Below are 68,548 nucleotides of genomic sequence, written 5' to 3'. Positions count from 1 at the left end.
GCAGCCTATTTTGGTGGTCCACAATATTGTCCGTACCAACCAGGTGCAGTCAGTGGAGTACCTGTACCCGGCCGAAGACTACAACGCTATATCCCGAGTGCCCACACAGAAGGATCTTCAGTGACTAAGGAACCATCTCCAGGGCAGGTTCAGTGGAATGACAGGGCTCCTGAACCTGAGCCAGAACAACCACTACCTTCCCTGTCATCACTGGACATTGTTAAAAAACAAGGACACCTGGGGCATGCAGGCATCCTGGCTGGCTGGCACAGTGCATCAACCCCAACTGGCACACCATGAAGAGAGGGAGGTTGACAGACAGCAGTTATGGAGCAGTGATTAGGGCCAAGTTCATTACTCCATCTCTGCTAAAAAGGGTCCTCAGATCACAGTCGTTGGATGGGGGTGTTGTCTGTAAAGTGGGGAACATATAATGAAGACGAGGGCATCAAGGCATTCAAAACAGCTACATTGATGGATGTGCTGGAGTCAGGGCTTTGGGTCACAGCATCTGGGATCCTGGGTGCCTCACCGGATGGTCTGGTGGGCACCATAGCAGTGGTGGAGGTCAAGTGTCCCTATGGTGCAAGGGAACTTATTTTTTAAAATGTATTATTTAACCTTAATTTAACTAGGCAAGTCAGTTAAAGAACACATTCTCATTTACAGTGACGGCCTACCTTACCATTGATGAGGCAGTCAAGTTGAAGAATTTCTATATCAAGGAGGTAGGGTCTTATCGTCTCCGGGAAGACCATCCCCACTGGCACCAGGTCCAAAGTCAGCTCCACATTACTGGAAGGAACACCTGCTTCTTCGTTTTGTGGACCACCAAAGCCTCCATTGCCATTCAGAGTGACGACCTGACAGACTCATATTGCACCTCCTGTTAGTACCTGTTTTCAGGGAAGTGTCCAAAAATATTTCACATAGTTCACACACAAGACTCTCAGAATACGATATATTACATACTCGTTTTGCTCAAAGCAGCCAACTAAAGTAATGTAGTTAACTTTACCATGGTCACAGTTGGATTTTATATCTGTAATGTAAAATGATTTCTTACCCCCTGTGCCTTACTTATTGAAGGCCCCAGTCAACCCTACTTGTACCTGACATTGTTGACAAAGAAGTGAACAATTTATAAAGGTCATACACAAACAATAGGCTCCTAGAATAGGTTATATTACATTCACGTTTTGGTGAAATCAGCCAACTGAAATCAGCCAACTACTGAAGTAGTTAACGTAATTTTGGTAGGATGTGTTTATAGACCTCCTAGCTCTAAGGTGTCCTATATGGATGACTTATGCACTGGGTTTGACCAGGCCACAGATAGTAACAGAGAAGGATTTATCTTGGGTGATTTTAATATAAATGGAAAGGATCATAATAATTAGAATATAACTAAATTGATGAGAACTGTGGTTTGCAACAAATGGTTAATGACACTACCAGATCATCAACTAAGTTGGCTCATCATTCAGATACATGCATTGATCTGATCTTCTGCAATATACCATTGCAATGCTTAAAAGCCAGATCAATGCTAGTGGGCTGGACAGACCATAATATTGTGACCATAACCATGAACACCATGGTTCCAAATAAACCCCCAAGGATTGTGGTCAAGAGACATTTTAAAACATTTAATCATGAGCTATTTCAAAATGATTTGGCTGCTGTACCCTGGGCGCTGATTTATCTAGAGGATGATTTAAATCACGCTACATAACGTTTTATTGATTTGCTCACTGAGGTAATGGACCATCATGCACCAGTAAGAAAGAGTACAGTTGGGGTTCGTCAATCTCTATGGATTGATGATGAACTGGGTGAGGCATTTTCTCAAAGAAATATGGCAAAAGTCTTAGCAGCCAAATCTGAACTAAAAATTGATGAATTGTAAGAAAAAAAAAGTTATTTTACAACAATGCTTTTAATGATTGTATGGGAGAATCAAAATAAATCAGCCAAGACCTCAGAAAAAAATTGTAGACCGCCATAAGTCTGATTCATCCTTAAAAGCAATTTCCAAATGCCTGAAGGTACCACGTTCATATGTACAAACAATAGTACGCAAGTATAAACACTGTGGGACCACGCAGCCATCATACCACTCAGGAAGGAGATGCGTTCTGTCTCCTAGAGATGAATGTACTTTGGTGTGAAAAGTGCAAATCAATCCCAGAACAACAGCAAAGGACCTTGTAAAGATGCTGGATGAAACAGGTACAAAAGTATCTATATCCACAGTAAAACAAGTCCTATATCGGCATGAGCTGAAAGGCCGCTCAGCAAGGAAGAAGCCACTGTTCCAAAACTGCCATAAAAAAAAGCCAGACTGCGGTTTGCAACTGCACATGGGGACGAAGATGATACTTTTTGGAGAATTGTTCTCTGGTCTGGTGAAACAAAAATATAATTGGTTGGCCATAATATCCATTGTTATGTTTGGAGGAAAAAGGGGGATGCTTGCAAGTAGAAGAACACCATTCCAACCATGAAGCACGGAGGTAGCAGCATTATGTTGTGAGGGTGCTTTGCTGCAGGAGGGACTGGTGCACTTCACAAAATAGATGGCATCACGAGGAATTAAAATTATGTGGATATATTGAAGCAACATCTCAAGATGTCAGTCAGGAAGTTAAAGCTTGGTCGCAATTGGGTCTTCCAAATGGACAATAACCCCAAGCATACTTACAAAGTTGTGGCAAAATGGCTTAAGGACAAGGTATTGGAGTGGTCACCACAAAGCTCTGACCTCAATCCCATAGAAAATGTGTGGGCAGAACTGAAAAGGCGTGTGTGAGCAAGGAGGTCATTAAACCTGACTCAGTTACACCAGCTCTGTCAGGAGGAATGGGCCAAAATTCACCCAACTTATTGTGGGAAGGTTGTGGAAGGCTACCCGAAACATCTGACCCAAGTTCAACTATTTAAAGGCAATGCTACCAAATACTAATTGAGTGTATGTAAACTTCTGACCCGCTGGGAATGTGATGAAAGAAATAAAAGCTCAAATAAATAATTCTCTCTACTATTATTCTGACATTTTGTAATTTGAATTTGGTGCGCTCCAATTTCTCCGGATGTTGTCGAAAAGTGTCCCGCTAGCAGTACACGATCCCTAAGAGTGGTGATCCTAACTGACCTAAGACTGGGAATTGTTACTAGGATTAAATGTCAGGAATTGTGAATAACTGAGTGTAAATGTATTTGGCAAAAGTGTATGTAAACTTCCGACTTCAACTGTATATACTGTACTGGTACCCCCTTTATATAGCCTCACTATTGTTATTTTACTGCTGCTCTTTAATTATGTTACTTTTTTTCTTACTTTTTAAAGGTATTTTTCTTAAAACTGCATTGTTGGTTAAGGGCTTGTATGTAAGTAAGCGTTTCACAGTAACGTCTACACATGTTGTATTCGGTGATTTGATTTGACAACCACATATCACAGGTATAGTAAGTACATGTTTCCTCAATAAAGTAGTTATCAGTTAAGTCAGAGCCAGAAAGGGGGAAAAGTGTTTATTATTGTATTCTTATTATTTTGTTTGGGGGGGTTGAGATAGCCAACACTCCACTCAGCAAACTGGATGTAGTCTATCACAGTGCCATCCGTTTTATCACCAAAGCCCCATATAACACCCACCACTGCGACCTGTATGCTCTCGTTGGCTGGCCCTCACTACATACACGTCCCCAAACCCACTGGCTCCAGGTCATCTATAAGTCTTTGCTAGGTAAAGCTCCACCTTAACTCAGCTCACTGGTCACCATAGCAACACCCACCCATAGCACGCGCTCCAGCAGGTATATTTCACTGGTCATCCCCAAAGCCAACAGCCCCTTCGGCCGCCTTTCTTCCAGTTCTTTGCTGCCAATGATTGGAACGAACGGCAAAAATCACTGAATCTGGAGTCTTATATCTCCCTCTCTAACTTTAAGCATCAGCTGTCAGAGCAGTTTACCGATCACTGTACCTGTACACAGCCAATCTGTAAATAGCACATCCAACTACCTCATCCCCATATTGTTATTTATCTTTTTGCTCTTTTGCACCCCAGTATCTCTACTTGCACATTATCATCTGCAAATCTATCACTCCAGTATTAATGCTAAATTGTAATTAGCTTTTGCCTCTATGGCCTATTTATTGCCTACCTCCTTACTCTTCTACATTTGCACACACTGTACATAGATTTTTCTATTTTTCATTTATTTTGTGTTATTGAATGTACTTTTGTTAATGTGTAACTCTGTGTTGTTGTTTTTGTCGCACTGCTTTGCTTTATCTTTGCCAGGTCGCAGTTGTAAATGAGAACTTGTTCTCAACTGGACTACCTGGTTAAATAAAGGTGAAATAAAAAAAAGGTAAGGAGGGGGATTATTTAAGATTCTCTTTGAAGATGTAGGGTTTCAGATGCTTTTGGAAGATGTGCAGCGACTCTTCTGTCCTAGCTTCAGGGGGAAGCTGGTTCTATCATTGGGGTACTGTGGTAGAATTATATACATGATTTGATAACAAAAGAGAAAAGGTACAATTATGGGTTCATTCCTGTTCTGGTAAAATGCATTTTCTATTGTATAGGGCAGGAAGCAGTTAAAGGCCATAGGGGACACTAAAAATGCAGACACATAGACGCTTAGGCTAGCTGGACATACAAAGGTCAGAGGTTGTATAAGGAGGGGGTCAGCCAAAGGACCAACTGATGGATTACAGACATCAATCACAGGGCAGCTAGGCACCCTAAAGCTAAGAGAGATAAAAGACACACATGCAGAGGGACACAGAGTTAATTACAGAGCCAAAGCATAGGGTTGTAAAATAAGAGGAATGTATAGTATTTTTAGTATAGCTGGACACGCTAGAAACTGAGGAGACACAGTCTACTGATCCTAGATATTACACAAACAAAATAATGTATTTAGCTAAGTGCAGGAACAGGAAGGGTCTTGTAATCTGGCCGAAAGCAGATGTGGGCGTTACTGGGCTGAACAAGCAGGACGCAAAGATTGGAATGTAAGGGTATTTGCATTGGGGGATGAACTGATAATGTATGCAAGGAGATAAAAAGGAGAGCGAGAGCTCTGGAGGGTGTGAGTCCTGCGGGGCTCTCCGGCTTCTGATACGGGGGTGTATTAAAAGTCTATCATTGAATTCAAGAAGTTATTGGTCGTGTCATGTTTGAATCTATTGGCCACTACAGTACCAGGCCAGAGAAGAGCTTGTACTGGCCGGAGCGGGAGCTGCCTTCCCATAGGGGTGAGATGGCCAAGAGACCAAAGTGGCTTAAAGGAGTGCTCGAGTTGGGGTGTAGGGTTTGATCATATCCTGAAGGTAGGGAGCGGCAGTTCCTCTTGCTGGCAAGCACCATGGTATTGTAGTGGATGCGAGCTTCAACTGGAAGCCAGTGGAGTGTGCGGAGGAGCGGGGTGGCATGGGAGAACTTGGGAAGGTTGAAAACCAGGCGAGCTGCAGCCTTCTGGATAAGTTGCAGGGGTTTGTTAGAACAAGCAGGGAGCCCAGCCAACAGCGAGTTGCATTATCCGAGACGGGAGATGACAAGTGCCTGGATTAGGACCTGCGCCACTTCCTGTGTGAGGTAGGGTCGTACACAACGTATGTTGTAGAGCATGAACCTGCAGAGAACAACAGGGTATTGTCCAAGGTAATGCCAAGGTTCTTTGCACTCTGGGAGGGCGACACTGTGGAGTTGTCAACCACGATGTACAGGTCTTTGAGCAGGTAGACCTTTCCCGGGATGAACAGCGGCCTCGTCTTGTCGAGGTTGAGCTTGGGGGCGACATCCAAGCTGAGATATTTGCCATGCACGCAGAGATGTGTGTCGCCACCTGTGTGTCTGAAGGTGGGAAGGCGAAAAGTAGTTGAGTGTCATCTGCATAGCGATGATAAGAGAGACCATGTGAGGATATGATAGAGCCAGTGAGGTGGTGCATAGAGAGAAGAGGAGAGGGCCTAGAATGACTCCCTGGGGGACACCAATAGTGAGAGTATGTGGTGCAGACACAGGTCCTCTACACGTCACCTGGTAGGAGCGGCCTGAGTGTGTACAGAGCCTGTGACGCCCAGCCCTGAGAGGGTGGAGAGGAGGGTATGATGGTTCACGGTGTCGAAGGCAGCAGATAGATCTAGGAGGATGAGAACAGAGGAGAGAGAGTCATCTTTGGCAATGCAGAGAGTCTCCGTGACACAGAGAAGAGAAGTCTTGGTTGAGTGACCCACCAGCCTGTCTGGTTAGAGACAAGAAGATTGTTCTGAGAGAGATAACAAGAGAGTTGATCCGAGACAGCTCTCTCTCTCTCCCGCACCTGCTGTCTCGACCTCTTAATGATTGGCTATGAAAAGCCAACTGACATTTATTCCTGAGGTGCTGACCATTTATACCCACTGTGATTAGTCTTTGACCCTGCTGGTCATCTATGAACGCTTGAACGATATCTTGAAGACCGATATGGCCTTAATGCCCATGTACTTTTATAATCTCCACCAGGCACAGCCAGAAGAGGACTGGTCAACCCTTAGAGCCTGGTTCCTCTCTAGGTTTCTTCCTAGGTTCCCTCCGCCTTTCTAGGGAGTTTTTGTAGAAGAGTGGAGGCTGTTACAGCAGCAAAGGGGGGACCAACTACATATTCATGCCCATGATGTTGGAATGAGATGTTCGACGAGCAGGTGTCCAAATACTTTTGGTTATGTAGTATACCTTGGTGAGTGTCAGACCAAAGGAGAAGGACGGGTTATCCTAGGGGAAATACACAACCTCAGTTTTTGTGTTGACAAAAAGGTGTTTTTTTAGATGATCTCCAGGAGGGAGAAATAAACAGAAATCCCACGTGCTCAGTCACTCACTGACTCACTCACCCACTCACTCAGTCACTCACTCAATAATACAACTGATGCATTCACATTTTCCATAGGGTTGTGCTCTACTACTACTACCTCATCACCAAGTAACAACTATTCAATGGTTCCCTACTTGTATTGATGGCCTCTTCGTGATTTCAATGCCTTTTTTAAGCTCTCTTGTCAGTATACCCAGGGGTGAAAGTAATGCATGCTGGTGTCCTCTGCATCAGAGGCTACCTGTATGCAGGGCTGGAATTTGGTGCTGAGTGTTAATGTGGCCTTAAGGTCCAGGCCCCTAATGCCTCAGAGACTAACTGTAACATGGACTGCGAGGGGGACCAGAGCATCATCTGTAGAGGACCCGATTGGCTCTCCATCGTCTTCTTAGAACCAGCTCCGGACACTGTTGGACACAGTGAATTGTTTATTTTTTCTGCGCATATTGTTGATAATGTTAATCCACTAGTTAACCCATTCTCTCTCTACACAGACGAATAGAGACATTTTTATAGTGGGCTTCAAGAAGCCAGTGAACGTAACAGAGGCTGTTGACATCCTGAATTTGGGGATTTCTGCACTGATCACGTCAGGAAACCTCTATCTTCATTCTATTTTAAATGGAAAATGAATTCAGTTAACGGAAAACCTCCTCAAAGTGTCTTCATTATCGACATCAAATCTTGTCACTCAGTTGAACCTGAAGTTTGTATCCTCCCCTAGGAGTTGTCTCTGGCTGTTCTTGGGGGTCAGTGGTGCCTTTGTGGTTACCCTACATTCCTGTTCCCCTGCATGAGCAGGAGGAGGAAGAGATGTGTCTGCAGAGTTGCCCTGGAGAAGAGCTGGAGCACTGTGGCACTCAGGGCTACTTCATGGTGTAAGACTCGAATCAAGGGTGAGCATTCCAGTAGGGTCGTACAAAATATATATATATATATATTATACGCAACATCAGTTCCAAGCTGTCATTTTCACTTTGTACAACATCACGCCATTATTATACAAGCTTGCTTGCTGAGTGGTGGTGAGTGACTTGTGATTTTTATTTGGGGACTTTCGTTTCCCCCCAAAAGCCCCCACGCACTGCATCATTGGTGGGAACAGGGTACTGACTTCCTCTTAGTTATTTGTTTTGTTGTTCTGCAGATGCCCCATGTTTCAATATGTAGTTAGGTCATCATCTCTGTGCTGATTTCTACTTCTGCTTTACACTGGTCGAATATTACACTTTAGCTAATCTCGCAATCCAGGACCAAAGCTTGTCTGTTACTGTTCAAGCAGCTGCTGCATGGACAGGTGTTTCCTGCTCCGTCGGTCAAAAATGGCATTAGCCAGCTTCCCAGGGACAGGAAACACCTAGGCACATCACCTGATAGAATTGGCCACAGGATTCTACACTGGCAGCTACTACTTTGATGGTCCCCTCTACGGCAAAAGTAAAAACCCAACGAGCAGTTGAGTCAATGGTGGACTGTCCATTTTGTGACTAACTTTAAGTTGTAAAATACAGAAAGGTCCCTTTTAACATGTTTCAAATGAGAGAGAGAGATTATTGTGGCAATGGCAGAACTATCTGCATAAAGACCCATGAGTGGCAGGGAGGCGATTCATGCCTTGACTCCAGCGTTCTAATGATCCGCAACCCCTACAAAGCCCTGATGCTTGAGTTCTATCGCAGGTATGGAGGCCATGTTGGATTTAACCCCCTCGCTTTGTGGAGAGGAAAAGGTGAAAAGGATGCCTAGGATAAATCTATTTGAACGTTATTAACCTCAACCGTTTCCTACGAATCATGACATTATTTTCAGTCATTGCACAACCCCAGTTCTTGAACTATGACGTGGTGTAGCACACAGTTGCTTAATTGTGGAATGGTTCTTTCTTTTGTTACCCAAAGATACTGAACATAACTATAAACGCAACATGCAACAATTTCAATGATTTTACTGAGTTACAGTTCATATAAGGAAATCAGTCAATTGAAATAAATAAATGAGGCCCTCCATAATCTATTGATTTCACATGACTGGGTAGGGGCACAGCCAAGGGTGGGCCTGGAAGGGCATAGATACACCCACTGGAGAGCCAGGCCCAGCCATTCAGAATGAGTTTTTCCCCACAAAAGGGCTTTATTAAAGACAGAAATACTCCTCAGTTTCATCAGCTGGCCAAGTGGCTGGTCTCAGACGATCCCACAGGTGAAGAAGCCGGATGTGGAGGTCCTAGGCTGGTGTGGTTACACGTGGTCTGCGGTTTTGAGGCCGGTTGGACATACTGGAAAAATTCTCTAAAACAATGTTGGAGGCAGCTTATGGTAGAGAAATTAACATGACATTTTCTGGCAACAGCTCTGGTGGACATTCCTGTAGTCAGCATGTCAATTGCACGCTCCCTCTAAATGTAAGGAATCTGTGGCATGGTGTTATGTGACAAAACAAAACATTTTAAAGTGTCATTTTATTATCCCCAGCACAAGGTGTACCTGTGTAATGATCATACTGTATAATCAGCTTCTTGATATGCCACACCATTCAGGTGGATGGATTATTTTAGCAAAGGAGAAATGCTTACTAACATGGTTGTAAACAAATTTGTGCACAACATTTGAGAGAAATAATCTTTTCGTGCTTATGGAACATTTCTGGGATCTTTTATTTCAGCTCATGAAACATGGGTCCAACACTTTACATGTTGCGTTTATATTTCTTGTTCAGTAGATACTTTAAGAAAACATAAGAGTCCATAACTTTAACAACTAATTGTATAGAACTAGTGTAACAGATTTTAATCAGACACGCCTTTTAATATCCATTGAAACTCATATTTACACAGTAACACTTTGAATTAATACATTACAAATCAAATAACATCTATAGAAGCAGTGCAAAAAAGGTACCATCGTTACAAACAACCTCAATAAAATGACACAATCTTAAACCTCAGACGTGTGTGAAAGCTTTGCTCTCAAAAGACCCAGACTTTGAGAGGTTACGTCCACCTGTACGCCCATCTTCTGCCATTGCATTTTCTATCTTCCACAGAACAGACCTCTTTAGGGTTTGCCGAAAGTCATGACCCATTAACACATACAGTATGGGGTTAAGGAAACTGTTTGCTGCAGCCATTGTGCTGCCCACCTTCAGCCAAGTGTAGAGCATCTCAAGGCTGTGATTCCCCAAGTTCAACTCCAACAGGACAAAAGTGTAATAGGGCACCCAGCAAACGAAGAAGGACACAATGAGGACAGTCATTACCTTGACAGGTTTAGTGGATTTCATGGGGCGACTCCTGAGCTGCACAAAGATAACTGAGTAGCAGAAGACTATAATCAAAAGAGGAATCACAAAGCCACAGACAAATCGACTCAGAGCCACTGCCTTGTGCCCAGACTGATAATCAGTATAGCACAGTGTATCAGCCCCGTGTGTTTTGGTCTGGCGGTAGACCAGTGAGGGTACAGTCAGGGCAGCAGAGAGGGCCCACACGAGGACGACCACTCCGGATGCTCTGGGTATGGTCCGGTTGTTCTGAGCCCAGACAGGAAAAGTGATTGACACACAGCGGTCAACACTGATCAGAACCAGCAGGAAGACGCTGCTGAACATGTTGAGGAACATAGCGGAGGAGGTCAGCTTACACATGACCAGCCCAAAGGGCCAGTGTGAGGTGACCATGTATACAATGTTAAAGGGCAGACAGACACAGAACAGAAAGTCTGAGATGGCCAGACTGAGGTACCAAGTGGTGTTGACCGATGTTCTCATCTTGAAGCCAGAGATCCAAATTACTATAGCATTTCCACTGAGACCCAGTAGTGATATAAGGATATTGATTACAGTTTCCACTGAAAAGGACCTGGGATGGTTGAAAGTCACTGAGCCACTCACAGAGGTGTTTTCATATGTTTCATTGAAGGCAGTATAATCTTCTCCATATTCTGTATAGTCAAAATCCTCCATGTTACTGGAAGACTTTTCTAGTCAAAGACTCCTAAAACGTCCTGTTGATATACGCACAAATGATCAGCCAACACATTGAAAGCATACAATTACAGCTAGTCATGTGCTCAAATAACTTCTCATTATGTGCCTTTCGTCAGACTTCAGAACTGAGCACTATGACATAAAAAGGTGTAAAGTAAAAGACTCACCTTGTGTCAGTGTGAAATGACAACAGCTATTACAGCCTACTGAGAGTGTTCTCTGAGTTTAAATACCCCTGTGGCTGGAGCAATGGCTCACTTCTTCTTTCATTTGAAGTCAAAACAACATAACGGAATGAGGAACCTAGATGGGTTCTGAGTTTGAAGTTCCACATCACACCAGAGTATGTGAGCAGAGCGAGGAGCAGAGCGTGCCCAATTTGACTGGAGCGTGGATCGAGATTCCCAAAGGCTGGAGCGTCGGCCTGCTCCCCAGCTCCAATTTCGCTTCAGTAGCGTTCCAAGTAGCAATCACTTCACGAGCTCAGGGCATGCCCGCCTCAGCACGCGTTTGTAGTAATCTTGTGTTCAGCTATACAGTCGTGGCCAAAAGTTTTGAGAATGACACAAATATTCATTTTCAAAAAGTCTGCTGCCTCAGTTTGTATGATGGCAATTTGCATATACTCCAGAATGTTATGAAGAGTGATCAGATGAATTGCAATTAATTGCAAAGTCCCTCTTTGCCATGCAAATGTACTGAATCCCCCCAAAAACATTTCCACTGCATTTCAGCCCTGCCACAAAAGGACCAGCTGACATCATGTCAGGGATTCTCTCATTAACACAGGTGTGTGCTGATGAGGACAAGGCTGGAGATCACTCTGTCATGCTGATTCAGTTCGAATAACAGACTGGAAGCTTCAAAAGGAGGGTGGTGCTTGGAATCATTGTTCTTTCTCTGTCAACCATGGTTACCTGCAAGTAAACACGTGCCGTCATCATTGCTTTGCACAAAAAGGGCTTCACAGGCAAGGATATTGCTGCCAGTAAGATTGCACCTAAATCAACCATTTATTGGATCATCAAGAACTTCAAGGACAGCGGTTCAATTGTTGTGAAGAAGGCTTCAGGGCGCCCAAGAAAGTCCAGCAAGCGCCAGGACTGTCTCCTAAAGTTGATTCAGCTGCGGGATCGGGGCACCACCAGTACAGAGCTTGCTCAGGAATGGCAGCAGGCAGGTGTGAGTGCATCTGCATACACAGTGAGGTGAAGACTTTTGGAGGATGGCCTGGTGTCAAAGAAGGGCAGCAAAGAAGCCACTTCTCTCAAGGAAAAAAATTAGGGACAGACTGATATTCTGCAAAAGGTACAGGGATTGGAATGCTGAGGACTGGGGTAAAGTCATGTTCTCTGATGAATCCCCTTTCCGATTGTTTGGGGCATCCGGAAAAAAGCTTGTCCGGAGAAGACAAGGTGAGCGCTACCATCAGTCCTTTGTCATGCCAACAGTAAGGCATCCTGAGACCATTCATGCGTGGGGTTGCTTCTCAACCAAGGGAATGGGCTCACTCACAATTTTGCCTAAGAACACAGCCATAAATAAAGAATGGTACCAACACATCCTCCGAGAGCAACTTCTCCCAACCATCCAGGAACAGCTTGGTGACAAACAATGCCTTTTCCAGCCATTGGGCAAAAGTCATAACTAAGTGGCTCGGGGAACAAAACATTGATATTTTGGGTCCATGGCCAGGAAACTCCCCAGACCTTAATCCCATTGAGAACTTGTGGTCAATCCTCAAAAGGCGGGTGGACAAACAAAAACCCACAAATTCTGACAAACTCCAAGTATTGATTATGCAAGAATGGGCTGCCATCAGTGTGTGGCCCAGAAGTTAATTGACAGCATGCCAGGGCGGATTGCAGAGGTCTTGAAAAAGAAGGGTCAACACTGCAAATATTGACTCTTTACATCAACTTCATTTAATTGTCAATAAAATCATTTGACACTTATGAAATGCTTGTAACTATACTTCAGTATTCCATAGTAACATCTGACAAAAATATTTAAAGACACTGAAGCAGCAAACTTTGTGAAAATTAATATTTGTGTCATTCTCAAAACTTTTGACCACGACTGTAGCCCCTTGCGTTAACTACTGTCATGATGTTCGCAAAATATTTTAATAAAGAAGTTGATAAAACTCACAGGTGTTAAGTCAAGGTGACTTACAATGATGAGGACCAAGCGCAAAAGAGGGAGTTGCGGCAACTAAACAATCATTGTGGAATCTGAAAAGACACTTATCCCAAAAGCATGATGATGTACTTACTAGGTGCTTAAATAAAGGAATGAGGTGGGTAGATAACTAAGTATGTCATTGTAGCTGGATTTTCAACCACTCAACTCAGCCCACGTGCTCTGCATCACAAACTTGGCTTGTTCAGCACCACGGAGAGCACTATTTCTATCACTCTATTTTCAGACAGCTGGGGAGCTATAGTTAAAAGTTGACCAATATCGCCTTCTTGTGTTAAATTTAGGAAATTAAATAAATCTGAACGTTTGGTTTGATTTTTTTTTATTTAAATTGCTGAGAGGAAAGGTCAACCGATACCTCTCTTCAAAACGACCATGCACACTCTTGTTACGTAAGTGTGAAAATACATATTCCTTACATACAAATCAAATGTTATTTGTCATGTGCTCCGAATACAACAGGTGTAGACCTTACTGTGAAATGCTTACTTACGAGCCCTTTTAACTAAAAATGCAGAGTTTTAAAAAAATAAGTAAGAAAAATGTGCTAAATATATACAAGGGTTACCGGTACCGGGTCAATGTGCAGGGGTACAGGGTAATCGAGGTAATTGAGTTAATATGTACATAACAAGTCAAAAGTTTGGACACACCTACTCATTCCAGGGTTTTTCTTTATTTTACTATTTTCTACACTGTTGAATAATAGTGAAGACAAACCATGAAATAACACAAATAGAGTCATGTAGTAACCAAAAACGTGTTAAACAAATCTAAATAAATTGTATATTTGAGATTCTTCAAAGTAGACACCTTGCTGACATATTTGCACACTCTTGGCATTCTCTCAACCAGCTTAATGAGGTAATCACCTGGAATGCTTTTCAATTAACAGGTGTGGCTTTTTAAAAGTACATTTGTGGAATTTCTTTCCTTCTTAATGCGTTTGAGGCAATCAGTTGTGTTGTGAAAATGTAGGGGTGGTATACCAAAAAGATAGCTCTATTTGGCAAAAGATCAAGTCCATATTATAGCAAGAACAGCTCAAATAAGCAAAGAGAAATGACAGTCCATCATTACTTTACGACATGAAGGTCAGTCAATCTTGCAAAAAGTGCAGTCGCAAAAACCATCAATGATCAGCTCATTTGTCTTGCTCACGTTGAGGGAGAGGTTGTTTTCCTGGCACAACACTGCCAAGTCTCTGACTTCCTCCCTTTATGCTCTCCTCGTCTTTTGTGATCAGGCCTACCACCGTTGTGTTGTTGGCAAACTTAATGATGGTGTTGGAGTCGTGCGTGGCCACACAGTCGTGGGTGAACAGGGAGTACAGGAGGAGACTAAGCACGCACCCCAGAGGGACCCCCGTGTTGAGGGTCAATGTGGCTGATGTGTTGTTGCCTTCCCTCACCAACTGGAGGCGGCCCATCAGGAATTCTAGGATCCAGTTGCAGAGGGAGGTGTTCAGTCCCAGGGTTCTTAGCTTAGTGATGAGCTTGGAGGGCACTATGGTGTATTCAATTAACAGCATTCTCAAGTAGGTGTTCCTTTTGCCCATTTGGGAAAAGGGCAGTGTGGAATGCAATAAAGATTGCATCGCCAGTGGATCTGTTGGGGCAGTATGTGAATTGGAGTGGGTCCAGTGTTTCTGAGATGATGGTGTTGACGTGAGCTATGACCAACCTTTCAAAGCATTTCATGGCTACAGATGTGAGTTCTACAGGTGGTAGGCATTTAGGCAGCTTACCTTGGCGTTCTTGGGCACAGGGACTATGGTGGTCTGCTTGAAACATATAGGTATTACAGACTGGGCCAGGGAGAGGTTGAAAATGTCAGTTGAAGACATTTGCCAGCTGGTCAGCTCATGCTCTGAGTAAGCGTCCTGGCTTCCTTGGACCACTTCCGTATTGAGCACGTCACTGGTACTTCCTTTTAGAGTTTTTGCTTGTAATCAGGAATCAGGAGGATTTAGTTATGGTCGGATTTGCCAAATGGAGGGCGAGCTTTGTATGCGTCTCTGTGTGTGGAGTAAAGGTGATCTAGAGTTTTTTTCCTCTAGTTGCACGTGACAAAAATGTGGTTAAAACGGATTTCAATTTTCTTGCATTAAAGTTCCCGGCAATTATGAGCGTTGCCTTTGGATGAGCATTTTCTTGTTTGCTTATGACCTTATATACAGCTTGTTGAGCCCGGCCTTAGTGCTAGCATCGGTTTGTGGTGGTATATAGACAGCTACGAAGAATATAGATGAAAACTCTCTCGGTAAATAGTGTGGTCTACAGCTCATCATGAGGTACTCTTAACTCAGGAGAGCAAAACCTTTGAGACTTCCTTACTATTAGAGATCGGGCACCAGCTGTTGTTAATACAGAGACAAAGACCCCTGCCCCACCTCCCCGATTTTACCGGAGGCTGTTGTTCTGTATTGCCGATTCACAGAAAACACAGCCAACTGTTTATTATCCATGTCCTTATTCAGCCACAACTCGTGAAAAATAGGAAATTAAAGTTGTTAATGTCCCGTTGATAGGATAGTCTCGAACGAAGCTCCTCCGATTATCGATTCCTAGATGCAGTCTCACCAGGTATCCGTCTCGCCGACCACTGTAGCGGCTAATTTAGTTAGGCCTCTATGTGTAACATTTTAACATAGCTTCTGCCACAGTCACTCCATGGTCAGTCACTCCATTGGAGCCACTCCTCTGGTACTGGTCCACCATTGCCAGGAATGTAATACACACCTGGGTGATGCCACAGCTGCTGAAAAGCACACGAAAAGCCATCACCTCTTAGCAGTGGTTCGGAGCATTCTTCCTTTGCTGCCTCTGGACACAGCATGCAGTCATTGGTGTAATACTTCCAAGCTGATTTAACAACAATATAGCTATCAAGCCAAAAGATAAACTTTTCATCACGATCTTACAACTGAGAGTCAAGACCACATGATAGTGATCAAACCCTAGAGCATTCAAAACTCCAAAAAATAACATTTAAAAATGCAACAAAAAACACTTAGAAATAAAATACAAATATATTACAATGATAACAGATTATATTTTCACCTGTTCAGTAAGGTAAGGTGGTAGCTGTGTTCTGAGCTTTTGAGTGATCCCCAGGACTCACATACTGTAGCTCAGAGAGCAGCTGGCCGGTGAATTGGGGACCACGGTTGGACACAAGAAATCGGGGGACCCCCAACTAGATAAAGATCTCCTTTTTCAGGATCTTGGTGATATGGTATGTTTTGCTGTCCCCCAGAGGGAACATATCAAACCACTTGATGCTATAACCAGCAGGTATACATTTCTGTTCTTCTTACTGGGTGGAAACGGGTCCATCGGCTCCAAGTGTGTTTCCTGGTTTGTTGTTGTCTGCTTTATACTGTTGGCAGATGGTGCAGGACTTTATGTGCTCCCATACTTCTTTACGGATACTGGGAAACCAGGCAACTTCTAAAACATGTAGTAAGGTATTCAGTTTTCCTAGAGGACCCCCCTAGAAGGTTGTCATGAAAGTAGTGTAGGAAACTGGAGATTAGTGCCTGGGAACAACCAACAGGTACTTTTCCCCATCATCCTTCAAGGGAACTCTACAATAGAGGGTGCCTCGCTGGTCTTTAAACCTGATGTGTTCTGATCTGCTGTCAACATTGGTGTTATTTTGAGCTGTTGTCAAGGAAGATGTCAAGGAAGTGAGTTTGTGTTTATACAGGACCTCCCGCCCCCACCTACCATTAACCAATCATGTCAATGCGGAGCTTACAGAGCCCCCCGCTTTGCTACAAAATTTGGGAGGCACACGGCGATGCAGTATGGAGCTCAATATGGCCTCTGCATACCTACGGAGGCTCCACTATTGCATCACACCCTCCATACGGAGCCTCCGACCACATTTTTGGATCAAGCATAAATTGGCGTTTAGGATCCATTGAGTCAGGCGAGATGTAGTTGAGCACCTAGGAGAGGGCAGAGTGGTCTGTATACACTTCAAACTTTACTCCTTTAAGGTAGTGCCTCAGAAGTATATTAGTTACATTCCAATCTGCGGCAATCACCTTCTCTCCTTTTGGTGTCTGGGTTAAGATTGGGGTCTGTGTTAAGATGGCCCTCAGCCCCACTTCACTTGTTGAAAGGGTAAGGAGAGGGTCGGCTGAACCAACACAACTGGGTCTCGAAAGGCACCCTTCAGAGTATCCACACTGGCCTGTCTTTGCTCTGTCCACTTCCATTCTACGCCATTCAGCTGGTTTAAAGGTGCTTCCAGGTCAGCAAAGAGTGGGATAAACTTGGGATACCAGCCAGCTAACACCAAAAACCTCCGGAGAGACTTTGTCTTTGGGGGTTGGATACTCTTTCATTGCCTGTGTCTTGTCTTGGTCGATCTCAATGCCTTTCCCTGACACTGCTGTGATGTGGTGAGGTTGGACCCAGGTGCAGAGAAGAGACCAGACGAGGAATCAGTGGTTAAGGATAAACATAAATACTTGACTGATAAACAGTAGCCGCAGGATCACAGTACACTGGAAATAACAACAAACACTAAGTCTCAAACTCACTCAGGAAACAATCTTCGCACTCTGATCCAGGTAAGGCGACATCGTCGAATGAACGCCTCGGCTGATGGCACCCCAGCTTCGGCCTCTTGTTCAGGAAACAAGGGGGTGCAAACCCGAACTGACACTCGAACGGCGACACAGTGGACGAGTTCGGCAGTGTGTTATGAGCATTTATTCCTCCCAGGCGAGGAACTTGCTCCAGTTGCTGGGCTGAGTGGAGATGAAACAGCAGAGGAGCTTCTCCAGCTCCTGGTTGGCCCGCTCAGTTTTCCCATTAAACTGTGGGTGGAACCCAGAGGAGAGACTCACAATACCCCAACAGGGAGCAGAAGGCCTTCCAATAGCGTGTGATGAACTGGGGCCCACGATCTGAGACAATGTCATGGGGAAGTCTGTGTAGTCAAAAGACATGGGTAATCATTAGATCAGCGGTCTCCTTCGCTGAGGTCAACTTGGGTAAGGTGATGAAATGGACTGCCTTGGAGAACCGATCTACGACCACCAGGATAGTGGTAAGCCCTTGGGATGGAGGTAACCCTGTGATAAAGTCTACGGACAGCTGGGACCAAGACCGGCTGGGGATTGGCAGAGGTTGGAGCAACCCAGCTGGTCACTGTCATGAGGACTTGCTTTGGGCACAGGTGGAACAGGCCGCAACAAAGGATCTCACATCCTTGATCGTGTTGGGCCACCAGAATTTCCGCCGCAGGAACTCCAGTCTCCGATTAACCCCTGGATGCCCAGTTAATTTAGAGGAGTGTCCCCATTGTTGCACTCGAATGGGCTGATCATGGAACATCAAGTCTGTTAGTGGGACCCCCGCCGGAGTCATGTTCTTGGGTCTGGGCTTGTTGTACCATGGTCTCAATACTCCATATCACAGAGGCCACAATGCGAGCTGGGGATGATGAGCTCGGAGTCCCTCTCCTCGTTAGAGATCATGTTGGCAGGACAGGGCATCTGCTTTCTGATTCTTGGATCCCGGACGATATGCTAGTGTGAAATCAAACCTGTTAAAAAATAGAGCCCACCTAATCTGGCGAGCATTCAACCTCTTGGCTTCTTGAATGGAGACCAAGTACTTATAGCCTGTCCAGATCACAAAAGGATGAGATTCCCCCTCCAACCAGTGTCTCCACCCCTCAAGGGCCGACTTAAGTGCCAAGAGCTCCCGGTTGCCTACATTGTAGTTGTGTTCCACTGGCAAGAACTGCTTGGAGAGAAAGGCACATGGGTGCAGTTTCTTTACCGCCACTGCTTCGGTGTCCGAGGCATCCACCTCTACCACAAAGGGACGAGTAGGACATTTTAATCAGGGGATTTGTAATTCTCTGGTGAAGTCTTGATCAATGAAATTCTCTGCGGTCCATGAAAGCTTGAATCTGGTGCTGACGGTTGTCCTAGTTGAGGGTTGCGGGTAGTGACAGACAGTGACTGGGTAGCCAGGGGTTAACTGCAGAGCTCCTCAGGGTCTCCCCTTGCTCCTTTTGTTCTGGCGAACACTGGCATTTCCAAAGCTCTGGGCATGTAGCTCGGAGATGGCCGAGACCTCTGCAGTAGAGGCTGCAGCCTTCACCTGCGCCTGTCACGCTCCTGTGGGCTCAAACGCGTGTGTGAGGAACCCCTTGCATCCTCCCGGGTGGCCGTTATACCGTTTGAGGGCTGGGATCTTGGGTTCCCGGTGCAGGTTCCCTGGAGGAACTACGGCAATGGCTGTAGCACTGGGCAATGAGACTTGGTCATTGGCTCCTCTTGGGTTGAGGTTGGACTGTGGTTGGAGGGAGTCGGTAAGTGCCCTGAGGGTCTCTGATATTTGGGAGAGTTGTTCTTGCTGCCGCCCCTGCTCCTTGGTGGGTTACAACATTCTTGAAAAGGCTACTCTCCTTGGTGTTATCCTTACAAATAATCCTGATATAGGTATCAGTCTGGTGTTTTCTGCTCAGTGAAAAAACCTGTCCTAACTTATCATAGACACTTGCTAAAAAACTTTAATGAACAAGCCTTCCTTCTTGATCTGGCTTCTATAGATTGGTATAGAATCAGCTTGATCCCCCTGTTGAAGATATTTTCAGTGGTATCCTTAACAAATATGCACCCATAAAGAAAATGAGAATAAAAAACAGGTTGAGCCCCTGGTTCGACCGTGATCTGGCAGAATTACTCCACCTCAAGAATTCCATTTGGCAAATGGCTTGGCACACACATACTCAGGCTGACTGGCTCTCATTCATGCAAATTAGAAATAAGTGCACTCAGGCTATCCGGAAGGTCAAAGTTAGTTACTTTAAGGAGCAGTTCTCTCTCTGTGGGTCTAACGGTTAGGGGGTTAGGGTTAGGGTTTATTCTCCAGGTCTTTAACCGTTTTCCAGAACTTCTTGGGGTTAGAGTCTAACCCCAAGAAGTTCTGGAAAACGGTTAAAGACCTGGAGAATAAACCCTCCTCCTCACAGCTGCCCATGTGCCTTAATGTTGATGATTTGGTTGTTACTGACAAGGAGCAAATGGCTGAGCTCTTTAATCACCAGTTCATTAACTCAGGATTATTATTTTACTCATCTCCTACCCCTTCTAATGTGACTGTCCCCGATGCTCCTACCGCTGCATGGGGTCACTGAGTCCGAGGTGCTAAAGGAGCGCCTTAAACTTGACCACAAAAAAACTTCTGGGTCAGATGGTTAAGACCCTTCCTTCTTTAAGGTTGCTGCACCTAATATCGCCAATCCTATCTCTGACCTTTTTAACCTGTCTCTCAACTCTGGGGAGGTTCCCATTGCTTGGAAGGTAGCCATGGTGCATCCTTTATTTAAAGGGCGAAATCAAGCAGATCCTAACTGTTATAGGCCCATTTCTATTTTGCCCTGTTTATCAAAAGTGTTGGAAAAACTTGTCAATAATCAACTGACTGGCTTTCTTGATGTATATAGTATTCTCTTGGGTTTCCACTCAGGTGTGTCACTGCAACCTTAAAGGTCCTAAATGATGTCACCATTGCACTTGATTCTAACCAATGTTGTGCTGCTATTTTTATTGACTTAGCCAAAGCTTTTGATACAGTAGACCATTCCATTATTGTGGGCCAGCTAAGGATTATTGGTGTTTCTGAGGGGTCTTTGGCCTGGTTTGCTAACCATCTCTCTCAAAGAGTGCAGTGTCAAGTCAGAATATCTGCTGTCTCAGCCACTGCCTGTCACCAAGGGAGGTCCCCAAGGCTCGATCCTAGGCCCCACACTCTTCTCAATTTACATCAACAACATAGTTGAAGCAGTAGGAAGCTCTCTCATTCATTTATATGCAGATGATAGTCTTATACTCAGCTGGCCCCTCCCTGGATTTTGTGTTAAACGCTCTACAACAAAGCTTTCTTAGTGTCCAACAAGCTTTCTCTGCCCTTAACCTTGTCTTAAACACCATCCAAAACAAGGGTAATGTGGTTTGGTAAGAAGAATGCCCTTCTCCCACCAGTGTGATTACTACCTTTGAGGGTTTAGAGCTCATACAAGTACTTGTGAGTATGGCTAAAAGGTACAGTGTCCTTCTCTCAGCACATATCAAAGCTGCAGGCTAAGGTTAAATCTAGACTTGGTTTCCTCTATCGTAATCGATCCTCGTTCACCACAGCTGTCAAACTAACCCTGATTCAGATGACCATCCGAACAATGCTAGATTAGGGAGGCGTAATTTATAGATCGGCAGGTAAGGGTGCTCTCAAATGGCTAAATGTCCTACTACCATTTGGCCATCAGATTTGCCACCAATGCTCCTTATATGACACATCACTGCACTCTATAATCTCTGTAAACTAGTCATCTCTGTTTACCCTTTGCAAGACCCACTGGTTGATGCTTATTTACAAAACCCTCTTAGGCCTCACTCCACCCTATCTGAGATACCTACTGCAGCCCTCATCCTCCACATACAATACCCATTCTGCCAGTCACATTCTGTTAACGGTCCCCAAAGCACACACAAAGCTAGATAGCTGCAAAAAAACACTCAAACTGGACCGTTTTGTCTCCATCTCTACATCCAATGCCCTTTGTGTTGTTCACTGTGCCCAATAATGTTTGTACCATGTTTTGTGCTGCTACCATGTTGTTGTCATGTTGTGATGCTCATGTTGTGATGCTACCATGCTGTGTTTTCATGTGTTGCCATACTATGTTGTCGTTTTTAGGTCTCTCTTCACCTAATGTTATGGTGTCTCTTGTCCTGATGTGTGTTTTGTCCTATATTCGTATTTCATTTTTAATCCCAGCCCCCGTTCCCGCAGGATCTCTTTTGACTTCTGGTAAATATGAGTTTTTTCTTAACGGATTTGACTAGTTAAATTAATAATACAAATAAAACCAAAAGACGTCATGATTTGACCTCGTATTTTTCAGAGTTCACCGTTGTCTTGAAAGCACCATAAAGGTAGGCGCTCGCATGGTTTGAGACTGCGTCATTTCAGACAAACCGTGAACATGGCGGGTCTAGTAGCAGCAAAGAAGTGCATCACCCCTCTTGTTGTGATCAAAAGGCTTTCTTCCCCGGAATATAAAGCCCAAGCCGCCTACCACAAGAAGGTAAAAAATAACTAGCTGTGTTTGATAGCTGATAAATTCAACCATGTTTCACTGTTGCGGTCGTAAACTCTTCCAACAACATGAATGGCTTGGCGCAGTAACGTCAGGCAACTAATTTAGTAGGTTAACTACCTCTATTAGGTAACTGAACTTGCCCAGAAGCAAAGGTAGCATTTATGATCTGTTATTTATTTGTCATACAGTGATGTTAGCTAGTGAAATATATTCGTTAAAGAATGCGGTAGTTTAGGTAACATGCGTCACATGTCTTGCCTAGTATTAATTTAGAGCACTCTAAAGGTAACTAGTTAACTGTAATTTAACATGTTCGTTTTTTTTATCTTCACTTTTTTCCTGCCAATGCAATTTTCATGTACAGTAACATGTCGAGTGAGACAAGTGCTACTTGACGGTTAATCTGTTCCGTCCTGAGCTGTTATAAATTAGCTAGTTCGGTGACACGCAGTGACGCGCCATCTACAGTGGTAGCCCTGGCAATACGTAGTTTAATTGATTTTGGCTCTTTATTAGACTCGGAAATAGCATTTACACTAACTCGGTTTCTGTTGAACCAACATTAGATGTGTGTCCCTTGATCATTATTCAGTTCATTACAATTTGTAAGTCGCTCTGGATAAGAGCGTCTGCTAAATGACTTAAATGTAAAATGTAAATTACACAAGTTATTGGACGAAGGTCTATTCTGTGTTGTGGAGTTTTAAGCGCTCGGTCTGAACATTGAAACACAAATTAGTGTTTTTTTATTTTATTTTTACAAGCGTGTATGCGCTTCAAATTAGAAAGGATGTCTATTTTAAAGTGAGCGGGTAAATTGGCAGAAAATAGACTGTTTGTGCATTGTTACATATGGATTTGTGACATTCAAGTGTTTTTGTAGCAATAAAACACGAGGGGCAGAGTTGTGGACTCGAGCAACGTGACTTGACTCTACTCCTCACCCTCCGATCCAACAGGTCCCAGTCATGCTCAATGGGATTGAGATCTGGGCTCTTCCGCTGGCCATGGCAGAACACTGACAGTCCTGTCCTGCAGGAAATCACACTCAGAACAAGCAGTATGGCTGGTGGCATTGTCATGCAGGAAGGGTACCACATGAGGGAGGAGGATGTCTTCCCTGTAACGCACAGCATTGAGATTGCCTGCAATAAGTTCAGTTCGACGCTGCTGTGACGCACCGCCCCAGACCATGACTGACCCTCCACCTCCAAATCGATCCGGCTCCAGAGTACAGGCCTCGGTAAAGCTCATTCCTTCAACGATAAATGCAAAACCGACCATCACCCCTGGTGAGACAAAATTGCAACTTCAGTGAAGAGCACTTTATGCCAGTCCTGTCTGGTCCAGCCATGGTGGGTTTGTGCACATAGGTGAAGTTATTGCTGGCGATGTCTGGTGAGGACCTGCCTTACAACAGGCCTACAAGCCCTCAGTCCAGCCTCTCTCAGCCTATTCCGGACAGTCTGAGCACTGATGGAGGGATTGTGCGTTCCTGGTGCAACTCAGGCAGTTGTTGTTGCCATCCTGTACCTGTCCCGCAGGTGTGATATTTGCATGTACCAATCCTGTGCAGGTGTTACATGTGGTCTGCCACTGCGAGGACGATCAGCTGTCCATCCTGTCTCCCTGTAGCGCTGTCTTAGGCGTCTCACAGTACGAACATTGCCATTCATAGCAGTCCTCATGCCTCCTTGCAGCATGCCTAAGGCACGTTTACACAGATGAGCAGGGACCCTGTGCATCTTTCTTTTGGTGTTTTTCAGAGTCAGTAGAAAGGCCTCTTTAGTGTCCTAAGTTTTCATAACTGTGACCTTAATTGCCTACTGTCTGTACGCTGTTAGTGTCTAACGACTGTTCCACATGTTCATTAATTGTTATGGTTTATTGAACAAGCATGGGAAAACAGTGTTTAAACCCTTTACAATGAAGATCTGTGAAGTTAATTTGTAAAACTCCAAATAACTCTTTGAAAGACAGGGTCCTGAAAAAGGGATGTATCTTTTTTTGAGTTTGCCACCTATGGATGCAAATTGAAGTGGCTCATTCTAAATGCTTACCCTATAATGCACTAAATAAATAAAAATTGAGCACATGTTTCACATTAAATACATTGAAGCAAAATTTGACAGTAGCCTAGAATATTATATTATTAAATTGAATGAACAAACTTTTATTTGAGAAATACAGGCCATGTTCTTTTTCAGCCATGGTTTTCACTTGAAGCATTGTCTTATAATTCGCTTATTTGTTACAGTTGCAAAGACATATTTGTAGTCAACTTCATTCTGAAGTTATCGGCAGTTCCAGAGAGACCCATCAGAGTAGAGTCTTTGTTTAGCGGTGCTCTTCTGTGTATAAAGTGACAGAATGGCAAAAACAAGCATCTAATGACACACTTAGCTATTCTGAGTGGTCTGAGGTAAATAAGGGTTTTCAAGTGCAACTTCAGTAACTATGGTTTTGAGAAATGGCTTGGCTACTAAAGATGCATCTTAAGATGGTTCTAACAATGATCTTAATGCTACTCAGGCTCTGGGAAACAAGGCCCTGATATTTTAGGATATTCAGACAATCCTCGTAATGATGATCTCATCAAAAGCTTTGTTCCCAGCATTGTTTAATAGTGTAGAGAATGACTCCGCATCTTGGCTATTACATCTGGGGGAGGGAGGTTGCAACAGGAATTACTGTTGTGCGCAGTGGAGCCCTGTCCTAATCTGTTTATTTTAATTTGCCTTGCGTAACGTCAACTTGTTACATAACAGCAATACAAGAGGCCTCAGACTTGAGCCTGCTTTTTTGGGAGACAGTTGGAATGTGATTACAGATGCTGTTATGTGAATGTTTGTGATAGCAGCAGGGCATGTTCCCAAGAGAGGGTAATCATAATTGTGAATTAAGTGGAATCAACAATATGATGACTATCCATGACATTTCCTTCCCTTTTCCAATTTTTAGGTAGTGGACCACTATGAGAACCCAAGGAACGTTGGGTCCCTGGACAAGACCTCCAAGAATGTGGGTACAGGCTTGGTGGGTGCCCCAGCTTGTGGAGATGTGATGAAACTGCAGGTACGTTGGTCCCCTGGAGGATTTGCAGAGATGCGGCATGTTCTATTTAGTTACCAAGCATGTGTTTAGTAACGTGACTACATTGTTTATGAATTCATTTGTGGACAAAAGTCACCATTGAATAAAGTCACTCCTTTCTGCAGATTGAGGTAGACGATTGTGGGAAGATTGTGGACGCCAGGTTCAAGACGTTTGGCTGCGGCTCCGCTATCGCCTCCAGCTCCCTGGTAACAGAGTGGGTGAAGGGCAAATCTGTGAGTGAACGTTCTGCACCCATGACACTTCCTCTGCTTCCTCTTTCACTGTTCTGTCTGAATGTTTCATTTCTCAATTCAAGTCTTTTCTGCCACGCTGCTTGTTTGTTCCTTTTGTTACATATCATGGTTGGGTGGAGTTTATTTCTTGGTTGATGGAATGTTGCTCGCTTGGCTTTCAGATTGACGAAGCACTGACCATACAGAACACGGATATTGCCAAAGAGCTCTGTCTTCCACCGGTCAAACTTCACTGCTCTAGTAAGCTCTTATTTCAGTCTAATATCTAAGGCTTTTCTTTCCAAACTGTTTAACAAGTTGTGAAATTCTAAACCATTTTTTAAAACCTCATTTTAAAACCATTTGAAATTCCTGACTGCGCCCTTTTCTCCAGTGCTGGCTGAGGATGCCATCAAAGCTGCCCTCCATGACTACCGTCTCAAACAACAGGATGGCAAGATTGAGGTGGTCAACACCAGCAACTGAGGGCTTTGCCAATGTCTGAACACCAGTGTCCTGCACCCTACTACCAAGGGGACACTCAAAGTATATTCCTGGATCCCCACTCCACCATTCTTCTGTATATGGGGCACCTTAAATTAGTTCATGTTATGTCCACCCATACAATGTACATAGATGGCACAGTGTACACACCAAGCCCCTGTGGCATTATGTTTTTTTGATCTTTACTCCAGCCTGTCACATTAACGCACATTTTAAGGGCACTGATCGGGGGATTGGTACAAAGTAAGCCTTATTTTCAGGAATGAAAAATGTGAAGTGAGTTGAGTGTACAGGAGTTTGCTTGCTTTGTGCTTGAGTATTTTGTCATAGTATGGGTGTGTTCCATTGGGAAGTGATTCTGGATGCAGTGGTAGAAGTATTGAATAAGCCTTAGTTTGTCTTAGTACAGGAGTGTTGATGGAATACTAATGGCTTGATGGCAATGATGAATTGTAATGCGGAGAGATGTAAAATGGTAGCAAACTATCAAGGTATCTATTTTGAATGTTTGGTGACATTTCAGACATAATTCCTGGTTTTAATGAAAAGTAATAAAGTAATGCGTAAGTAGTATTGCATGTCGGTTTTAGTCATTTAGTCAACCAGCTTTTCGGTATTACCTGGTATTTGTCAGATGTAGTAGTGTATACTACCAGATACATTGAATTGCTGTATTTCTCCACTAGATGGCAGCACACAGCCATGTTAAATATGTGACTTCATACATTCAGCTAAATGGTTCTGCTTTTATCGTTACCTACCCAAATACACAACACATTTTAGAATGCTGCTGTTTCTTACTGTCTTCATAAAATCTACTTTATTCAACCAAAGTACAATTATGGAAGATAAGTCGGCACCTCCACAAACATTTTGGAGTGTGCATGTTTTCAACCACACCGGACTAACCAGCCTGTATTGTACAAGTCGAACAGCCACTTGGATGCTTTCCCAACTTCTGACCTGGGTCTGCAGCTGAGCAACTGGCCCTTTAAGGGATAACAATCTGCAGTTGCTTCACATTTCTTTGACTGTTAAAATACTTACGTAGGCATTGATTCTTGACGACTAACTTAAATGCTTCATGAGCTTAATCTGTCATACCCATTCAGAACCCCAACTATAAGTTTGTTTTACTTCAATGTTTGTGAACAAAGTTAGTGTAAACGAACACTATAGCTTCAAAACATGGTTCACAATCAGTTTGATCTCATGGATGCTCAGTCCTTGCATCCATAGCTCTGACTTTGAGAGTTGTTTCTTAAGCCCCATCCATCAGCTGTTTACTGAAACAAGTGGCTGGGAGCCTGCTTTGTTATTGTTGGAACTCCGGATTGACCCTTTAATGGAAATGTTTAAAGCGACGGGATAAACATTTGACTAACCAAACGATAAACAGGTTTTATAATGCAAAAATACTTCCCTTAATGTAGGAAACATGCTAAGTTCAAGTTGTTGCAGATGCTGCACTATGATGTGCTCATGGTGAACCTCCCCTCTACTTATTCATATTTGTTCAAGAGGCGGCAGGTAGCCTAGTGGTTGGAGCGTTGGGCCAGTAACTGAAAGAATGCTAGGTCGAATCCCCGACCTGACAAGGTAAAAATCTGTCATTCTGCCCCTGAACAAGGCAGTTAACCCACTGTTCCTAGGCCGTCATTGTAAATACGAATTTGTTCTTAACTGACTTGCCTAGTTAAAAAGGGAAAGTAATCTGTTGCCCTAAAAAATGATCTCTACCAATGAGTGGAAGAGAAATAAGAGGCAGTACCATTACTTTGGCTATTGTACAAATACAAGCAACCCTAGACTACAGCGTCTATGGGTTGTATGCTCAAGTTACATCATATACCCTTTAGGGAGTGACATTGAAAGATGGCTACTGGGAAACAAAATAATGATTACATACAACTGAATAGACATCATTTGGTATGGCTTTGCCTTAAAGATGTCACTCATGCAAAAGCGTCCAAACCATTGAGCTCAAACATATTGTCCAATGCAGTGGAGGCTGGTGGGATGAGATATAGGATGGGCTCATTGTAATGGCTGGACTGGAATAAATGTAACGAGATCAAACATATGTAAACCACATTTGAGTCTGTTCCGTTGATTCCATTCCAGCCATAACAATGAGCCTGTCCTGCTATAGCTCCTCCTTCCACCAGCCTCCACTGGTCCACTGTCCAACATAGTTAAAATGCTGTTTTCTCTCCAGTGATCAACGGAATAGACTGCGTAACAGTGGAGTTCTCCTGCCTATCCCCTTCCTGCTTGGCTTGTGAGTGCCCTTCGCCAGATGGAAGCTCAGCTCTTGTGAGTGACTCATCATCCTCTGTTAGACCTATCTGTCCTGGAAGGATCTCTGGCTGCTTGGGGCAGCTGCGGTGTTGGGCCTCACTGTCTGAGAGCTGGCATGCCTCCTCCTCGCTCTGCTCAGGTGCATTTGATGGCTCGTTGTCTTTCTCTATGATTTCTCCCTCAGCCTGAACATTCACATCAGGACTTTTCTCTGCAGCTGCTGCTATCTGTGTGGGGTTGTTTCCCTCTCTCTCACCCAGGGAAGGTTTGGAGGGAGTGCGGAGGTTCTTGGCTGCCCTCATGATGTCTTGTTGGAGCTGCTTGCTTGAGTCAACTGGTTCAGCCTGCTGCCCATTGGAGGGTTTCTCTGGCACCTCGTTGAAGAGCTTGGTACCTCCGGTCTTGTCCCTCTGGTCCACGTACATCTTAGAGGGGAAGGACGAGGGGTAGTAGGCATTGACCTTCCGCTTGCGGCTCATGATGCAAGCACAGCAGAGGATGAGGAAGATGGTGATGAAGAGGATTGAGGCAACAAGGATGAGGAGCATGTTCTCCTGCAGGAAGTGAACCATCTGGCTGAGCAGGAAGTGCTCTATGTGAGTGGAGCCATCTGAGGTGGTTGGGGACTCTGAGGCTGGGCCACTGGTGGTAGGTGAGGAAGGGGTGGGGATGAGGCTGCCCAGCTCCTCCCCCTCTCCACTGCCCTCCAAGGAAATGTTGAAAGGGAGGGGTGTGGCCAGACTGGGACTGCTGGACCAGAGCATCACAGAAAGACTAATCAGATGAAGTGCCATGAGGAACGTCATCTCCTGTAGGACCTGCAGAAAACAACAAGAACAGTGTCAGTGCTGCTGCAATAACTGTTGACAATTTGAATTAAACAGATTTTGATCAACAGAGGTGTTTGCAAGTAATGTAGCTGTTCTTGTGTCTAACAGTGACAGCTAACATCTACTGCTTTGTGTGTGCTTCACAAAACATTGTAAAGGCCTCACCCATCTACAATGAATGAACATATCTTCTGAGTCATTTCTATTCTTGATAGAATGTCTATAGCTGTAGAGCCCTAAATGTAATTTTAAGACCAAGACAGCAGCTGAGAACTGATGAGAGGCAGGCAGGATTTAAAGTCTGGATTCAAATCATAGCATGTCACATGCAGACAAGCACAATGGCAATGCACACAGACAGATACAGTAGATGTACACAAATGCCTAGATTCAATCAGATTGGCCTTAACCCACAATAACTGAAAACTGCACAGCAGATCATTGAGTCGATGTCGGAGGTGTAAATGGAGCTGTCAAATTGGTGAGCGGCTGCTCTTGTGGTCATTGTCACGAAGCCACACACATCCTACCCACGTTCAAAGTTCAGAATGAAAAAGTATAGAAATAATGACATCATTAGACTAAATAATACAAATTCATATGAGCCTAATCAAGTTGTAGATTTACAACACACATTCCAAAATGTTAAACTTGTAACAAGGCTGCATGGGATTTCTACTAATGAGACTTGGTGGAAATGTCTGCGATAGGTATAACGCCGCGAGTCGCTTGCTGATATGACAGCTTCAATGCAGTTACACCTCCGTGGGTTAAAGCGGAACTGATCGAATCTAGGTCAAACTCCTGACCAGTCAATGATATTTGGTTACATGACTAAAAAGTTAATCCCATTTTGTCAATCTGCTTTTGGTCAATGTGAGAGTCACGTCATCTGATGTTAATGTCATTGCTTCCTGTCCCGATCTTTTAATAACTGTTTTGGATATTTATTTAAACAACAGCTCCTTTTCATGCTGCTTCACAGAAATAAATCATGGACCGCTCATTTCCCTGAAATTGAATCTGGCTTAAATTAATTTTCTATGGTAACGCGGGTTAACCAGCTCCCTCAGGTAATTCTCACATAAACCACTGTCACCTATTTTCCCTGGCTGCCACTACTCTTGCCCAACTAAAAATGTTACCCCGGTATTTGGGAAAAATGCCCCTTTACAACAACAAAAATGATTAAATAACTAAAAAAGTGTAAACTGTAGCCACTTATTTCCCTTCATAGTTTGTTTGCCTAGCATGTTCATCATCCACATACCACATTTTTACCAAACTTTGCATTTTTGTGTCAGCAGTTGGACATTGTTCTTAGAGGGGGTTGGTTACCCCACGTTACCCTAGCAATAACAAGAAGAACTAACTCTTACTTTCACAATGACTGAGAAAAAACAACTGATCATTGCCGAAAGAAATGTAATTAATAGAGTTGTCATGATTCCTTACTCAACATGTCAGAAGCATGTATTTTCTACACAATATATTTATATCTGAATGTTCCACAGTTGTGCTCTGCTGAATGTAGCCCTGGACTAGAATGCTGGCCTGGTCCATATAAACCAACCAACCCCCTCCTTTACCCCCTTTTCCCACTCCATCTGTGTGCAAGCTGGGCCACATGAGGCATTGCACTTATCAGGGAAGGGGGGATGGGAGTGCATCTACAGTTTATCGCCCATTCCCCCTCAATGTATACTTTCACACACATGCAGATATGCGAACACACACAAAGGATACAGATGTATTAGTCTCTATTGAAGTGTTCAAGATACCATTAGATGGAGACGATCAGACATTTTTCAACAGTCATACATTTAGCACTGCCTTTGTGTGGGAAATAATGACATACAAACATTTTAATCCGATTGAATAATTCAAAAAATAAAAGCTCTATTCACCGCACGTTTATCTGCACAATGTCTCATGCAAATATGGGAAACCCATTGGTCTCAGAGAACATCCTGTTGGGGAACTCTATTGAACTAGCCTGATTCCCTGCTGGCGGGCTGCTTGCCTGGAGACATGTCATGATGCTGTCACTGTAGCTGAACTGCACTGCAATGGTCATGTGAGGTCATACCTGTCCACTAAAGTTAACTCATATTTGATAAGAATGTTATCAGCTAGTATTTCATCTGTTTCCCTATGTGGTAAAATGTACAGTGAAAGTAAATTAATAGAAGTGGCTCTACTCACCTCCTACAGAAGTGGTCACACAGGAAAGGCTCCTCTGGAACTGTGGATGCTTGAGGAAAAGGGACTGAGAGAACAAGAGGGAAAACGTGCTTGCCTCACCTCCTCCAGTAACTTCTACAGTTTCAGATTTTAGACTGGCGTTTCTCTGACCGGCACAGAAGGGAAAAAAGGTTTTTTGCCATTAGGACACATCCCTCCTTCCCCCTTTCTTCTCCTTTCCTCCCCTTCCTCTCTTCTCCTTCCCTCCCCTCCTCCCGCTTTTCTCCTTCCTTCCCCTCCTCCCTCTCTGGCTGCATTGCTTCCCAGAAAATGACTGGGCTCATGGGCTCTACACAGATTGTTCTTGTTAGGCAGTAGTCTAATGTGATGTGGGGGCAGGGGGCTCGGCTCTCCTGTCCCAGATCTAGATGCTCAAGGCCAGAGTCAACAACACTGCAGCAAGCTGGCTGGAGCTCAGAGTGAGTGGGGGAAAAAAAAAAAGCGTTCAGGGTTTTAACTGGGGAATAGACAGACTCAACTAACTGCAGACATTTTGTTGGATGAATTGTTTGTCACTTGGCTTACTCCCTCTGTCTTCTTACATGCACTTAGCAATCTTAAAGCATTTTGGGCCTCCTAAACAAAAACTATCAAGGCCTTTTGGATTGCTGAATTCCCTTACCCTCTCACTTACTTTCCTCACTCTGCCAGATACACACATCTCCCACACTAGCTAGAGTGGAAGTCTCACGGGGTTATAGTTATGGCTAAAGGGTTTTTTGGCCCCACACTGTCCCTCTGACACTCTGGTGACTTACAGCAGACCAGCCACGTTAACAGACATGCAGCGCCACAGTTTGATCGTCTCTCACAGGAAAGGGTTCATGTTTCTTGTGTGGACAGCCTGGTCTCATAGACTTGACGTAACATAGTAAACGTAAATCCAGGACGCTGCAATTAGTATGTGGACATCTCTTCAAATGAGTGGATTTGGATATTTTAGCCACGCCCGTTGCTGACAGGTGTGTAAAATCGAGCACACAGCCATGCAATCTCCATAGACAAACAATAGCAGTAGAATGGCCCTACTGAAGAGCTCAGTGACTCAACGTGGCACCGTCATTGGATGCAACCTATCCAACAAGTCAGTTCATCATCCCTGATAGAGCTGTCCCGGTCAACTGTAAGTGTTGTTATTGTGAAGTGGAAATGTCTAGGAGCAACAACGGCCCAGCCGCGAAGTGGGAGGTCACACAAGCTCACAGAACAGGACCGTAGAGTACTGAAACGCGTAGCACATAAAACTGGTGATGTAAACTTAGGTGGAGGAGGACTGTAAAGTTTGGTGGAGGAGGAATAATGGTCTGGGGCTGTACATGGTTCGGGTTAGGCCCCTTCGTTCCAGTGAAGTGAAATCTAGTGTGCTACGTTTGGTATGGTTAATTAAAACAGAAGGTTATTTAAGGCAAAAATGAGGGTGGTTGGTCGGGGTGGATGTATAACACAAACGTCTATGCAACTACTTAGCATGTTAGCTAACCCTTCCCTTAACATTAACCATTAATCTTAACCCTAACCTTAACCCAACCACCTAGCTAACATTAGTATTAGCCACAACAAACTGGAATTCGTAACAATCTGTAAAAAAAATAGCAATTTGTATGAATTACCATATGAAATGGATGATGGACATCGACAAATTAATACATAACATACTAATTGGAGTGTCCCGGATTTATTTTTAGTATGTTATGTCTACCAATGAGTCCAGGTTGGTGTGGATATAAGTAGGGGGTTGGGTCATGTGCTGAGGGCCTTGCCAGAAACAATGAGCAGGGTGTTCTATGGAGTATAGTTAAACATGCACAATGTGTAGCCACAATTAAGAGAGAAAAATAACCAGCAAGCCAGAATGTGTGTGTGTGTGCATGCATGTGTGTGTATATATAGAGTAAACACAGCTGTAGGTCAGAATGTGTGTATGTTTGGCCGGCCAGCTGGTTGACTATGTTTGAGATTCATCCAGACTGGCCAACCGTTCTTTGGTCATCATGACAGTGAGGTGGTTACAGAGTGCATGCCCTAGTAGTGTCTAGTCTACGATTCAATTTGTCTTATAAGCTCTGTCTACATCCCTCAGCGTCAGCTTTCCCTGGCATGAAAATTCCGACTTTGATTCCGGTTTCATAATATTGTGTTGATGTGTATGAAGCATGTGGACTGAGATGTCAATCTCAGCTTCTGCAAAGGAAGAACTTTGATATTGACGCCAGAAAAGGGGCCTTGAATCCATGTGAAAAATACATGTTTGTGTTATTTATTATGAGTACATGGTACAACAAAAGGAAGTATCAGTGCATATTACAAACCACAGGGCATAGTTTTATAGTGACAAGTCTAGAGGGTCCATATTTGGAAAACTGAAGTAACGCCTGGCTTCAATCACCACAGACACAGTCATTAGCCATCTGCCCTTTGTTTAATAGCACTTTGTCATTTATTTACAGTTTTGTTATGATTTATTAATCTGTTCCAGTCCTTTGTGATCACCTTCCAGTGGGCACACCACGTCATTTCAACTTGGAAATTTGGGTATTACTTGGTTGAGACGTGGATCAATGAGATTTCATCCTTTATTCACCCACTCTAAAAGACAATGTGTTATCACTATGCTTTCAACCATCTAAAAGCACAACCACATTTCAATGGAAAAACAATGTCAGATTTTTTGGTGAGTTAACATCTAAATGTGTTATCACTGCACTTTCTACCATTTAAAAGCACAACAAAGTTCAAATGGGGATACAATATAGTCAGATATTTTGGATTGATACAATAAATAACTTAGTGTTATCATCTAATATCACAACCAATTGACCTGGATTGCAGTTGAGAATACATTAAAAGTACATAGTGCAAGTGATCAATGCTGTTCAAGATTTTGTGAAGATTATTACAGCAATTGTAAAGTTCTCCACTGACCTGTGACCTTTGCTATCTTGAACATACATGCTTTCTATGATTACATCAGACGTTTATAGTTACTGTAGGCTAACCTCAAAATGTGGCCATGGATGTGTTACCATTTTAAGGTTGAACAACTACTATGACATTAGTTTGTGACTTTTGTTGTATTACAAAAAGTTTATTGAATTGTGTTTGGTTGACAACGCAACCAAATATCAATATGTAAATAATTTAATGCTTGAATAATTTCATCTGAGCCACTGGCTTAATCCTATTCTTTAACTTTTATTGTTGGATTAGTTAGAGACGTGAATCCAGCATAGAGTATTGTTAACTTGTCGACAAGTTAATAGGCTATTTACTGTATCGCAAAAGTGATATTGAATTGTGTTTGGGTGTCAAAAAACTGGTTACCATGGTGACATAATCCTGTGGTTGAAATTTCAATCTCAAAACAGTTGGTTACTTTTTGCAACTACAATCTATTTTAAAAACAGATTCCACATCACAATACGTTGACAAATAACATTGAAACAATGTTGATTGAATCAGTTTTTGCCCGGTGGATTTCCTATACACTATTTGACTGGACTCTGAGACAAACAGACCTTTGGCGTCTCTAGGAAACCTGTCCTTTCTTTCACATGGAGGGAAAGGATATCCTTTTAAGCATTTAATAAACGGACAAACAGCTGAGGGCTTGAGAGGTTTAAAGGGGGTTAGGTTTAGCAATGAGATATTTGTATTATGACTTTTTAATGGAAATACAAGGACACAAGAAACATATGCCGAACGTCTGTGACATTCTACACAGACACTCTACAGAAGACCTCTTGACCTTTTCCACATTTTGTTACAATACAGCCTTATTCTAAATTGATTAAATTGTTTTTTTTCTCATCAATCTACACACAATACCCCGTAATAATGCAAAAACAGGTTTTATAAATTTGTGCAGATTTCTTTTTTTTAAATGAAAATATCATGTTTAGATAAGTATTCAACCCTTTACTCAGTACCTTGTTGAAGCACCTATGTCAGTGATTACAGCCTCGAGTCTTGGGTATGATGCTACAAGTTTGGCACACCTGTATTTGGGGGGTTTCTCCCATTCTTCTCTGCAGATCCTCTCAAGCTCTGTCAGGTTGGATTGGGAGAGATGCTGCACAGCTATTTTCAAGTCTCTTCAGGGATGTTCGATCGGGTTCAAGTCCAGGCTCTGGCTGGGCCACTTAAAGACATTTAGAGACTTGTCCCGAAGCCACTTCTGCATTGTCTTGGCTGTGTGCTTAGGGTTGTTGTCCTGTTGGAAGGTGAACCTTTGAGTCTGAGGTCCTGAGCACTCTGGAGCAGGTTTTCATCAAAGACCTGTCCTTTTCTCCGGTCATCATTCCCTCGATTCTGACTCGTCTCCCAGTCCCTGCCGCTGAAAAAACATCCACATAGCATGATGCTGTCACCACCATGCTTCCCCATAGGGATGGTGCCAGGTTTCATCCAGACGTGACGCTTGGCATTCAGGCTAAAGAGTTCAATCTTGGTTTCATCAGACCATACAATCTTGTTTCTTATGGTCTGAGAGTCCTTTAGGTGCCCTTTGGCAAACTAAGCGGGCTGTCATGCGCCTTTTTCTGAGGAGTGGCTTCCGTCTGGCCACCCTACCATAAAGGCCTGATTGGTGGAGTGTTGCAGAGATTGTTGTCCTTCTGGAAGGTTCTATCTCCACAGAGAGACTCTAGAGCTCTGTCAAAGTGACTATCGGGTTCTTGGTCAGCTCCCTTACCAAGGCCCTTCTCCTCTAGTTTGACTGGGCAGCCAGCTCTAGGAAGAGTCTTGGTGATCCCAAACTTCTTCCATTTAAGAATGATGGAGGCTACCGTGTTCTTGGGGACCTTCAATGCTGCAGAAATGTTTTGGTACCCTTCCCCAGATCTGTACCTCGACACAATCAACACAATTCCTTCGACATGGCTTGGTTTTTGCCCTGACATGCACAGCGAACTGTGGGACCTTATATAGACAGGTGTGTGCCTTTCCAAATAATGTCCAATCAATTTAATTTACCACAGCTGGACTTCAATCAAGTTGTAGAAACATCTCAAGGATGATTCATGGAAACAGGATGCACCTGAGCTCAATATCAAGTCATATAGTAAATTCTTAGTAAATTCTTAAGTCTCATGAATTCTTATGTAATTAAGGTATTACTATTGTTTTACATGTTTTATACATTTGCAAAATATTCTTAAAACCTGTTTTCGCTTTGTCATGATGGGGTATTTTATTTAATCCATTTTAGAATAAGGCTGTAACGTGACAAAATATGGAAAAAAAGTTAAGGGGTCTGAATCTCTTCCGAATGCACTGTATCTAACACCTTGTACAGGACATTTCATCACATATATTTCCTTGGATTCTCCTGACACTGACTGAATTTAGATATTCGTCATACAGTTGGGTCATTGTACATCAAGGTAGATTGTTTAGTTATCAAGACCTCAGAAGATCAAGCTTTTCGGCTGAAAACAAATAAAGAAATAATATTGAAGTCTGTAACATTCTAACCACATAAAACCCAAAACAGCCCATTGACAAAACAAACATTCGTCATAATCCAAGATCATAATCCAAATCCAGGTTTTCTTCTAGCTCTGGAAGTGTGTATGTGCGGGAATTATTCTCCTAAAAAAGAACTCTAGAAATCCATTGTAGATCTTAAATCTCTCCAGTAAACTGTCCATGTAAAATGAAGAGCCCTTGTGAAAACATGCCTCTCTGTCTCCTGTTGTTAAGTGAAATACCATCAGGGTTTGGTTCGGGAAGGTTTCCAAAGACAAGCAAACCCTTTTACCATCACTCATCCTGTTCTATGAGAACTTCACTATCAACTCTTACAGATTCATGTTTGGGTACAACGATGCATTTGTTTGTACTCAATCTCACTCATAACTACTCAGAGGCCGCATTGGGTTGCATTACGTTTGAGAACGATTGACTACCTGTCTTCTCCGAACTTGGTCACTGTTTGTGGTAAACATGTCACGATAAAACAACATATCATTGGTTCTCCATTTGTGGTTCCTATGTCTCTTCCTCTACTGCAGTGATTCCCGAACTCGGGCCCGGGGTGCACGTTTTGGTTTTTGCCCTGACACACAACAGCCGATTCAAATGATCAAAGCTTGATGATTAGTTGATTATTTGAGTCAGCTGTGTAGTGCTAGGGCAAAATAACAAAACGTGCACCCCTTGGAGGCCCCAGGACTGGGTCTACTACCTGTGTGAGACAGATGTGCAGCGAGGCCCAACCAACAACTTTAAAGAGGAAGCTGGAATCTATTCTAAGAGCAACAGTATACATATTCACAGCAGTCGACCACTCAGATATGCAATTCAAAGTCTACTCAAGTGAAAAAAGTCCTCCTCTAACCCAGAGTAAGGTGTAAAACAAAGGTTTTATTCACTCCCATAGTCTCTGTTTTTAATCCTTTCACTTGATAAACTTTATGATGGCTTGGATAAACTGAACAATACCATGGAGGAGTTGTGTACCTTGTGTAATTGGACCATGTAGCACCTCACACAGTGTAATACAGTCAGACGCCGTCACAGCATTTGACGTGCTGTATAGGGCCATAAGCAAACAAGAAAATTCTTATCTTATGTGGCGCTCCTGGTGGCCGGTGATTTTAATGCAGGAAAAATTAAATCTGTTTAACCTCATTTCTACCAGCATGTCACCTGCGCAACTGGAGGGAAAATAACTCTAGATCAACACTCCACACAAAGACACGCATACAAAGCTCTCCCTCGCCTGACCAGGACCGTATCCTCCTGATTCCTGCTTACAAGCAAAAACTCAAACAGGAAGTACCAGTGACATGCTCAGCATGGAAGTCTGATGAAGCAGATGCTAAGCTACAGGACTTTTTCGCTAGCACAGACTGGAATGTGTTACACGATTCATCCATTGGCATTGAGAAAATTTACCACATTAGTCATCGGCTTCATAAAATAAGTGCATCAATGACGTCGTTCCCACAGTGACCGTACGTAATATCCCAGTGACCGTACGTATATATTCCAACCAGAAGCCATGGATTGCAGGCAACATCCATACTGAGCTAAAGGCTGGAGCTGCCCCTTTCAAGGAGTGGGACAATAATCTGGATGCATATAAAAAATCCTGATATTCTTTCCGACAAACCATCAAACAGGCAAAGCGTCTACAGGACTAAGATTGAATCATTCTACACCAGCTCTGACACTTATGGGATGTGGCAGGGCTTGCAAATTGTCACTGATTACAATGGGAAACCCAGCCGAGAGCTGCCTACTGACACGAGCTTACCAGACAAGCTAAATGCCTTAGTAAGCCTTCGATGCTCTCTTTGAGGCAAGCAACACTGAACCATATGTGAGAGCACCAGCAATTCCGGATGACTGTATGATCACACTCTCCGTAGCTGATGTGCGTAAGACCTTAGAACAGGTTAACATTCACAGATGGATTACCAGGACGCATACTCAGAGCATTGTGTCTCAAAGCAAGTGTCTTCACTGACATTTTCAACCTTTCCCTGAACCAGTCTGTAATACTTATATGTTTCAAGCAAACCACCATGTTCCCTGTGCCCAAGAATGCCAAGAATAACCTGTCTAAATGACTACTGCCCCGTAGTGCACACATCTGTAGCCTTGAAATGCTTTGAAAGGCTGGTTATGGCTCACATCAACACCATCATCCCAGAAACCCTGAACACTTCCCTCTGCAACTGGATCCTGGAATTCCTGATGGGCCGCACCATAGTGCCCTCCAAGCTTATCACTAAGCTAAGGTGCCTGGGACTGAACACTTCCCTCTGCAACTGGATCCTGGAATTCCTGATGGGCCGCCCCCCTCTCTTTCTCTCTCTCTCTCTCTCTCTCTCTCTCTCTCTCTCTCTCTCTCTCTCTCTCTCTCTCTCTCTCTCTCTCTCTCTCTCTCTCTCTCTCTCTCTCTCTCTCTCTCTCTCTCTCTCTCTCTCTCTAAGAGAAAGTCTTGCCTCCAGCTGTTTGCTTAGAAATTCTAGGGACAATAAGGAGGCCTGCGTCTTGTGACCGTAGAGTACGTGTAGGTATGTACGGCAAGACCAAATTGGAGAGATAGGTAGGAGCAAGTCCATGTAATGCTATGTAGGTTAGCAGTACAACCTTGAAATCAACCCTAGACTTGACAGGAAGCCAGTGTAGAGAGGCTAGCACTGGAGTAATATGAATTTTTTTGGTGGTTCTAGTCAAGATTCTAGCAGCCGCATTTAGTACTTTATCCAGGTAGCCAGAGAGTAGAGCATTGTGGTAGTCTAATGTAGAAGTGGCAAAAGCATGGATGATCTTTTCTGCAAAGTTTCTGGAAAAAAGGTTTCAGATTTTCTGACTCAGTTGACGGACTCATCTGTTTCAATTGTAGGCCTACTATAGGCTTACTTGCACAGTGCAGCTTGGGTTGGCCTGACTGTGAAAGGCCAATATGAGATTTATCATTTTAGGTCATTCAGCGTATGCCACTGTCTCTCGTAGAAAGGTAAATGGGATTAGAGTATACCCACGTCTCCAGGCACCACTATGCCACTATGAGTAACACAGAAACATAAAGCGCTTGAGGAGCAGTATTTAGGTGGAATGGTGGTGCCTAAGGTGACCACATTTTAAAATATCCAAATGCGGGATAAAGGGATGATTCTTCGGGACAGTGCATACATTTTCTGGTTGCAGGACAAAGGGCCAAAATGCGGGACATGTGGTTACCCTCAGATATTTCCCTCTATGGTAGATGCTAGTTGTCTGGGGTCTGATGATGGAGAGCATCTGGTGCTCAGGAGAGATAGAGTATAAACTACAGACCTCCTGTAACCAGGCTCATTGCTGTGTAGTGAGAGAATGGAAATGTGGCAGCAAGTATTGAAACCTGCCTCTATGGAAACCATCCCTTCCTGTTCTTGTGAGTCATTGATGAACCAGCTCTTCTCAGTGCTCATATGTTGCTCTGAGCACTCTTTCTAACACCCTTCACAGAGGTAGTTGTCTCAGAGCTAATATATTCATCATAACCACTAGTTTTGTTGCAGTCTGACACCTTTTCTTGGTGTAGACTTACTTCATCAAACTACACACAATACATAATGCGCAAAGCGAAACGTTCTTGTCTGCAGGAAGTTTTAGCACTATATTGACTAAATTGGCAGACAGACATAACAAACATGACATTTGATCCATTCAAAACAACAACAAATTATATTTCCCCTAAAGGACCTAAACTGTTAAAAATGTTACTTGGCAAAGGCTGCATGGGAACTTGAAAATACTGACATCAGAATGTTAACACATGAAGTCGCCACACACATAGCTAGAAAAGAGGACATCATTACCACATAGTGACCTTCAAACTGGCTGTTTTCCCAGCAAATTATTTTAAGAGGTGGGTGGTCAAGAAGCGAGTGCCTTGGATTCAGGATGATAGGGGAAAGGAACAAGAATGAGAACAGGAGTGAAATGTCTCCTAGTGAGCCTTTTAGTAATCATCCAATAACTCATCTAAGTGCTATACCAGCAAGACATGAAACTAAAGTAGCTTACAACATGCACTAGATGACCAAAAGCATGTGGACACCTGCCTGTTGAACATCTCATTCCAAAATCATGGGCATTAATATGGAGTTGATCCCCCCTTTGCTGCTATAACAGCCTCGACTCATCTGGGAAGGCTTTCCACTAGATGTTGGGACATTGCTGCCATGACTTGCTTCCATTCAGACACAAGAGCATTAGTGAGGTCAGGCAATGATGTTGGGCGATTAGGCCTGGCTCACAGTTGAGGTCAAGGCTTTCTGCAGGACAGTCAAGTTCTTCCACACAATCTCAACAAACCAGAGGAACAAAATAGACCTGTTACAAAATCATCTTCTGTCTCCGAGGTCACGCTGCACATAAGATAAAGAGCCTCTGAGTGACCACAGTTCTTCTGTCTATCCTGTTCTTTTCATAACCTTTCAAGGGCACAACTGTGGAGATAAGAGGTGAACAGAGGCTGGCTTGAGCACCGTTAACAATTCTCTCAGCAGAAAGGAACTAATGTTATCAGTTGTTTGTGCGCTATGACCCAATACACAGAGCCACAAGAAGAAGACAAGGTAACTTTTGATGCCCTGATCTGCCGGGGGAGGGGTGAAACCAGCCATGACTAAGCATTTTTAGTGTCAGCTATATAAGACCCATGATTCCTCATTGGGCTCTCAACGAATTACCTACAGGTGGTTCATTGACCAGCTCCATTATTGCAATCCTTAATCAATAATAAATATTTATTGTTTGAAGAAATGACAAAGTCTCTCTCACTTGATTAGAATTTTCCACGACATTCATGGCGACGAGGATGGGATCCTTGTCTCTGTCTGCTGACCTCCCCTGAGGACCAGGGTCAACCGTGCACGGGAATCACTCTAGATTTGATTCAAGGCAACCCGCACTTCACTAAGGGAGCAGAAAGGGACCTGCCCAGGGTCCTCCAGAGGGGGCCGGCGAATGGACACAGGATCTCTAACAAAGACAAATTGAATAGGGTAAGACTAACATTTATTGGAAACAATTAATAAAAAACAGTTGTGAATAATTGTTGTTTTAGAGATTATGAGATCCTGATGCTATCGTCATAATAAAGACAAAGTCGTGATCGTACTGCCATAGAGTAAAAGCAAGAGACGTGATCCTACTGCTGTACTTCAGATTCTAAGATTTTGAAGCAATCCTCATAATAGAAAGAAAGTTCGGATGATACTGTCCTAAGAGGAGAAAACACAGAGTTGTGAATGTACTGCCGTTGTAAGGAGAAGTGTGAAATGCATTATAATGCCCTGGGTTAGTATAGCAAGATGCAAATGTGCAAATTATGTAATTCCAGGAAGTAGTCCTGAAGTAGAAATGCGTAGAAGTAAGAAAATATTCCTGCAGGTTATAAAAATATGGATTAAGTATGTTTGGGAATGGTACTGTGTGAATGTGATATGAGAGTTGTGTGAGGGTGAAAATAAGTGTTAAGCTGAAGTTTGGGTATTAAGTGATGGAATTTTGGATAATTTCAAATTTGGATAATAAGACATATACATTTGTACAATAAGTTGATTGAAATTTAGATACATTTCGATTTATAATGTTATATGGGGATTCTGTGAAGATATGAAAACATGACAAATTGTATGTGGGTATAACAGATTACTAGAGATTTAATAAAGTAACAATGGGAAAAATTCTAATAATATAGAACTTCACATCCATACTTAGACCTACGTAAAGGATGTGAAAGTATTCTGAAAGGTGTCCCTTTATGGATCATTCAATAAAAATAAGGTTTTGCATTGTATGACTGGACAAGAGGAATACCTATGTGAGAATGCTGTTCATCGACTACAGCTCGGCATTCAACACCATAGTACCCTCCAAGCTCGTCATCAAGCTCGAGACCCTGGGTACCCGCCCTGTGCAGCTGGGTACTGGACTTCCTGACGGGCCGCCCCCAGGTGGTGAGGGTAGGCAACAACATCTCCTCCCCGCTGATCCTCAACACGGGGGCCCCACAAGGGTGCGTTCTGAGCCCTCTCCTGTACTCCCTGTTCACCCACGACTGCGTGGCCACGCACGCCTCCAACTCAATCATCAAGTTTGCGGACGACACAACAGTGGTAGGCTTGATTACCAACAACGACGAGACGGCCTACAGGGAGGAGGTGAGGGCCCTTGGAGTGTGGTGTCAGGAAAATAACCTCACACTCAACGTCAACAAAACTAAGGAGATGATTGTGGACTTCAGGAAACAGCAGAGGGAACACCCCCTATCCACATCGATGGAACAGTAGTGGAGAGGGTAGCTAGTTTTAAGTTCCTCGGCATACACATCACAGACAAACTGAATTGGTCCACTCACACTGACAGCGTCGTGAAGAAGGCGCAGCAGCGCCTATTCAACCTCAGGAGGCTGAAAAAATTCGGCTTGTCACCAAAAGCACTCACAAACTTCTACAGATGCACAATCGAGAGCATCCTGGCGGGCTGTATCACCGCCTGGTACGGCAACTGCTCCGCCCTCAACCGTAAGGCTCTCCAGAGGGTAGTGAGGACTGCACAACGCATCACCGGGGGCAAACTACCTGCCCTCCAGGACACCTACACCACCCGTTGTTACAGGAAGGCCATAAAGATCATCAAGGACATCAACCACCCGAACCACTGCCTGTTCACCCCGCTATCATCCAGAAGGCGAGGTCAGTACAGGTGCATCAAAGCTGGGACCGAGAGACTGAAAAACAGCTTCTATCTCAAGGCCATCAGACTGTTAAATAGCCACCACTAACATTGAGTGGCTGCTGCCAACACACTGTCATTGACACTGACCCAACTCCAGCCATTTTAATAATGGGAATTGATGGAAATGATGTAAATATATCACTAGCCACTTTAAACAATGCTACCTTATATAATGTTACTTACCCTACATTATTCATCTCATATGCATATGTATATACTGTACTCTACAACATCGACTGCATCCTTATGTAACACATGTATCACTAGCCACTTTAACTATGCCACTTTGTTTACTTTGTCTACACACTCATCTCATATGTATATACTGTACTCGATACCATCTACTGTATGCTGCTCTGTACCATCACTCATTCATATATCCTTATGTACATGTTCCTTATCCCATTACACTGTGTATAAGACAGTAGTTTTTTTTGGAATTGTTAGTTAGATTACTTGTTGGTTATCACTGCATTGTCGGAACTAGAAGCACAAGCATTTCGCTACACTCGCATTAACATCTGCTAACCATGTGTATGTGACAAATAAAATTTGATTTGATTTGATTTGATTTGATTTTTGACTGTCTAAACAGGTCTGGGAAATATGCTCAGAAAAAGATTGACGTATATCAACTTTTGGTAAAGGTACGGGACTAGACTTACCGCTAACCAATAAAAGTATAAATGCTTATGGTATTTTCTCTGTCCTGGTAATACATTTTTTTAACATAGAAAACTGTCCACGAAACTGTCACACAGCAAGAGAGGAGTTGCTATGTTCATCGAATAAACCCCTTTCTCGTAAAGTTAGAGACAATTACCATGGAATATAGATGTATCTTAGAACGACGTAAGAAGCCAAATGAGGTTTTCCATCAAAATAATAATAACTGCGGAGCAAATATGACGTAATAAAGGAATTTCATTATGTCCCAAGAGAAAAGATCATCTGCTTTTATTAAACCCGCCAGATCTGTTCTAAATCAATGAATGTCGATTCAACTCGTTGACTGCTGAATCCCCTTTGAGCATGTGAAATCTTTGCAAAGAGACACTTGGACAAACTTTAAGGCTATTTTCTGGTAATTGTGTCGTTATTATGTGCCAGATGTTAATACGACAAACCATTCTAATGTTTTTTTTTTTGCGGGATTTACTTGCCATTTCAATAGCATTGGTTCTATGTTACTGACTAAAATCTGGGTTTCTGATTGTAATTCAACAATTGCCATGGTTTTCTTAGCTTGATACAGAAGCCAGTATCTGTTTTAAGATGTAAACTGAACAATTTAGCAGGGCGATTTTGAGGTAATAACTTTTTGTGTTGCCCAATGGTCTGCTGGAGTAACCTACTGAGAATGGGGCCGTAATTTCAAATAAAATCAAATAAAATCAAACTGTATTTGTCACATACACATGGTTAGCAGATGTTAGTGCGAGTGTAGCGAAATGCTTGTGCTTCTAGTTCCGACAATGCAGTAATAACCAACAAGTAATCTAGCTAACAATTCCAAAACTACTACCTTATAGACACAAGTGTAAGGGGATAAAGAATATGTACATAAAGATATATGAATGAGTGATGGTACAGAGCAGCACTCAATGTTAGCAGCAGCCACTCAATGTTAGTGGTGGCTGTTTAACAGTCTGATGGCCTTGAGATAGAAGCTGTTTTTAGTCTCTCGGTCCCAGCTTTGATGCACTTGTACTGACCTCGCCTTCTGGATGATCGCGGGGTGAACAGGCAGTGGCTCGGGTGGTTGCTGTCCTTGATGATCTTTATGGCCTTCCTGTGACATCGGGTGGTGTAGGTGTCCTGAAGGGCAGGTAGTTTGCCCCCGGTGATGCGTTGTGCAGACCTCACTACCCTCTGGAGAGCCTTACGGTTGTGGGCGGAGCAGTTGCCGTACCAGGCGGTGATACAGCCCGACAGGATGCTCTCGATTGTGCATCTGTAGAAGTTTGTGAGTGCTTTTGGTGACAAGCCGAATTTCTCCAGCCTCCTGAGGTTGAAGAGGCGCTGCTGCGCCTTCTTCACGATGCTGTCTGTGTGGGTGGACCAATTCAGTTTGTCTGTGATGTGTACGCCGAGGAACTTAAAACTTACTACCCTCTCCACTACTGTTGCATCGATGTGGATAGGGGGGTGTTCCCTCTGCGGTTTTCTGAAGTCCACAATCATCTCCTTAGTTTTGTTGACGTTGAGTGTGAGGTTATTTTCCTGACACCACACTCCGAGGGCCCTCACCTCCTCCCTGTAGGCCGTCTCGTCGTTGTTGGTAGTCAAGCCTACCACTGTTGTGTCGTCCGCAAACTTGATGATTGAGTTGGAGGTGTGCGTGGCCACGCAGTCGTGGGTGAACAGGGAGTACAGGAGAGGGCTCCCCCAGTATTGAGGATCAGCGGGGTAGAGATGTTGTTGCCTACCCTCACCACCTGGGGGCGGCCCGTCAGGAAGTCCAGTACTCAGTTGCACAGGGCGGGGTCGAGACCCGGGGTCTCGAGCTTGATGACGAGCTTGGAGGGCACTATGGTGTTAAATGCCGAGCTGTAGTCGATGAACAGCATTCTCACATAGGTATTCCTCTTGTCCAGATGGGTTAGGGCAGTGTGCAGTGTGGTTGAGATTGCATCGTCTGTGGACCTATTTGGGCGGTAAGCAAATTGGAGTGGGTCTAGGGTGTCAGGTAGGGTGGAGGTGATATGGTCCTTGACTAGTCTCTCAAAGCACTTCATGATGATGGAAGTGAGTGCTACGGGGCGGTAGTCGTTTAGCTCAGTTACCTTAGCATTCTTGGGAACAGGAACAATGGTGGCCCTCTTGAAGCATGTGGGAACAACAGACTGAATCTGAATATGAACTGAATATAACTTGTCAACAACAGAAAGTGTTTGTTTTATTACTTGTACCTAAATCTAATGCAGTCTAATAATAGCTGATCGGCAATTGCAATATAGCTGTGACCATGATCATAATTGATAACTAAACATGGGTATTAATTATGGCATGATTAAACAAGGTTTACAACAGTAGTGATTTGAAGTTGTGGGCAGTAAGTGGCTCTACTGAGACTGACAAATAGATAAGCCGCAGGTGAAAGCGTATGATGCACACTGGGCTAGAGCGGGCTGCAAGAGACGTTTTTTTTGACAATGTTCAATAATTATTACTTAATTTTATAGTTCGGGGTAAACACTAATGATTAGGAAAAGGTTTATAATTTAGCATTAGTCCTATGCGTGATTCGGACCAGGACAAGGACAGCTACCCTTTACTGATGAAGACAGTGATGTTTGACCTGTTCCGTACGTAGAAATGCGCTTGTTGTAGACAGAGGTTTGCTTTTACAAGGTCGGCTCAGTGGGAGTGGAATATTGGATGAACGCCCAGACTCTGTGATTGCCAGGTGTTCTCTCCTATACTGGGAGCAAGCGCTTTGCTGAGAAAGGATCCACTTGGCTATCTTTGATACAGGCAGGTTAGAACTGTATATGGTATGTGTATAAGGTTAAAGGTTTTAAACTCAGTGGGACAACAGAAGCCATTTACAAAGATAATGTACCAGTGTAAGAAAGCCCTCTCCCACGTTTCATATTTTGCTTGGTTGAAATTCTGCATAGATTATGACATAATTGGCTTACATTATGAACTATTGCGCTGCTTTATGCATGAAATATTTTCTTGTTGATGTCTATGAAGAGATAGCATTCAATCGTAGGGACTGTATGCATCCTTAGTTAGTGTAGGTGACTGGTGGTCATGACCTCCTCCTTCTCAGAGCAATTGGCAAAACGCCCAGATTATGTTTTGGAGGAGACAGTGCTCAGTTTCTCGGGAGGCTGAGCGTCCGCGATGACGACCAGTAATGTGCAGGAACCGATCCAATGAATTATTGCCTTTATGTTTTATGAAAAATGTAGGATTTATGCGAATTTATATGTATTGTGTGGGGTCTTTTCATTTGGTTTTAGTGGGGTTTTCAAGGGAGGATGTACCTTAAGGGGCACACAAATTACATTTTTGGAAGTTTTTATTTTCTGAGTTTTAATTGAACACGTGAATTCTTTTGATAAGAAATGTACTGAAAAAGACAAACAATGTAGACCTCGTATACAAAATGTATGAAATGTTTGAACTGTTTTTGAATACTTGGTCTGAGGTACAGAGAAAGGAAAGGGAAAGAAATACTAGTTTAAAGAGGTTGAATGTCCTCTGCTCTGACTTTCTAGTGTGATTTGATCACCCTCACTGGAAAGGCGAGAGACATCAGGTGATGATTTGAAGGTCATATGTAATACTTATTTAAAGGTAATATGTAGAGCGCTGCCCTTGAGTGAGGGAAGGCTGTCTCTGGTCTATTTTACTATTACGTTATGGGATACAATTATTTCTTTATAGAGTTATTAAGGATAGTGCTTCTAATTCAGTTTGTTATTTTTAGGATTTGTATTTAACCAGCAGTGTTGTTTTCTTTAGTTTTTTTTACACATTTATCACAATGTGAGTCATGTGTCAAAAGGGGGGATAGCCAGTGCCCAGAAGCTTTTTGGTTAAATATGCAAATTGATTTGTTCATATGCCTTCCTGTAAAAGGAAGCAGTGCATTAAAGGATATATGCAGAAGTTTGTTTGTTTTGTTTGTTCTGTTTCTGTCTTGCTTGAATATAAATCTCTCCCTAAGAAGTATCCGTCTAACTCGCTCACCCTGTAACTGCGGTGAGGTCATCGATATGATGGGGGAGGATAAGCCAAAGCCAAAAAGAATATGATTTCAACTATGTGTTGTTATTCTCTTTGACATGAGGAGGGAGCAGGGAGACAGACCCGTTCCAAACCTCTCTCATGGTGCTGGTATACTGGTTGGGAAATGGACAAGACATAATGGACTGTAAAGGACAGTGGCGGCTCAGGCGAGAGACATCAAGGGCCATCCACTTTGAACATGTGTGCCATTGGGAAGACAAAATGAAAAGCTATCTGAAGAAGAAAATGAAGGGACGCCAGAAGATTGAGTGCCCGGGGAGGGAGGGGGTTGGTGAACTGTGCCCGTATTGGGGTATCAAGTTGATTGTATAGGTCTACACACTGTGAAATGTATAGTAATTTAGACGAAGAATGCATTGAGATACTGATCTGTAATTACCACCGTTATAAGAAAGTTAATGCCTGAATTATGGATAACTATACTGTATGCTAAGGTAAAGGTACATGCTGCTAGTGTCGATGTGTGCTAAGTTGCGGGTTTAACTTTGAGTTATTCAACCAACGTGAATCACTGAGCAATATCCTTCTAAATTCGGGTTTGATAATGAATTGGGTTTTCCTGACCTATTCCCTACTCCTGACTACATCTCTGATGGTGAGGACCCCAAGTCTGAGCACAAGAACCCAGATGTAGAGCTCATGTTCCACACTGTGTACAAAGTGCCCAAAGGAAGGGTTCTGAAAGAGATGGACATTTCCACCACGCTGACCCATACCACTGTGCTCATTGTCAGTGGGATGATTGTCCCATTTGCTTTAATGAAGCTTGTGTGTGATGTTCATTTGATGGTTTTCATTATTTTAAAGATTGACTGTGTTTTGATAAAGAAGGTATTAAACTCAGCAACCCAAAGGAAGGCTGTTTAACATGGATGAAAAATCAGTCACCAGAAGGATTGATTTTGTTTATTTAAATACATGCTTCACAATAATTATGTAGTGCTTGTACCCGTACGTTTTTATAGAAGAAACTGAGTTTCTTGAGAGGTGAACATGAGAGAAAAATGACGTATTTACCTGATTTGTTGAATATTAATAGTTAACAATTATATGCTTAACAATAGTAAGACATTTCTATTCTACTAATGTTGTGTTTCTGTAAGGGGATGGTTCCACTCTAGCTCCCCGCAGCTGGTTTAGACGTATAGTCAAGAACATGGGGCGGCTTGGGACAGAGATAAACTTGAGGAACTAAATAGACCTGTATTGTTACAAAATCATCTTCTTTCTCAGTCCATCCTGTTATTTTCATAATGTTTCAAGGGCACAGCTGTGGAGATATGAAGTGAACAGAGGCTGGCTTGAGCACTGTTAACAATTCTCTCAGCAGAAAGGAACTAACGTTATAACTTGTTTGTACGCTATGACCTGATACACACAGCCACAAGAAGAAGACAAGGTAACTTATGATGCCCTGATCTGCTGGGGGAGGGTTGGAACCAGCCATGACTAAGCATTTTTAGTGTCAGCTATAATAATAATATAATAATATATGCCATTTAGCAGACGCTTTTATCCAAAGCGACTTACAGTCATGTGTGCATACATTCTACGTATGGGTGGTCCCGGGGATCGAACCCACTACCCTGGCGTTACAAGCGCCATGCTCTACCAACTGAGCTACAGAAGGACCGTGATTCCTCAGAATCATTGGGCCTTCGATGAATCTCCTATGGGTGGTTCGTTGACCAGCTATTGCAATTCTTAATCGATAATAAAGACCGATTGTTTGAAGAAATGACAAAGTCTCTCTCACTTGATTAGAATTTTCCACAACACTATGGATTGGGGCAGGTAACATTCTCCTGGCATCCAGATGGTGAAGCGTGATTCATCACTCCAGAAAATGTGTTTCCACTGCTTCAGAGTCCAATGGCGGCGAGCTTTACACCACTCCAGCAGACACTTGGCATTGCGCATGGTGATCTTAGGCTTGTGTGGGGCTGACTCATTTCATGAAGCTCCCAACGAACAGTTCTTGTGCTGACGTTGCTCCAAGAGGCAGTTTGGAACTCTGTAGTGAGTGTTACAATCGAGGACAGATTATTTTTACGTGTTATGCACTACAGCATGTCCCTTTCTGTAAGCTTGTGTGGCCTACCAATTCGCGGCTGAGCCGTTATTGCTCCTAGATGTTTCCACTTCACAATAACGTCACTGAGCTCTTCAGTAAGGTCATTCTACTGCCAATGTTTGTCTATGGCAGGGGTGTAAAGTACTTAAGTAAAAATACTTTAATGTACTACATAAGTCATTTTTTGGGGGTATCTGTACTTTACATCGCTATTCATATTTTTGACAACTTTTACTTCTACTTCACTACATTCCTAAAGAAAATAATGTACTTTTTACTCCATACATTTTCCCTGAATGCTCAACAGGGTCCAATTCACTCACACACTTATCAAGAGAACATCCTTGGTCATCTCTATTGCCTCTGATCTGCTTCCTTTGTAAATTATGTCCGAGTGTTTGAGTGTGCCCCTGGCGATACATACATTAAACAAGAAAATGGTGCTCTGGTTTGCTTTGTATAAATAATTTGAAATTATTTATGTTTTTACTTTTGACAATGAAGTATATTTTAAACAAAATACTTTTAGACATTTAGTATTTTACTGGATGACTTTCACTGGAGTAATTTTCGAATAAGGTATCTTTACTTTTACTCCAGTATGACAATTGGGTACTTTTTCCACAACTGGTTAATGGAGATTGCAAGACCGTGTGCTCAATTTTATACACCTGTCAGCAATAGGTGTGGCTAAAAAAAGATGAATCCAGTAATTTGAAGGGGCGTCCACATACTTTTGTTTATACAGTGGGGCAAAAAAGTATTTAGTCAGCCACCAATTGTGCAAGTTCTCCCACTTAAAAAGATGAGAGGCCTGTAATTTTCATCATAGGTACACTTCAACTATGACAGACAAAATGAGAAAAAAAAATCCAGAAAAATCACATTGTAGGATTTTTTATGAATTTATTTGCAAATGATGGTGGAAAATAAGTATTTGGTCAATAACAAAGTTTATCTCAATACTTTGTTATATACCCTTTGTTGGCAATGACAGAGGTCAAACGTTTTCTGTAAGTCTTCACAAGGTTTTCACACACTGTTGCTGGTATTTTGGCCCATTCCTCCATTCAGATCTCCTCTAGAGCAGTGATGTTTTGGGGCTGTTGCTGGGCAACACAGACTTTCAACTCCCTCCAAAGATTTTCTATAGGGTTGAGATCTGGAGACTGGCTAGGCCACTCCAGGACCTTGAAATGCTTCTTACGAAGCCACTCCTTCGTTGCGCGGGTGGTGTGTTTGGGATCATTGTCATGCTGAAAGACCCAGCCACGTTTCATCTTCAATGCCCTTGCTGATGGTAGGCTTTGTTACTTCGGTCCCAGCTCTCTGCAGGTCATTCACTAGGGCCCCCTCTGGGATTTTTGCTCACTGTTCTTGTGATCATTTTGACCCCACGGGGTGAGATCTTGCGTGGAACCCCAGATCGAGGGAGATTATCAGTGGTCTTGTCTTCCATTTCCTAATAATTGCTCCCACAGTTGATTTCTTCAAACCAAGCTGCTTACCTATTGCAGATTCAGTCTTCCCAGCCTGGTGCAGTTCTACAATTTTGTTTCTGGTGTCCTTTGACAGCTCTTTGGTCTTGACCATAGTGGAGTTTGGAGTGTGACTGTTTGAGGTTGTGGACAGGTGTCTTTTATACTGATAACAAGTTCAAACAGGTGCCATTAATACAGGTAACGAGTGGAGGACAGAGGAGCCTCTTCAAGAAGTTACAGGTCTGTGACAGCCAGAAATCGTGCTTGTTTGTAGGTGAACAAATACTTATTTACCACCATAATTTGCAAATAAATTCATTAAAAATCCTACAATGTGATTTTCTGTCATAGTTGAAGTGTACCTATGATGAAAATTACAGGCCTCTCTCATCTTTTTAAGTGGGAGAACTTGCACAATTGGTGGCTGACTAAATACTTTTTTGCCCCACTGTATAGTTAACAAAAGTATGTGGTAGGTAACATGTCCCCAAAAAAACAAGTTCCCATCAGACTACCCAAATCCACTTCGTCCTCGAACTCCCATCCTTATGCTTTTATCCTTTCATCTAACGTACAAAGTCCCCTTAGTCCACCTTCATCCCCTCATCCACCCACTGGTTCCCTGTGTCTGTCTGGCTGTCACAGACAAAGCCCCTCTGACCCCATTCCCTTCCCATTCTGTCTGATAAGAACATCCCCAACCAGAACCACATGAGATGCAGCCTGTCTGAACAGGAAGCCAGGAGAACCCCTACTCTATGCTTTTGATGTTTTTACAATGTCTCTGTTGTCGGAACAAAGGATCTTATAATTGCACTGAGACTAGTTATTGGATCTTGATTTCTGGATGTCTTGTTTAATGATAATTTCAGTTTCTATGTCATTATCAAACAAATGTTTGATAATACCATTATATCATTTCAGTGCCCTCCGTAATTTAGGCGCTGTACTCCCAACACTTTGGATTGAAATTATTACAATGCCTATGTTAAAGTGACGACCGTCACCTTTAATTTGAGGGTATTTTCAACCTTACTGGGTGAATTGTTTAGAAATTTCAGCACTTTTTGTATATAGTCCCCCCCCATTTTAGGGGACGAAAAGTATCGAGACAAATTCACTTCTTTTTCTATTAAAGTAGGCAAAAGTCTAGTATTTGGTCCCATATTCCTAACAATGATTACATCAAGTTTGTGACTTTACACATTTGTTAGATGCATTTACTGTTTGTTTTGGTTGCGTTTCAGATCATTCTGTGTCCAATTGAAATGAATGGTAAATAATGTATTGTGTGATTTTGGAGACACTTTCATTGTAAGAATAGAATGTTTCTCAACACTTCTACATTAATGTAGATGCTACCATTACGGACAGCCCTGAATGAATCGGCTAGAAGTGAGAAAGTTAAAACGGACAAATATATCCCCCCAAAAAAATGCTAACCTCACATTATTGAAACGGTGAGAGTTTAGCATGTCTTGGGGGTATGATATTAGCATAATGGTCTCTAAATTCCCACTTGATCTGTCTTGCATCAGACTCCGCACTGCTCTGCCCGTTTCAGTGTGTGGATCATTTCATTGCAGGCCAGGAAAACATACAGAGGAGAAAGGACAGAAGGAGAAGTTAGTGCAAAGAAAGAATTTAAGGGATTTATTGTGGAGAAGACATGTGCATGAGTAAAATCTTTATTGCATGCACAGAACTATATGTCAAAGGTTTGAGTGAAACAAGTGCTGAGAGTCCTTTCCAAATGCCACAACATGCACCGGAGAGGGGACCTCAGATTGACCCTTAATACCAGCCACAGCGTGATGGAGGCACCACTACACTTACACAACATTTACACCAGCGAGAGCTGCAGTTTACCCCAATGCCTCCAGACACCGCCACAGTTCAAATCTATACCCAGAAGAGCAGAAGCTAAAAGTATGATCAGAAGCACTTCCTTCACATTCAGTGACCTGATGCTTAATTCAAGCAGTTGGCTTGGCAAAAATAAAATAAGAAATGCAGATTTATTTAGTCTTTCTTTTGCAACAGTAACAGCTATAGTTGGTTTGAAAATAATTATCTTTGACTAAATTATTCTATGATAGTATAGTCTGTAACTGGAATGCACAACAGGAGAGAAGACACAAAAATTTAAAATGTAAAAGTGGTGCATGAACCACACACACACACACACACACACACACACCATTTCAATTTGGCAGCACAAAAATCAAGGGAATATGGCAATACTGATGGTTACATACAACTGTTGAGAGTATGGCATTAAGTAAAAACTTCACATAAGAATGTTCTTGACCACAATTTAAAACAATAACAAAATGGTAAGACTTTCCATTCAACAAAAAAAATAGCAGATATTTAAATGCGTTTCATCCCCAGTAAAAAGTGGACTATGAATTGCAACAGTTTTTTCTCTAGGTTTTTTTAGAGGAAAGTGTGAGGGTAGGCATGATGAGAGAAAAAAAAAAAGTTCATCTTGGAATGCGTGCTTGGGATCGTCGCTGGGAAGATGCCAAGCGGAATTGATGAAGCCGAATTCTACAATTTTGCCAGTGGCTGGCCCCGCACACTTGATTCTCTCCCAACCAATGAATGGTCCTGAGCGGGGGTCGAGTCTTAGATGGCAACCTTGGAGATCTGGTCCTCCAGTTTGGCAATTCGGCGGTCCTGTAGGGTGACAAGGTCTCTGAGCGACTTGACTTCTCGCAGTAGCTCCTCCAGTTTCCCTTCATTTTGCTGTGATAAAGCAGAGAAAGAACTACAAGTTAAAAAATGACAAGAGACATCGTCACAAACCATCTAATGGCTAAAATGATTTAATATCGATCTTTGAGATCCAAATCTAGTCACTGATTTAGTTTACCTTAATACATCTTGACTGTTGCCAGTGTTACAGTACAGTTTTATTCACTATGTTGTTGCTGTTACGGTAACTGTCCAGTCCTACTCACTGTACAGGGATGTGGAGAGGCCTTGCTCTGGGCAGGTGAGGTGTTCTCTGCTTTCTTGGCTAGCTTGCCCTCCAGGACATTGGACTTCTTGACCACCTTGAGGTCACGGTTCTTTCCGGGGACATAGCCGTTTTTCAGGGAGATCAGGATAGGCTCACCGTTCTTCCCATCAAACCAGTCCTCTGCCTCGATGGCACAGTCTGGTCCCGCTGTGTCCGGGTAAAGGTCATCCTGGAACAGGTCCGACTGTACGTGTGTGTGTGGGGGATGGCGAGAGAGACGTAATGGTATCAGTTAGGATTGTACTCTAGTCAGTGGTGGACTGTAATCCATTCTTAATATTGCCCACATCTGAAAGACAATTGCACTCTTTTTTTTATAGCATCAATATCTTTCAAATTTAAAAATAATTAGTCAAAGAGTAAAAGGAAGAGACAAACCTTTCGGGGGACTGTCATGATGATTGGTTCACACTTCCTCTCATGTAGTTTATAAAACCTGCAAGGGAAATAGATAAAATATGATGAGGATGTACAGCTGTGGGAATCAAAGGCATTGGGACTGTTCTCTCAAATAGCACAACAAGCCCTCCCTCTAGTGGACGAAAGGAGAAGGTCTCAAAGCCATCTTTCTAAGTGTATGGTTGTTACCTGGCAATCTCGCACTTATTGACGTCCAGTCCACGTTTGGGCATGTACCCCATACCCCTCTGGGGCTCCTTGCTGGAGAAGGTGTTGAGGTAGTGCACGAACGGAGACTCGTCTGTGATCTCAAAGTACCGGATGCTACTGTCACCCTGAACAGAGACGAGAGCTTACTGAGAAAACCTGAGCGATACTTTGCCGCTGCACTTTAACAGTGTCAGGTTCATAGAAAACGACAAGTCCTCCCAGAAAGACGGACGTCACACTAATCCGCCATCCAGATGGGAAACTATTGGTGCTATCGGGTCTGGGGGATAAGACAGGGATTTAGGAAATACATGACATCTCTAACAAGCATATCATCCTCACCTTCCCACACAGGTACACCACGTTGGTGTCTGCGTCGTAGAAAGGCAGCAACACTCCATTACTGGTGTCCAGTTCATGGACTGATATTGGTTCCTCCATGCTTTTCTGTTAACACAATAAATACATTTCATGTGCTTAGATAGATAAGTGGCTAGATAAGGATATGTGCATCTATGAGCATATGAACATCTATGTGTGTGTCTGGTTGGGAGGTGACGTACAGGGTTCCAGAGGGCTAGCTGCCGCTCGCTCATGCGGCTGAAGCCGGTGGTGAAGATGTTTCCGTCAGCCAGGAAGATGGCTCTCATAGGCCGTGCTCCATCGTGGGCCTTGTCCTTCTCCTGAAAAGACACAGCACATCTGTCAGTGAGGATCGTATGTTTGAGCACCAATAACACGTCTCGGTAGGAGGGTGTGTATGCGTTTGTGAATGAGTATGAAAGAGAAGAGCGCATATCAAGCCAACCCCCACAGTCCCCAGCCCACACACCGCCACAATCTTCTCCTTGCGGGGATCGATTACGCGGATCTTCTTGTCCTTGCAGGCGGTGCAGATGAGGGCTCCGTTGCGGCTCCAGCAGGCGCTGAAGATGACGTCAGGGTGCATGTCCTCCAGCTGGATCATGGCCTCGCCCGTCCCCACGTTCCAGATGATGATCAGGTTGTCACAGCCTGGAAGGACAGACACAAACAAACCACAGTCAGAATCCACATGCCTCTGTCTCAGAGCAGAGTGCAGTCCTACAGTGGAAAATATATAGAAGAGGCCTTGTATTCTCAGAGCTGATGTGACAAATGTACTCCATGCTGAACATGCCACACTCCTTGTGTGAGAGCAGAGTGTCAAAGCGATCTCTACCTGCACTCATGAGGACGTTCCGGGCCGTGGGGTGCCAGGTGACGATGCCCACCCTCTTGGAGTGTCCCTCCAACACCACCACAGGCTCAGCCAGCGGAGTGACCAGCCCATTCTCTGGGATCTGCCACACCTGGAGACACAGAGATTAAGTTAGTCATGATGCCATTAGCTTCTACTTGTCTTTAGCGATTTCCTCATTTTTAACTATGGAGACAGACTAAAAGGTATACTACACAGCCAACCTGACAGGTATATAAAATCGAGGACACAGCCATGCAATCAATCTCCATAAACAAACATTGGCAGTAGAATGGCCCGTACTAAAGAGTTCAGTGACTTTCAACATGGAATCGTCATAGGATGCCACTTTTCCAATAAAGTTAGTTTCTGCCCTGGCCAACTGTAAGTGCTGTTATTGTGAAGTGGAAACTTATGGGAGCAACAACGGCTCAGGCGCGAAGTGGTAGGCCACACAAGCTCACAGAACAGGACCGGCGAGTGTTGTCTATCCTCGGTTGCAACACTCACTACAGAATTGCGAACTACCACTCGAAGCAACGTCAGCACAATAACTGCTCGTCGGGAGCTTCATGAAATGGGTTTCCGTGGCCGAACAGCCACACACAAGCCTCTAAGATCACCATGTCCAATGCCAAGAGTCAGCTGGAGTGATGTAAAACTCACCTCCATTGGACTCTGGAGCAGTGATTCATCATGCTTTACCATCTGGCAGTCCGACTTGGCAGATGCCAGGAGAACGCTACCTGCCCGAATGCACTGTGCCAACTGTAAAGTTTGGTGGAGGAGGAAGAATGGCCTTGGGCTGTTCGTGGTTTGGGTTCAGCCCCTTAATTCCAGAGAAGGGAAATCTTAACTCTACAGCATACAATGACATTCGAGATGATTCTGTGCTATCAACTTTGTGGTAACAGCTTGGAGAAGGACCTTTCCTGTTTTAATGTGACAATGCCCCTGGGCACAAAGCGAGGTTCATACAGAAATGGTTTGTCGAGATCAGTGTGGATGAATTTAATTGGCCTGCACAGAGCCCTGACCTCAACCCCATCAAACACCTTTGAGATGAATTGGAACATCGACTGCGAGCCATGCACACAACATCAGCCTGCAGGCGCCCGGCCCACCACAAGGAGTCGCTAGAGCGCAATGAGCCAAGACCCCCCCCGCCCAAACCCAGAAGACGCTGGGCCAATTGTGTGTCGCTCTACGGGACTCCCAATCACGGCCTGTTGTGATCCATCCCGGGATCGAACACGGGTCTGTAGTGACGCCTCTTGCACTGCGATACAGTGCCTCAGACCACTGCGCCACTCGGGAGGCTCCGATCAGCAATTTCTATTGGAGAATCAGTTTCTAGGCATCTTCATACAATCTTTGATGTGCATGTCTAATGTTACCAGGATGTGCTAACAGTGTTTAGTCTAAAGGTGGCAGCAGAGAGCTGATGGGGAAAACACACCCTTTGTTCAGAAACAAGGAAGGGAGATGAATAAGGCCTGCGTAACACTTCATGTTTCAGAGAGCAGACCTTTCTACAATGTTCTTGTATTCCATGTTTAAGGTCTATCGTATCATATAAAATACATTCAATTAGATCAAATATTGTACGGACCACTCAGTGGACTTTTCAGTCTCTTGCTACAGGCGAGACCAAATAAGGACGCGAGACATACTGACAGGATGACCTCACCGCCCCACCATTTCCATATGGCTGGGGTCTGATTACGCTATGACACATGCTTTGTGTATAGAGCACACCATGGAGGTTAACGTTGCAGCACAGACAGACAGGGTTATTGATCCCATATGAATCTCAGGTCTTTCGCAGAGATGTCACCGAGTTCCCTGCAAAATAATCTACAAGGTTTGACAAGCTTGACTTCACAAGATGCACACAAGGCGTCCAAGCGTGCAGTAGGTAGGTAGGTAGGTAAGACAGCATATTGAACATAGTGTCACAGCGACACCATTCGGACGATGTGAGCAGTGAAAACTAGATGTACGTACCATGACTGTGCAGTCCTCGGAGCCGCTGGCGATGACATGGTCATTGTGAGGGCACCAGTCGATGTCCAGGACAGGTCCCGTATGACCACATACTGTTGGGTAGGCCTTGTCTATGCGACCCGTCTGGAGAGAGAAAGGAGGAGGTTTGGTATGATTGCTGGAGATCAGTAACAAAGGACGGGGAGAAACTGAACCCCCCCAATCCTACTGGCAAAGACCAAGGGTTGACTTGTGAAGGAGATCGAAATACAGCGTTAGGCTAAAGGACATACTACTCTCTCTGTGAGACAGACCATTTATTGTTGTTACTGTATGTCTACCATTTCTAAACTATTACTTTCAGCACCATTCATCATCTTTACTATCATCAAATCCCCAAGGCAGGATTATACGTGGTCGTTTACAAACTCCGCAGGCTAACGTTCCTAAAGAAAATACCCTTCATCCAATCAGAGGGCCTCTAGATGACATGAGCAACCTGGGGGTCAGCGTGTGACCTCTGCCGTCAACTGGATCAATGAGTGATGAGGACCCACTTATTTCGCTCAGCTCCGTCTTTGGTTTAATCCAGGCTGACACAGACTCTGTGCATGGCAGGACTGAGGCCTCAGTGACGTCACGAAAGGGCTGTGTGAGAAACTGGTTCTCCTATTTACAACTAGTCTGGGCCCGGACTACGGCTGTTACTGACCTCAGCATAAAAAAAAAATACCACACTGATAAAGAAATTTGTCCCCACCCCCACCAAGAGTAATCGCTATGGCAAGGTATAGGGCTAGAGAGGTCTGCATTCTCGTTAATGATTCATTAAGTCTGCAGCTATGTTGATATTTTTTCAGTGTTTCTCTCAATCAGCCATTAATACTAAATAGAAATATCAGGCTCTCAAAACTCCTAATTATGAGATGCTGGAATTGGAGAAGCAATTTAATCACCGGTCTGACCCCCTGGGGCCTAACTGGCACTCCCCGTCTGCCATTACTGCTGTTGTCATGGTAACAACATGCCAGGAGGAGTGGGAACAGCAGCCAGCAAGTTCATATTCACAACATAGCCTATCATACAGATCAAGGAGGGAGGGATAGTTTGGGTTTGTTGACTGAGTATCTTCACTAATTAGACTCCCCATACACAGGCCTCTCTCTCAGGGGAAATGCAGATCAGTTCCAGAACAAGACCTCGGTAACAGTCACGTTTCCAGTAGGGCTGGGAATGTCCAGGGACATCACGATACGAGGTGTATTGCGATTCTATATGTATTTTGATTCAATACTGCAATTTTATTGCAATTTGATGCTCCAAAGATATTGCTCACCATGTCTACTGCAGAGGGACAAGATAGCCATGAGTAAAACGAGTTTTGACCACACGGACATAAAATTGCTGAAAACATGTTGGCTCACCACTTAAAAAGATGGATAACAAGCTAGAGAAGAAATACCAGAGTTTTGGCGCAGGAACAGCCGACTAGGGCGAGCTAACGTTAGCGTTTTTTTATATAGAGAATTGGTACTACTGAAGCCATAGAATCGATATATTAGTCAAATAACATTGCTATACTTTACTGTATACATTTTCCCCCAATCACTGATTTCCAGTGTAGGTTGACATCTGACCATTATATAGGCTACTGCTACATGAGGGACAGACAGACGGGAGGTAAGTGACTACAACAGATATTACAGCAGATGTTTGAGAACACACTCACACTCAAAGGGAGATGTATTACATATTCAACCAAACAATCATCTCCGTTCTATGGATAATACAGTCCAATTGTTGTGAATAATGGTGTTTGGAGACATGAGTTGCTGAACTCGTGAATCTGACTCTAAGTCGAAAATCTGTAATCTGTCGAAAAACGGCTGAAATGCCAGAATCTCGTAGTGCCCCTTTAAGCAATGTAGCAGTTACCAGTCTCTTTAAGGGGGGATGAAGGAAATATATGATAATGTAAACTAATTAACCAAGTGGACTAGAATAATTGCATTCCATCCAGTACTCTAGGGTCAGTGAGGCAAGTAACAAGAGGGCGTGAAAGCATGTAATGCAAATGCCTTTAGAACAACCATACTGATTAAAATAGATGTGTGATTGATTGCTTGTCTATGGTGTTTGTTACTATAAGCGGCTGGCACGGTTTCCAAATGCTAACGTTTTCGCATTTGTGGCACAAATCCCATTCAAGTCATGGGACCCCATATTAGCATTTTTAGCCAATCATGTTTAATCATGTGTTACACAGGCAGCTGAATTCTGATCTTTTTTTCACTAATTGGTCTTTTGATAAATCAGATTAGCTCTGAAAAAGATCTGAGGTGATCAGTCAAACGACTAATTATTGGGGGAAAATATCAGAATTGGGCTGCTTGTGTATATGTAGCACAGGTGACTTTTGTGAGCTTCACAATCAACTTGAGATACTTTCTGATTTTTTGGACAAAATGTGAATATCGGTCCCATGAATGGGATTTGTGCCACAAATGCTAAAACCAGGGGTAAAAAACAATCCCTTGACTGAAACTTAAGTCGATCTCAGATCGATTGTCTGGGGCAAAGTTAACTTTTTACATTAAAGGGGAGGTTATGACCATTATGCATTTTGGGGAAGAGGATAATTTTGTACATGTATTAAACTGGGAGTTGACCAATTCCAGTCCCCTGCTCAGGGGGTCCGGGGTGCTCCCGGGGATCATTTTTATGTAGAAGGACTGAGTTCTGGCGACTTTTTAAGAAGGACATTCTACTCCAAAATGTATGAAAATAAAATGATGCTGATCGAAAATATAATTTCCACCTCCAGAAAAGAGCCCAATAAGATGTCGGTAAAAATTGTGTATAAATTATTAAAACATATTAGACCAGATGTCGCATAGAACACACAACAACAAGTCAACTAGGTAAACAATTCTACTATGAGGACGCCTGATTTAGTTTTAATAACATTACATGGCAAAAATAGAAACACTGGAAAGTGATAAAGTATAGGCTTTGAATTACTTTGCCAGCAGCTACAGTAGGCAACACAGCGCTGTTTGAGTTGTGCGCTGCGGTAGTGCGCATGTTAGACTATTTCACCCCCCCAAGACGTATTATTGCTGTCATACCTTGTCCATAGACTGTTTACACAGGGCAAGGAAACTAAATGTCATTTTGTAATTTGGGTGAACTGTCCCTTTAAACTCAAACATGTTTTCCTGAGCAAATACTGCAAATTGATATTTGAGTACAACATCAATATGACACTCTTCAATATAAGTGATTCTGCTTTATATATTTGAATGTAGAGTTTGCCCCTACATTTTTAACACCCATGTCCCAGAATCCTCTAGGCAACACACATTTCCATCAGCCAATCGGGAGAGAGAAAGGAAATGGTCCTGTAGGCAGCCTGACATGCAAAGTGCTGGACTTCCATATATGGTCAAATCTGCTGACAGCAGCAGCAGCAAGCTCTTGGGTACTGAATAAAGGGAGGGGAGAGAGAGAGAGGAGTGGAGACAGACAATTGCTGTTGGCTGTTCACACAACTGCCCTATACACATGCACACACACCAGCTCTCTTGTCACACTGATCAATCCCGGGCATAGGAAGCTTCTTTCAAATTCAATTTTCTTTCACCAAATTTAAACCACCAAGACATTTGACCTAAAAACCATTCAGCGTGTAGCACTATTGTCCAGAAGTTGTTGGTCTTCCATAGGGTCAGAAAACCTGAAAGAGGTGGGCGAGCCATTTTGCAGTAAGATACTACAGCGCACCCTCACGTTCTGTATACATTGTTGGACCAACAAAATTAGATTGGCATATACATATCCGGAATAGTAAAATATCATTGTAATCTAATTTAGTTGAAATGATAGGAATGAGCCATTTCAAGAAAGACCTCTGCAAAGACTCTCAGTAATCAAATCCTTAGGAAATAACAAATAATCAAAATCATACTGAAACAGAACGGAGCGACTGAATGTAACTAATACTGAGATAGGCCAACAGTGAGAGGAAGTGTTCCAAGAGCAATGAGACAGGAGGAGCCACGACGCTGCCTGGTTGGCCGACAGTGACACACTCACCTTAAGCAGAGGGAGGACGAGGAAGGCTCCGCCCCCACTGGCCTCGATGATGATGGCGACAAATTTGGGGTTGACGGCACAGAAGGAGCTGTCCCACGTGACCCGGGAGACGCGGATGTCGTCATAGCACTGGTCGTTCTTCACTGCCTGGCCAAAGACATGACGGAACTTACTCGCTCGCACCACTCGCCTGAACATATCTGTCATCAGGAGGAGAGACAGGGAGAGAGGGAGAGATGTCAGACAGATGCTAGAACGGGGTTACTAATCTCTTATGGACAGACGCACGTTACATAAATGGTATCATAGCGTCTGTCAGACTGTGGGATGCGATGATGAACAATGAACTTTGTTCCCGGAAATCCTCAAATCTCCCCCAGAACTTAAATCAAGATACTTTGTATATATAGTGAATGTGGACACCCCTTCCAATTAGTGAATTTGTCTATTTCAGCCACGCCCGTTGCTGACAGGTGTATAAAATCTCCATAGACAAACATTGGCAGTAGAATGGCCTTACTGAAGAGCTCAGTGACTTTCAACGTGGCACCGTCATAGGATGCCACCTTTCCAACAAGTCAGTTTGTCAAATATCTGCCCTGCTAAACCTGCAAGTGTGGTTATTGTGAAGTGGAAACATCTAGAAGCAACAACAGCTCAGCCGCGAAGTGGTAGGCCACACAAGCTCACAGAACGGGACCACCGAGTGCTGAAGTGCATAGCACGTAAAAAAATAATATGTTCTCAGTGGGAACACTCACTACCGAATCCCAAACGGTTTCTGGAAGCAACGTTGGCACATTAACTGTTTGTCGGGAGCTTCATGAAATGGGGTTCCATGTATGAGCAGCCGCACACAAGCCGCACGTAATGCCAAGCTTTGGCTGGAGTGGTGTAAAGCTCGCTGCCTTTAGACTCTGGAGCAGTGGAAACGTGTTCTCTGGAGCGACGAATCACGCTTCACCATCTGGCAGTCCGATGAACGAATCGGAGTTTGGAGGATGCCAGGAGAACGCTACCTTTCCGAATACATAGTGCCAACTGTAAAGTTTGGTGAAGGAGAAATAATGGGCTGGGGCTGTTGTTCATGGTTCAGGCTACTGTCGGCCCCTTAGTTCCAGTGAAGGGAAATCTTAACACTACAAGATAAAATGACATTCTAGATGATTCCTTTCCAACTTTGTGGCAACAGTTTGGGGCAGCAAAGGGGGACCAACTCCATAATAATGCCCAAGATTTTGGAATGCGATGTTCGACGAACAGGTGTCCACATGCTTTTGGTCATGTAGTGAATATACAAATATAAAACTTCACATTCTCTTTAGACACACTCTACACTGAAAACAAATATTGGTGTGGTCACTGCCCAAACTAAGGCTCAGTTGATGTGAAGCCACGCCAGGACATGGTCATTGACTCGGACATAAAGTTAGAGTTATCCCCATCTCTGCCTCAAATGGAAGAACACAGCTTATCTAAACTGGATCAAGCCTAAATGGCAGAGCTGGCTCCCAGTCAGAAGAGGCAGACTTTTACATGTCTACTTTTCTGTACATCTGATCAAATGAGGTGATGGCTGAGTTTGTGTGTATGAACTATGAACCTAGAAAGCATTAGCCTAATATGTATTTTGAGAAAACTTTGCATCTCATCCACCGCCCTTCTTACTAGCCTACTTAGGCAGCCTTTATTCACATTGCCCAATGTTCACTTTGGCAAGCTCCAGTTGGTGTAAGCTGGCCACAAACAAAGTCCCACGAGAGCTCTGTCTAGCTAGCGTATAGCTCTGTTTCCATAACAACAATGATAGATTCCCATCACGCCTCACAGGGAGCAGGCTCCCATCAGAAGAGCTGACTGACCCTGCTGCAGGAAGAGCTTAATCAATTACGGGTTAGCATCAAAGGCTTCCTTGTGTCTCCCATAGCCACCAACAGAATGCGGTGCATAGCCACAGTACAGTACTGTGAAATCAGCCACGGCTGAGCCAGGACAGGCAGTAATAGAACTGATGCTTATGGGCTATGTTCCACTCAGGGCCTTTAGCTCAGACTCCCTGAGACCTTTCACGTCATCAAGTATCACAAGCAGTGTGCACTAAAACGTTGTACTTGACACCCCTTGACCTGGTGGATAATCTTGAGGAGATACTGTGTGCAGTTGGCATCCTTGCCAACATGCCACCTAGGCCGAAACTCACTATTGCTGGCAATTGGCATTCAATGAATTTTGATCCTCCCACCATCCTTCATATGGGATGTTGTTTTTTGATGACTGATGGTTTCCTGCTTAGTTTCCTTCACAGGAAGTGGATGCAGAAGTTGTATCTTTCCTTTAGCCCATATAGTGGTCACAATGTGCATGGTAGACAGTGATAATAGACCAGGCTATAAGAATAGGCATGCCAGTCAGTCATTCTATGTACTTGCACTAGTAACACATGGTCTGCTACCTTCAACATCTATTCAGAATATTCACTGATGACCTCGCAATCTCGCAAGGACTGCCAGAATGTAGTAAATAGCCTATCATTTGACATAATCTCATAGATTGTTGTTAGGAGCTCTGAGCTCCGTATTTTGAATGGTAGGACAGACAGAAAGAGTCCTGATCTTAATAACACAGAAGTCGTCCCTGTGGTGAAAGAGACGGATGAAAGTCAGTAAACTACATGCTGAGGGAAGAGATGGCCTTTCAGTCAAGGCCATTTTCATTATACAAGGAGCTGGTACATGTGTCGCTGGGCCGTCCGCTCTCTCACACACACACACACACACACACACACACACACACACACACACACACACACACACACACACACACACACACACACACACACACACACACACACACGTGTGAATGACAGCAAGAGCTACGGCGTTTACATTCTTCTTCTGACTGAGATCAACCAAGCCTGTCTCGGGTCAATGGGTTTGCATCTTTTTGATGAAATGGGGCCAGTGACAGAAACATCTGCATCTACAGTGGGCTCCAAAATTACTGGCACCCCTGACTGGCAATGCACAAACAATGCTTAAACAAATATAAATAATATAATTATAGAGAAACTCAAAATACCAACATGTGAGAAATACTGAAATAATTGATTGATTTAATTAAAAATCAATGTCCTCCAAATCAAGGTTTCACAATTAATGGCACCCTTAAATATTATTATAAATAACATCTACCAAAATGAAACCACAAATTAAATTCCACTTATTTAAGTGTATCTAAGTCTTAAGGAACTATACTGAGCCATTACATCACTTACTGTTTCACTAGGGTATAAAAAGGAGGTAACACGCATGCAATATCCCTTTGTCATCCAACACCATGAAGAAAACAAAAGAACTAGCAGTTCAAAAAGAGACAAATGGCCATAGACCTGCATTAATCTGGTAATGGCTACAAGAGGATCCACAAACGATTGAATATACCAATGAGCATGGTCAGGGCAATTATTAGAAAATTCAAAAGATATGGAACAGTTGAAAACCTCAAGGGTCGAGGACGCAAATACATTTTGCCCCCCAGGATAGGGAGGAGGATAGTGAGAGAAGCAACAAAATCCCCAAGAATCACTGTGAAAGAATTGCAGGCCTTGGTGCCGTCTTGGGGTCACCAGGTTTCAAAAAGTACCATCAAACACCACCTCACAGGCTCTTTGGAAGGGTTGCCAGAAGAAAGACACTTCTGACCCCAAGACACAGATGCAAGCACTTGGAGTTTGCCAAACGTCATTTAAATTATGACTGGAAGTGCTCTGGTCATATACAGCATCGGCATGTTTGGTGTCGAAACAGAGATGCATACAAGGAGAGGCACCTCATACCCACGGTGAAATATGGAGGGGGGAGTCAGTGATGTTTTGGGGCTGTTTTAATTCCAGAGGTCCAGGGGCACTGGCTAAGACTGATGGCATAATGAAATCCACCAAGTATCAGGCAATTTTGGCTGACAATCTGATCGTCTCTGCCAGAAGGATGGGACTTGGCCGTAAGTGGACTTTCCAACAAGACAATGACCTGAAACCTACCTCAAGATCCACACGGAAATGGTTCTGTGACAACAAAATCAAAGTTCTGCCATGGCCATCTCAGTCACCGGACCTCAATCCAATCGAAAACCTGTGGGCTGAGTGGAAGAGGGCAGTTGATAATCGCAAACCCAAGAATGTGAAGGATCTTGAAAGGATCTGCATAGAGGAATGGTCCAAAATCCCTCCAAATGTGTTCCTTAACCTTGTCAAACATTAAAGGAAAAAGACTCCATGCTGTTATTCTTGCCAGAGGTGGTTGCACTAAGTACTAAATGAGTGACAATAATTATAAAACCTTGATTTTGGTTACATTTATTTTGTATTAAATAATTGAATGATTTTAGAATCGGAAATCGGTATTTTTGGGCCCCCGATTTTTTTTTCTACACCTTTATTTAATCTTTATTTAACTAGGAAAGTCAGTTAAGAACACATTCTTATTTTCAATGACGGCCTAGGAACAGTGGGTTAACTGCCTTGTTCAGGGGCAGAACGACAGATTTTCACCTTGTCAGCTCGGGGGATCCAATCTTGCAACCTTAACTAGTACAACACAATAACGACCTGCCTCTCTCTCATTGCACTCCACAAGGAGGCTGCCTGTTACGTGAATGCAGTAAGCCAAGGTAAGTTACTAGCTAGAATTAAACTTATCTTATAAAAAAACAATCAATCATAATCACTAGTTAACTACACATGGTTGATGATATTACTAGAAATTATCCAGCGTATCCTGCGTTGCATATAATCTGACTGAGCATACAAGTATCTAAGTATCTGACTGAGCGGTGGTAGGCAGAAGCAGGTGCGTAAACATTAATTCAAACAGCACTTTTGTGTGTTTTGCCAGCAGCTCTTCGTGGTGTGTCAAGCATTGCGCTGTTTATGACTTCAAGCCTATCAACTCCCGAGATGTGGCTCGTGTAACCGAAGTAAAATGGCTAGCTAGTTAGCGCACGCTAATTGTCGTTGTGTTGCTGGTTCGAGCCCAGGGAGGAGCGAGGAGAGGGACAGAAGCTATACCGTTACACTGGCAATACTAAAGTGCCTATAAGAACATCCAATAGTCAAAGGTTAATGAAATACAAATGGTATAGAAGGAAATAGTCCTATAATAACTACAACCTAAAACTTCTTACCTGGGAATATTGAAGACTTATGTTAAAAGGAACACCAGCTTTCATATGTTCTCATGTTCTGAGCAAGGAACTGAAACGTTAGCTTTCTTACATGGCACATATTTTACATGGAACATACTGCACTTTTACTTTCTTCTCCAACACTTAGTTTTTGCATTATTTAAACCAAATTTAACACATTTCATTATTTACTTGAGGCTAAATAGATTTTATTGATGTATTATATTAAGTTAAAATAAGTGTTCATTCAGTATTGTTGTAATTGTCATTATTACAAATAAATAAATAAAAATCGGCCCATTAATCGGTATTGGCTTTTATGGCCCTCCAATAATCGGAGTTGAAAAAATCATAAATCGGTCAACCTCTAGTCAGGGGTGCCAGTAATTTGGAGCCCACTGTATAGCAACACTATATTTGCTATAAATCATATTAGCCTATAGGCTATCCTTAATTTTTCCTGAAT

At 43.3% G+C, this 68,548-nt stretch overlaps 4 protein-coding genes across 7 annotated transcripts in view; 1 reads left to right on the top strand and 3 right to left on the bottom strand.

Moving 5' to 3' along the window:
* Positions 1–9,506: 9,506 nt before the first annotated feature.
* On the bottom strand, positions 9,507–11,065 carry LOC124048805 (chemerin-like receptor 1). Its single transcript, XM_046369899.1, has 2 exons — positions 11,022–11,065; positions 9,507–10,871 (listed from the first exon to the last, which is right to left on the bottom strand). Exon 2 carries the CDS (start codon positions 10,828–10,830, stop codon positions 9,811–9,813), a length of 1,020 nt encoding a protein of 339 aa, XP_046225855.1. The 5' UTR covers positions 10,831–10,871; positions 11,022–11,065; the 3' UTR covers positions 9,507–9,810.
* A 10,705-nt stretch (positions 11,066–21,770) lies between these two features.
* On the top strand, positions 21,771–26,597 carry LOC124048811 (iron-sulfur cluster assembly scaffold protein IscU-like). Of its 2 annotated transcripts, none has more exons than XM_046369909.1 (5): positions 21,771–21,899; positions 21,994–22,176; positions 25,153–25,266; positions 25,410–25,520; positions 25,915–26,054. In XM_046369909.1, the coding sequence occupies exons 2-5, from the start codon at positions 22,075–22,077 to the stop codon at positions 26,023–26,025; spliced, it is 438 nt and encodes a 145-aa protein (XP_046225865.1). In that variant the 5' UTR covers positions 21,771–21,899; positions 21,994–22,074; the 3' UTR covers positions 26,026–26,054. The 2 variants fall into 2 exon arrangements, with proteins under 2 accessions (XP_046225865.1, XP_046225864.1); XM_046369908.1 differs by lacking the exon at positions 21,771–21,899 and adding an exon at positions 25,703–25,781 and having other exon boundaries at positions 21,995–22,176; positions 25,915–26,597.
* Positions 26,598–26,821: 224 nt separating this feature from the next.
* tmem119b (transmembrane protein 119b) lies at positions 26,822–31,617 on the bottom strand. The gene is made up of 2 exons (XM_046369903.1): positions 31,361–31,617; positions 26,822–29,143 (listed from the first exon to the last, which is right to left on the bottom strand). The coding sequence occupies exon 2, from the start codon at positions 29,129–29,131 to the stop codon at positions 28,220–28,222; it is 912 nt and encodes a 303-aa protein (XP_046225859.1). The 5' UTR covers positions 29,132–29,143; positions 31,361–31,617; the 3' UTR covers positions 26,822–28,219.
* Positions 31,618–53,602: 21,985 nt separating this feature from the next.
* The window catches only part of LOC124048792 (coronin-1C-A-like), a 21,295-nt gene continuing 6,349 nt past the window's right edge, over positions 53,603–68,548 (bottom strand). For 2 of the 3 annotated variants that reach the window (XM_046369877.1, XM_046369878.1), the window contains exons 2-11: positions 62,902–63,101; positions 58,828–58,950; positions 56,803–56,932; positions 56,434–56,615; positions 56,165–56,284; positions 55,944–56,048; positions 55,581–55,726; positions 55,371–55,428; positions 54,931–55,176; positions 53,603–54,715 (exon numbers count right to left, since the gene is read on the bottom strand). In XM_046369877.1, the coding sequence (XP_046225833.1) occupies positions 54,596–54,715; positions 54,931–55,176; positions 55,371–55,428; positions 55,581–55,726; positions 55,944–56,048; positions 56,165–56,284; positions 56,434–56,615; positions 56,803–56,932; positions 58,828–58,950; positions 62,902–63,101 (1,430 nt within the window). In that variant the 3' untranslated portion in view covers positions 53,603–54,595. Of the gene's footprint in view, positions 54,716–54,930; positions 55,177–55,370; positions 55,429–55,580; positions 55,727–55,943; positions 56,049–56,164; positions 56,285–56,433; positions 56,616–56,802; positions 56,933–58,827; positions 58,951–62,901; positions 63,102–66,940; positions 67,039–68,548 lie in introns of all 3 variants that reach the window. The other variant, XM_046369879.1, reaches the window with a different exon arrangement.

Source organism: Oncorhynchus gorbuscha, linkage group LG11 (genome assembly GCF_021184085.1).
Source record: "Oncorhynchus gorbuscha isolate QuinsamMale2020 ecotype Even-year linkage group LG11, OgorEven_v1.0, whole genome shotgun sequence".
NCBI classification, from domain to species: domain Eukaryota; kingdom Metazoa; phylum Chordata; class Actinopteri; order Salmoniformes; family Salmonidae; genus Oncorhynchus; species Oncorhynchus gorbuscha.
This window is presented reverse-complemented; position numbering and strand designations above follow the sequence as displayed.

What these genes read in the sequence shown, in the direction of transcription:
- LOC124048805 (XM_046369899.1), bottom strand. Translation starts at nt 10,830, where the DNA reads ATGGAGGATTTTGACTATACAGAATATGGAGAAGATTATACTGCCTTC.
- LOC124048811 (XM_046369908.1), top strand. Translation starts at nt 22,075, where the DNA reads ATGGCGGGTCTAGTAGCAGCAAAGAAGTGCATCACCCCTCTTGTTGTG. An exon ending in GAGATGTGATGAAACTGCAG is followed by an intron (nt 25,267 to 25,409) that starts GTACGTTGGTCC and finishes TCCTTTCTGCAG; the next exon opens with ATTGAGGTAGACGATTGTGG. An exon ending in AGTGGGTGAAGGGCAAATCT is followed by an intron (nt 25,521 to 25,702) that starts GTGAGTGAACGT and finishes CTTGGCTTTCAG; the next exon opens with ATTGACGAAGCACTGACCAT.
- tmem119b (XM_046369903.1), bottom strand. Translation starts at nt 29,131, where the DNA reads ATGACGTTCCTCATGGCACTTCATCTGATTAGTCTTTCTGTGATGCTC.